The sequence below is a fragment of the Carassius auratus genome, unplaced genomic scaffold, assembly GCF_003368295.1.
Source record: "Carassius auratus strain Wakin unplaced genomic scaffold, ASM336829v1 scaf_tig00038244, whole genome shotgun sequence".
Classification (NCBI taxonomy): Eukaryota; Metazoa; Chordata; class Actinopteri; order Cypriniformes; family Cyprinidae; genus Carassius; species Carassius auratus.
In genome coordinates this window covers 1-72,089 of record NW_020526428.1, presented here as the reverse complement: position 1 = coordinate 72,089, position 72,089 = coordinate 1, and the positions used below count along the sequence as shown (strand labels likewise).

At 37.7% G+C, this 72,089-nt stretch overlaps 3 protein-coding genes across 4 annotated transcripts; 2 read left to right on the top strand and 1 right to left on the bottom strand.

Moving 5' to 3' along the window:
- Positions 1-37,670: 37,670 nt before the first annotated feature.
- On the bottom strand, positions 37,671-42,983 carry LOC113083470 (UMP-CMP kinase 2, mitochondrial-like). The gene is made up of 5 exons (XM_026254526.1): positions 42,282-42,983; positions 41,422-41,536; positions 41,041-41,242; positions 39,527-39,760; positions 37,671-38,583 (listed from the first exon to the last, which is right to left on the bottom strand). The coding sequence occupies exons 1-5, from the start codon at positions 42,861-42,863 to the stop codon at positions 38,397-38,399; spliced, it is 1,320 nt and encodes a 439-aa protein (XP_026110311.1). The 5' UTR covers positions 42,864-42,983; the 3' UTR covers positions 37,671-38,396.
- Positions 42,984-43,621: 638 nt separating this feature from the next.
- Positions 43,622-46,599, top strand: LOC113083471 (radical S-adenosyl methionine domain-containing protein 2). Its single transcript, XM_026254527.1, has 6 exons — positions 43,622-44,036; positions 44,244-44,405; positions 45,317-45,546; positions 45,636-45,785; positions 46,040-46,072; positions 46,429-46,599. The coding sequence occupies exons 1-6, from the start codon at positions 43,697-43,699 to the stop codon at positions 46,591-46,593; spliced, it is 1,080 nt and encodes a 359-aa protein (XP_026110312.1). The 5' UTR covers positions 43,622-43,696; the 3' UTR covers positions 46,594-46,599.
- Positions 46,600-49,214: 2,615 nt separating this feature from the next.
- Positions 49,215-69,612, top strand: LOC113083472 (probable E3 ubiquitin-protein ligase RNF144A-A). Of its 2 annotated transcripts, none has more exons than XM_026254528.1 (4): positions 49,215-49,344; positions 66,471-66,621; positions 67,822-67,926; positions 69,295-69,604. In XM_026254528.1, the coding sequence occupies exons 2-4, from the start codon at positions 66,487-66,489 to the stop codon at positions 69,436-69,438; spliced, it is 384 nt and encodes a 127-aa protein (XP_026110313.1). In that variant the 5' UTR covers positions 49,215-49,344; positions 66,471-66,486; the 3' UTR covers positions 69,439-69,604. The 2 variants fall into 2 exon arrangements, with proteins under 2 accessions (XP_026110313.1, XP_026110314.1); XM_026254529.1 differs by lacking the exon at positions 49,215-49,344 and adding an exon at positions 62,813-63,157 and having other exon boundaries at positions 69,295-69,612.
- Positions 69,613-72,089: the final 2,477 nt, after the last annotated feature.

The following is a 72,089-nucleotide window of genomic DNA, read 5'->3' as shown; positions in this document are numbered from 1 at the left end:
TGTGTTCCAAGGGCAGGAAAATGTGAACGCTTCCTGATGTGAAGAGCATTTGTGGGCACGCAATGGCTTTCCCAACTGCTGTTTTCATCTATTTGCGATGTAGACAGTGATTCGCCAGGACTGCCACATCTGGAATGTCACTCTGGGGTAGCGGAAAAAAAACTCATGGCTGCATTATACAACAGTCCCATGTGGGCAATCAGAGCTCTGACTGTGGATTATGGTCTCTAAAAAAAGTGATCTCTGGTATGGTGTCTGTAGAAGCTTTTCACACTGCTAAAATTCAATAAAATTCAGTGCAGCAGGTGATCTGAGAATAAGGAATAGAGGTTAATGTTCCCATTGATGGGTACAGACTAGACTTGATCTAATAATTTACATTAGGTTTCCTGAAGTCCAGCTGAACACTGTTGTAAAGTTCAGGGAATGTATCCCAAATGATGAACCAAACTAAGGTCATTCAGTGGAACACAGTAATTTCTTTCAGTACAGAAAGACATCCAAGTTAGCTTCCGAAGTCTGTTAGCGGTGCCTTGTAATGCCAAAGTTAAAGGGTACAAAGTCTCTCTCTACTTTATCATCACTAACTTCACTTTTTTGCTAACCTGTACAGATGTCTTTCTTTTGTGGAACACAAAAAAGTTTTACAAACTCTGACTACACAATATCTCTGCATCTAAAACATTGATAGGCAACTCCGGTCCTGGAGGGCCACTATCCTGCAGAGTTTAGCTTCAGCCCTCATAAAAACTCACCTGCCTGTATTTATCTAGTAATCCCGAAAACACTGATTGCCTTGTTCAAGTGCGTTTAATTAGGGTTGGAGCTAAACTCTGCAGGACAGTGGCCCTCCAGGACCGGAGTTGCCTATCCTGATCTTAAACATTACAGCATTTAAATTTGTTCGGCGTTCACAAATTTAGATTCAGATTTAGATTTTGATTTAGATGACCCATCTCAGCTCTTCTCAAACAAACTACTTCTCAACCATTTCAAAAACAACATAATTGGCTGATAAATGCACAGTGACGATAATAGCCACTTTATTTTGCAACATGGAAGCAAGCTTATTTTCTTTGAGTGTACAAGACTTCCAATTCATAAGCTGCCAATGGATACCCTAAATAACTTAAGGAATAGCAAAGAGCAATGAACAGTAAAACTATTTACGCTACAAACCTGTGTGTTTATGATTATAATAATGAATTAAATTAATTTATGAATTAAAATAATTAGATAAAATCCAGTTTGCAATATAAAGCAGCAAAACTGACTGTTTTTGTACAGGTAAAATAGCTGGAAGCAAATGACACTGGAAGCCTTGCACATTCAAGTTAAAAATGGCCTTGTCTGCTCTTACATCAAAGATACTATTACATTGCTATTTGACAGTGAGTAAAATCATGACAGAATCAAATTTCTAACTACAGCTAACTGCATTTTCCCTTCCATTTTCATTCTATTGTATCTCACAGGCGTCGCTGTCCTATTGAAGCTTGTAATTTTCTGAGCAATTCTGGAATTAATATAGCGACATTTCTCATGCTACTGTCTACTGTCATGTTTTGTTGAAGTATTCCTCAATTTGAATGTAAATATGTTATAGCTTTGAACTTCCTTACTGTTTGTTGTGTAAGTCAGTGATCCAACACTTAAGTAATAATTCAAAGCAAAAAAAGTCACCGACCACAGCTATTCTGCTTGATTAATCGATAAATGATTTATGCATTTACCCACTTTGTTTTGACACATAAGGAGAAGGGAAAGAGAGGTGAAAAAACATACTCTATATTGGTGCACATCTTAAGGCCATCAGACACCTCATCAGGTGGTATTGATTTACCCTAGGTGCATTGAATAAGCACCAATCTGATGCCCCTCATCATTAAGCTCTTCTCCAGAATTCTGGAGTCCCCTAGAGTAATCTGCCGGTTCAGCCCCATCCACACTCATTCAGTGCCGTAATGTCATAGTGACGACCCCCTGCTGGTGATAATAGGGGTGAAAATCAGGTCTGGGCATCAACATACATCTCATCCCTCAGGTGTTAGCCCGCTGGTAATGAGGACAGCCGCTGTTTCCCCCTCCGCTTCCTCTCGCATCACACATGCATGCACACAGCCAAATGAAAAGAGGAAGGAGCTGTGTTATTCTCTGCACCTGTTTTGTACTTGATTGGAGGATAGTCTGCTGAGATGAGCTCCACATGGCACCCAATTACGTTCCTGGTGCATTCTTCATGGTAGGTGTTTGCTAGCCGTTTTGTTTGTATTCATGTCAGAGTTCAGTTGTACTGGTCTGATAAATGTTGCTCTGGCTGGTCGTTACAATATATTTATTCAGGTTCAATGGAAAGGTGCATGTTCCACAACCGTGCAGAACAACACCCCAGGAAACAGATGGATCAATATTTGAATTCCTAAACAATTGGACATTTTCACACCAGGAGTCTAGAACGAAAATTATTCACGGGGTGCAAATTGCTTCTGCACTGACCATCTGACCCTCGACCTTGCTCATTTGGAGCACCTGTGTGATCTGAATGCAATTCCGGCTCTTATTAGTCACAAGGGCCAAAAAAAATGGTCCCAAAGCAATTTGATGAGAAATGGTGTTATGTTCGAATTAAACTTTAATTTGCGGGCATAAATAAAAAAGAAAATTGAGCAGATGATGGAATTCAAATTTGCAAGCGTAGTCTTCTCAAAAAGATCCCCTCCAGAAAACCAAAATGAAACATTGGGTGTGAACTTTCACCTTGCGCTGAACAGATGCTTGCGAACAGATGTTGCTTGCCTGAGGAGGTAACCATAGCAACAAAAGTCAGCAAAAAAAAAAAAAAGTATTTTCAATTAAAAAAAAATGAGTTTGGTGTCACTGACGGCATATAAATTGGGTGGGGGGGCAGACCACTTGAATTACACTAGTCCCCTTTTAGTAAATCATTAACAAACATTATATAATGCTTAACGGATCATTAGTAAATACATATTCACATAGTTATAAACATGAGATCACATGCTTGTTAATGTGTAATACACTTATTAAACATTACCAAATGATCCACAGATAACTAATGTAAGTTGTATTTACATTAAAAAATTATTTTCTTGATATTTTTTCCTGCAGATGTATGATTCAAAGAATACCCTGTTTAATAACATACTAATGTAAGTGTTGAGGCAATAAAAACAAGTTTTGCACTTAAATTACAAGGTGAAAAGAAAAATACTGTACATCTAAATATTTACTTTCATACCTCAAAATCTCTATTTTGTCTAAAACTTCTGCTTATGTGAAATGATTAAGCACCTTTCCATAGACAGTGTCGTCATTCTTGCTTCTGGTTGGAGGAATTGAGGACAGTTACAGTTGAAGTTACAGTTACAGTTGCCCCCTGTTACAATTGCCCCCAGTCTCCCTTGCATACTTCAACTTCAAAAGTTTTAAAAGTAGATTTGATGGGAAAATGATTAGCACGTGGTAGTTCTTTAGCACAAGTTTGACTACATCAACAGATCGACCTCACTATTTCTAGTGAATCAACCTTGCTGATGGAAACAAATGCATTATGCATGCTCTGTGTCTGAGAGGCTGCATTTAAAAGCCCAAATGCTGTACACCAGTGCCCTGAGATGTCTCAGCACACAATCAATAATTCCCCATAAGCCTGAGCAGATTCAGAGAGACCAACAGTGCTGGCTTTGAAGTCCTCTGACAAGTTAAACCCAGTCCAGTCTTTAGAGCACTAATGGCCACCCTCATAAGAGCCAGAGATGTCTTATGTTGTATTTCTTTTCATTTTTGAGCTACACAATTGTATGAAATTCAGGGTATTAGAGGATCAGTTGTACACTAAGTCCTTGATAGCCCTGAGTTGTGGCTGTGGGAAAAAACAAGGAACCTAACACTTTGAACACAGCATCTGTTTGCAAAGTGCAAGAAACAACAACACTTTGAAGGGATGACAGCGCCAGATAAACTCACCGAAAGCCCTGCATATTTTCAGTTGCAGTTTTATTTGAGGGGAGTAAGAATGCCCTCTGGCGATGTTTTCTCTGAAAGGTGCTGTAGTCAAAGATCCCGTACATTTGAGCTACAGTAATGAGACCAGTCAAGTCCTTGAACAAGCCAGTGATCAATTAGCAACCACGCTGCTTTCACATCCCTCTGTGTCTCATTTACAGTTTTCTTTGATTGATATTCTGATTCCAGCAAGAACAAAAGCAATCCCCTGGAGAAAAAATGGATAATCCACCACAAGACTGAAAACATGAAGAGTTATTGCTCGCTTTTTGTTCCTTTTCATTTTTTACTTAAAATATATTTTTCTCTCTCATCACTAAGGCACTAAGGTAACCACATCAGCAGGGGTTCGATATGGTGCAACACAAAGGCAATCTGAGACATGGTGGTGACATCGCCACACTGTGAGTAGTCTTCATTTCTTCAGAGTAGTCTTCATTTCTGTCAGCAGTGCTGTAAAGTTTAAGCTCAAACTCATATTGTATTTGTATGTTTTAAACCAGATTAATTATTCATTGTTATTTTGATAAAGCCAAACTAACAGATAACCTGCAGTTTGTGAGAATCTCAAAAGTTCCCTTGGTTTTTAAACAGTTGGATAATATAGAGAATAATGTGTGCCAGATTCGATTGAGCTTAAAGGTATTTGGAGTCATGATCTCTTCCCCCTTTAGTAAGCCTGAAGGGGGCTGACCACAGATACTCAATTACTCCTCTCACTTTGTGGTCTGAGACTGCAGAGGCTAACTGCAGACGACCGGCTGTGGCTGAGACAACACACTCCATCTTCACCTCATGATGCAAGAGTGTGACATCAGGCAAGGCCACACGAGAGAAGTCTGCGACTGACAACATAGCACCTCATCCGCATCAGAACAAAAAACATAAGGGACTATCACAGATGCTGCTGTAATTGGTGCTTCCTGAACTGGAACTTACAGCCAATTGGTTGCTGGGCAGACTTCATTTTGGGAAGGTGTTGGTAGAGATATCATGATCATGATGATTGTTATTCATTGGCAACAAGCCACCATGGCAAATGTAGCCATAAAGCAAGTCTGTAAAAGAGCTAACTGTTTAGAGAGGTACAATGAAATACTTAAACAGTAAGGACGTAATGAATAGACTGATAATAACGAGTTTGTTTTTCAAGGTGTCATGTTCCACGGGCCAGTAACTCATTCACAATTAACTGTGACGGTCTACCCTGTGTGATGTGGCTACCCTCATCTAGAGTAATCAATTCAAGGGGATGCTATGAACCATTAATTAGCCTGACCAATGAAGCTTATAATTTAGCATATGCAGTGCTCTTACAACTTACAGAAGGTGAAAACTAATCTGAACGCCCAGATTAGAACTGTAGAATTTATAGAAACACTGTAAATGTTTATAGACCTTGCCTTTTATAGACCTAGCTTTCCAGAGTGTGGTTAATTTAAACAGAGCAATTAAAGAGTACCTAAAAACTCCATCTGACAGTAGGTTTGTTTGGATACTCAAACAAATCCACTTTGGAGAGTTGATTGCTTAAACATTAAAACAAATTGGTAGTGACAATTTACTTTCATCGGCAGTGGCTGGGTTTGATCACAAGCTTCGGTTTCTCACTAGTGTCCTTCAAAAAATGCTAATGATTCTGCATCAGAGTATTTGTCAATAATTGGGATGGTGAAAAACATGATAAAAAGATCCAGGATGTAGGCGGCTTTTGAAGACTGTATCCTCCTCGGCCTAATGATCCAGTCTTGCTAGGACTTAAGGGGTTACCACAGCATGAACAGCAAGTGCTGAAACAAGGGGGTGCATTAGCAGAGAAAGATACCCTGCAGCATCTCCAGGCCAGGGAAATGCACAAGGGGATATACTGTAGGATCAATTACCAGCATTTTGCTTGAGGCCTCCTCATACAGTGAGGAGTCAAGGGAGAGAAGAGAACAATCAATGCAGCCTATTGAGGGGTCCATGTCAGACCACTTACTGGGCTGACCACCCCTATGTGCTTTACTTCCCCATTGCAGCTTCTTTTTCACAAACACCCTTCCTTCAATGCTTCTGCATCATACCTTCTCCCCTCTCAGAAGGAAACACATGGGACAAACAGAACAATTTAAGGTGAACAGAAAAAAAAGCTCATATGGTCACTTGTCCCGTCCCAAAGCATGGTAACAGTTCAATAAAGCTCTTGTGCTGCTTGATTGACATTACCCTGCAGAGAAGACATTCGTGATTGGTGGAAAAGGTACTAGTATGGTCATCCCTCGTGGGTCTTCAACTTCTACAGTCTCTGCCAGACAAAGAAGGGTAACATGTCAGGTGGACACACATCTAATTAGCCCTGCCACACAACAAGCTCCATAAAGTGTCAGTTGCCTGCTATTCCTTCTACAAGACCCCTTTTAGAAGACTCTCTTGTGGTCCTCCAGATAAACGGGCTTGACCTTTGATGCACTTTGCACACCAGTCTACAATCTTTACAATTCTCTGAAAGAACGAACCATCTGTCTTGTCTTTTCACCTCCCAAAGTGAGATTTTTGGCACTGACAGTGTCCTGTGTGAAACTAGTACCGTCAGATTCTTCAGCCATAGTTCAAAATTACATTACCTCATCGGTCTCTGTTGTCTTGTCAGAATGGGCCAGTTCTTAATCTTCCAGTTTAAAGGGTTCATTCAAACCCATTAATTGGCATGCTTGTGGTTTGTCAGAGCCTCATTAATGAGTAAGCCTGTTACGTGGCCTTGTCGGTTCTGCTTCAGTGAGCACATCTGCCTACGCTAACCCACAGAATCACAGAGGTGTCAAATTGAGGTGCACACCCAGCAGGTATTAGCATATTGTCACTTTTGCCATTAAAAGCAAAGCTGAGGAGATTATGATCCCATTCAGAGGGGAAGACACACAGACATGAATGATGGCACATCATAAGATCCTTAATAAAAGGCGAGCTGAGAGGAAGTATGGAGATGCATACATAATATGGAGTCTAATCAGAGCTCGTTCTTTCGCTCTCTCTCTTCTCTTCTTTCTTTTTCACCTCTGTCTCCCTGTCCCTGTCTCTCCTTCTTTTACTGTCTGTCTGCGGTAGTCTGGTAGTCAATGACCTCAACAACAAAAGGTCTGTTCCACATACTGTAAAGCAGATTATTATTATCCTGGTCAAGCAGATTGACACAGAAAGCAACCAACCACAGTTTGGTTCAGGGACAAATTTATCTGGAGAAAATAGTGGACAATTGGTAGAATTGTTGTTAGGTTTTTGTGCATGTGTTTGTAATATAAAATAACTGTCATCAGCATTCAAAACAATGTTCAATCCCACTGACATTGATTAAAAAAAAAACACCAAAGTAATTTTTCAAAAAGATCTTCTTTTGTGTTCCACAGAAGAAAGTAAGTCATATTGGTTTGGAACAAAATTAGAACATATTTTTGGCATGAACTTTATCTTTAAATCAGAAATTCAGGAATTAAGTCAAGTCAATCAGATTGCCATTTGGCAGATAGATTCAGAAAGGGATCTCTAGTTTTGTGAAAGGTATCAGATGGTTAGGGTTGGGTCATCTGAAGCTAAAACTTAGGCTATCTCTGCCGGGTAAATAAGGTCTATCTATACAGTATATCATGTTCCTGGAGGCAAACCAAGAGAACACATTGCAAACTCTTCCTAATCAAACACACCTGATCCAACTCAATTAGCTTTTCAGAAGAGATTACAAACCCTGACATAGACAGGTTTGACAAGGGAGACATCCAAAATGTTTACTGTTGGTGTGCCTTCAGAAACAGAGTTGGGAAACATTTCTCTATAAACCAGTGGTTTGCAACCCTGGTCCTGGAGTTCTTCCAAAAGGTGCAGTGCTGAGGCATTTCAGAGTTGGGAACAACTACTATAGTCAATTGAAAAAAAATAAGCATGTGTAAATTACTCGGATGTGATAGTGTGTTTATGTTGTGTTTCCTGAGGGTAACATTGATTTCTTCATGCAAGATTTTCCCCATATGGGAAAATTATAATTGTGTTATTAAAACATTGTTTGGGACATAAGATCAAAACAAATTCAAAAGAAAGTGCACCTTAATGTTATTAAAACAATATGTGTGACTGCAGGGCAAAACCGTACAGTCTGTATATTGTCCATGTGTGATTTCCTGTACACTTCACATGCCATGACAAAATGGGCTAGGTGAGACAGTAAAACCCCCTCTGGAGCATAATGGACCACATCTTTTCATTATCCTACAGGGCAGTGTTAGCCCATATTAAAACAGGCTCTCAAACAGCAGGACAGAGCAAATGATAAAAAAGTGGGTATAAAGCGTTCCTACAGGAAATCAACTGTAGCACATCCATGGAATCCAAAGTGGAACTAGTAATATGTTAGCTGTTTTTATCACATCGTTTTTTCGGTACAGACGTCTATGTAAGTGATTTTATTGCCTGAGCCTGCATCATGGGGATAGAGAAAGCCATGTTTATGAGATTACTACAAGCAAAAAGAGATTCTCACATTGAATGTTAGAATAGAAGAGGGTGGGGGATGCTGATTTTGTTGTTAGCTTGTGTATGAGTGTATGTGTGTGTGTTTGTGTGAATATATGCACAAAAAAAACAATGCAGGTGTTGAAAAACCAAGCTAACCCCTTTAGATTAATTAAATGTACTCTTCATCACAAACACAAACTATTAAATGCATACATTAATCATACTGTTTCATAAAAAGTATTTTTATCTCTAGTCCCAATAATCTCCATGATGCTTGATGTCATGAATTAACCACAAGGTCGATCTTAACAACATCATGATCTGTCGACCTGAGTCTTTACTTTAATTTAAGTCCATAGCAAAATTGAATAGTTAATAATGGATATCAATAATTAATAACACTTAAGTTCAGTTCAAAAACCCTATGTATGAGAAATAACAATATGGATTTTTTCCTTAGCCATCACTGATATAATATCCAAGAAAAAACTAGTTTTTTGGGTTCTTGATACCTTCACATTAAATACTTTCTTTTGTTTAATGTGAAAATGATCAACTTATTCCCACAGAATAGAAAATTACAATATGAGAACAAACAGTTAGATTATTAAATTGAGATGGAATGATCCTTTCTTTCACAATATAATAAGAAGAGGACATTCACTCACTACAAAACAGCTGTCTGACATTTTGATTAATCTTGTCACGGCTGAAGATTTATTCAGTTGCATTGGACCACCAAAACCCTCCAAGGGTACCATGGAATGCATTCAAAATCGTACTCAATTATAAAAAGTACTCAATTATACAATGCATTAATTAAAATTTCACCTAAATGTTTTAATATCTTTAATCCTGGTTTGTTAACAAAGAACCACGGTATTTATACTGAAATTAAAGTGGATATCAGTTTATCATAGTGATATGACAAGGTATAACAGGTGTTTTTTTGTTGTTGTTGTTGTTGGGGATAATGTGGTGGTAATTCAATCCTTTATCATTTGCAAGACAATGATATGAATAGCCAAATCTTTGTTGTGAATACTTTGACTGCATGGAGGCTCATAACTGAACAAACGGTGCATTTTACATCAATCCCTGATGAACCATTAATAACATTTAGACAAACTCTTTTTTTAAGAACAATTTACCTAAAGAAGCTGGCCCCAGAAGATCATGATTTTGCAAGGGGAAAAAAATATTTTTCTCCATATGTTTTATCAGTTCATGTATTCCCTAGGAATCAAAGCTGTGGTTTTGGTTACTAGCTCCATTCAGTACTGATTGAGCTGCAGAATATGGCTGATTTCAAATAATTGTATTCCTGCTTCAGCATAACAAGTGCCATTTGGATGAATAGCAATGCTGCAGATTTTTCTCCATGTATTATAGATGGCCCTAACCAACATTTAAATAAATCCAAATTTCAAAGCTTTGTGACGGCGCCTCTGCAGGTTTGGGTGAATTAATAGTTTTCAGTCTGCACTGCGTATAATATTGATTGAAAGTTTGCTCTGAAAAATGACATTCTGAGAGCAATTTTGCAGGGTTCTGCATATGCAGATTAGAATTTGCTAAGATCATGCGGAATCTCAATGATCATACTGAGGCACATATGATGTCAGTAAGTTTTATAGCTCTGCTCCAGAGCTTCACACATAAAGGGGTGCTGACTCTACAATCTAAAGCATGTGTTCCCTCACTGCTATTACAGTCTCCTTTATCTCAGATGCTGCCGACAGCCTAAGTAATTAATGAGGGTGTGCTCCTGATGTAATTTAGCTTGGTCAGGGTTGAGATATATTACATCAGACTATATGGATTAGGAATCTTTGCATCAAGGCCTTTACTGATTGTTCCAACATCAGAATAGAATATACATTCAAGATGGACCTCTCATTAAGACAGATATTTTACAATGTGTTGAGGATTTTTTTTGTTTTTTGTTTAGTTTTGGGTTTTTTTGTACTTAAAAGCCTCACGAGAATAGCTATAGGATATGTATCAATTGAGTAGGTTTTGTTGTCAAATAGTTTTATATGTTCCTGCTAGCATGCTAATGCTCTTCCATGAGACTCATTTGTAACTTTCAATCAGCTGGCCTTGATCAAATTCCTGCGCCACAGGCGAATGTGTTTATGTCCTACGGCATATGTGATTATACATTTGTGCTACGCTAGAGGAACCCATTTGTTTCCACAATTACTGTTTAGTTTCACTGGTATCCAAACATTTAAACATTAAAGCCAACTCGTGGCACGCACACTAGGTTTAGCATTTGGAAGTAAGTTGCAACAAGTTTTGTAATTGGCAAGATTAATAACATTTATAGCGTGGCGATGCAAATCGTCCTCTCAGCACATGAATAATGGAGAGCGAGCCATCACTTTGAATAATTCATCTCAAAATATCCTTTGGTGCAATTTTTAATGACCAGGGGCAAATCTAGATTTGTGACAACAGCACTATGCCAGCATAATTAATGAACTCAGCAGCACTCGCTTAATTGCTGTGAGAAAGTTCCTTGATGCTGGCAGGCTTTGGAACAGGGGGCTGAAATAAACACTAGAGTGGAGGTTAGTTATGGAAGACCCATAAAGAAAACGCTTCACAACCGAGGCTCAATGGCTTAACTGCGCGGTTCTCCTGTGCACGTACCGGCTCTGATCACCGCTCATGAGTAGAATATTGATGTTGGGAATTAATTACTTGTTTTACATAGATCCAGACAAAGCCCTCGGAGGGAGAGCAAGCTCTGGGAGCAGAGCAGACTTTGACGGAGGTGGGAAATTAGAATGGAGCTTTAAGAGCTAAGTTGATGTGTGCACTGGGGAAGAAACTTAACAATGTCTGAGATTGCCGATGATTACAATTAGAGTTGCTTGTGGAGTTGTTCCCTGCTTAGAGATTTATTTCACAAACATTGGTACGTTCAGAATGTATTGTTTTTGTTCTTTTAGACTACATAAAAGGGTGTTCATTTTTAGATGGCTTTCAGTAAATAGTCAAGTAAATATTTGCTCTCACTAACATAATTTTGGCCAACTAATACATTGTTAAAATAGTTCCAAAATGACCAAATTCTTGTGATATTGATTCTGAAACCTAAGGTGTGTCCAAGTAAGTTCTACATTTGATGCTGTATAAACTTTGCAAACATAAAAAAAAAATAGTTCTATATAGTATGGATGTGTATTAGATTAATTTATTTAGTTTAGTTTAGTTAAGTGTATTGTCCTTTCAGAAATTAGTTTTGTAGCTGTGTCAACCCCTTAGTCATCAACGACAGTTGACAAATACAAAGGAACATCAATAGATACAACACTTTAAAAATACAACCAGCAGCAAACAACAACATCCCTCTCGCAATAGCAGAATCACTGCCATAGATGTAAAAAGACAACTGTGAAATCAAAAGAATTTATTTAACAGCGCTATACTTAAGGATATAACAGATCTTTGTGCACGGGCAGTCCATAATAATGGTAATCTATACCTTCGACCAGCTTATTACACACAAATTGAATGAATGAAATCCAAGTCATCCAGGTACTCTGAATATACAAAAACATGTATTATATGGCCTACTACTTGTTTCACATACTGTAAAACATAACATACATATAGTCAGAGAGTAGGACACAGGGCTAGAAAGAAATTGTTTGGCATTAGCATGCTGCTAAGCTAATACTACTCTAACATACCAACAAATGCATTGCACACACAGAATGTGAATGCTAAGAATGTGCCTAATATATCTCAAGAAATACAGTATAGACCTATTCAGAGTCAGGGATGAAAATGAGGCTGTGAGGGACTGAAGTATACAGTGCGTTCAATGGATTGTACTGTTGTTTAACAACACCCCGATCAGCTGATAAAACGTCTTTCTAAAACAAATTTCAGTGGACAATAAAAAAAAAAACTTTATAAAACTTTTAAATGAGCTTGGACCCTTTTACAGTGAGTGATTTTATGTCTTTCCCTCACAGCCTTGTTATAATCCACGTTAAATTCAATATCTAAGCTGACTAAGGTCTATAGGCATTAAATATAAATATATAATATATATATTAGGGGTGTAACGATACGCGTATTCGTATTGAACCGTTCGGTACGACGCTTTCAGTTCGGTACGCGGTACGCATTATGTATACCGAACGGTTCATTGGAGTAATTAATTATATTTGAAAAAAAAAAAAAGAGAGAGAAAGAAATATAATGATATGCGTTCAACAAGGTAGCCCAATAACCCAAACAACGTAACAGGCAACGCCCCTGACACTCCCGAAGAAGAAAAAAACACCATCTTATGTTTATGTTAGGCTACTCAGCAGGCGCTCGCTCTCAGTACACGCTGAAGGCTCGTTGCAAAATAGCCAATGCGTTTAACAGACTAGAAATGAGAAGATCCTCCAATAACCAACAGGTCTGGTGTTTGGGTGCACTTTGGATTCCCTTTAAGCTATAATGGTGATGGCAAGAGAGTGGTGGATAAATAAACAACGGTATGTCGCATCTGCAACATGACAGGGTACACCAGCGGGATTACAAAAAAAAAAAAAAAAAAAACCAGCGGGAATATCTGGGATATATGCGTCAGTACTATCTGGGAAAAGACGAAAAAAAAGGAGAAACATGCACGCAGCAAACTATCCCTGCAGCATTTAGACACTACAGCTTACAGGGAATCCAACCCAAACACCAGACCTGTTGGTTATTTTAGGATCTTATATTTCTGGTCTGTTAAATGCATTAGACATTTTGCAACGAGCCTTCAGCGCGTGCTGAGTGAGCGAGCGCCTTAGGGGCCGTTCACATATCGTGCCTAAAAACGCATGGAAAACGCTAAGCGCGTCTTTCTCCTGAGGCGTCTGTCTTTGCTAAGCAACAATGACGTGCTCTCTCCATGAGACGCGGAAATTTCAGCGAAGGATAAATGGATTTGCAGCTCTAAAAATCGCTTGCAGTAGCTCTGCTACTGAATTTATTTCAAAATTGCAATCCATATACAAAACTATATAGAACTATATAGTAAATTAACACATTTTACAGACATTGGCAAAATTGTCCATGTTTATAATTGCAGTATGCATAAAACAACAACAACAACAAAATAATCATCATCACTTAGTTCTCTAATCACTATTTGCATATATTGTTTTCCCATTAGACCTCTTGTAGTTTTAGCTTGCTTTACAACTCTTTGTCTTTCTCTCTCCTTCTCCCTCTTGTTTGTTAATTACCTCTAACAAACGAATCTGTATCAAGACAGTCACCCAGAGCCCTTTAAGCTTTGAAGGCCTTGTCTTAGGCAGAGGAAAGGCTGGCTTGGGCCTCGCAATATAGTGCAATCGATCCATGCAGTGTAATGATGGCTGAGAGATTGCCTGCACCAGAGCCTGATCTGTGCACTACGGCTGGATTAAGGGAACCATGGATTGCCATCGATTTCTATCTGATACAAACATTTCATTCAGACTTAAATCTCCTGCCCAGTGGAGGGAGACAATCCCTGCAAAGATCTTTTAATTCCTGCCCAGGACGTTCATCATAGGCCCCCAATCACAACATGCTCCACAGTCCTGCCAGGTTAAAACCTATTGTTGTTCTGGCTATTACTACCAAACTTATTAATTAAGCCGAAACAGGAGACTAAGTCTAAGGTCCTGAGGGGGCTCTGCTTCCTTTGATAACGAATAAAACACATACAACATTTGTCGTTCACTTTGTGTTCTCTTTGGAGACTGAAGAATGCTTGAATGAATGCATTCTTGGGAGCTTTTGTAACTGTAGATTAATTTATAACCAGTCAGCTGTAGGAGTGCAGTGGTTTCCATACATCACATTTAAGTTGTTGCTTCTTTACAAAAGTGAAAAAAACTAAAACAAAGGACACACAAAATAGTGTAACTACATTTATTTTATTTATTTATTTTTTGGAAATGCTTATTTAAGGTCTCTCGTTTAATAATGTATTATTTATTGTAATATAATATGATAATTTTGTTTATCATTAATTACTTGTGGGCCAGATCCGTTCTTTTGGAGACATTTGCAGCAGCAGATCAGCATCAAAGATGCTCCCCACTGAGAGCCTATCCATTTCCCTTGATCCAGGTTTCTTTCAGCCCGTTATATCAGTCTCCTACCATGCAGATCAATTATGGCTCCATGTATCAAACTGTCATGTACATGGACTCCTTATAAACTGCACACTTCAATTAACAGGAATGGGATTTATTGGTTTTAGCCAGCTTTTCTTTAGATATCGATTAAATCCCACAAATTATATCTCCTAAGGTGTAGGGAGTGTTGTTGTGGCAAATTTTGTGTGCATTAGTGAATAAACTGAAATGTGGCACATATACATAAAGGAAATATGATGTCTTTACAGAACCTTGCCAACCCACAAATGTCTGCAGTGTGAACATACCTAAAATGTTCACCACAGGAGTTTATTAAAAACACACACATACAGGTTCAATTAACGAAGGTCTTGCCATGAATATAAGATCACTCCTCGAGGTCGGGAGAAAGCTTCCCCTTCACAGTCCCACTCCAGTGGAGAAAACTTTGCCTCCGCCATTACTTTTGACCTTTCAATTGATTTATCGCAATCAACTGGAATGAAAGAGGAATTCAGGCACTGTCTATGTGCTGAGCAAAGGCACCTTGGGATTGCAATGGACAGTTCACAGGCTCCCATCAATTTCCAGATGACAGAAACAAGAGCTACAGTGGAAAGGTGCAGGGCTGCAGAGAGGGGAAAGAAGGGGAGCCAGGGAGTCAAGAAAGTCCCTATGGCGTGGACTAGTTAATTAGCTTTGTAAGAAAACAATCAAGCTAACAAGCAAAACAAAGTTATTAATTTCCCCCCAGTATCCTGCATGGCCTATAGATGCCTGTTTGTGTCAGAGCCTCAGTCTATTGTCACACCTCATCTCTGATTACTTTGACAGCTGTTGTATTATCCACACAAAGGGCTGCTTATGTCTTTACCAAGCTTGTACACCATTTAGAATTCAATTGGAAATGCTGTTTAAATTCCAACTGAGGCAAAAATGTAAAGTTATTTAATTTAAGGAATAACTTTAACTTTAACTGAAATTCAAATAATTTTGTAGTATGTGTTGGAATAGTTTACCCAAAAATTATCCCATCATTTGTTAACCTGTTCATCATATAAAGCTATCATGTCTCTTCAGACACTTCAAGACTTGATTAAACAGCTTGATTCATGTGGATAACTTTTACAATGTCTTTATATAATTTTCTAAACTTAGACTTTTAAATGGATGGACAAAAATTATGAATATTAACATATTCTTTCAACCTGTACCTAAATTATGTATAATATATTTTATTACAGTATATAAACATTATGTCACAATCTTCTGTGAGCTTCGCTAGAGGGCACTCCATTACAGACTCTTGCCCCTTTATCCCGAACTTCATTCCCCATAATACTTTGCCTGGACTCATCACTGCTTGCATTCACCTGTGTCTTGTTACCTATCTGTCTCACCCTATATATAGCCTGGTTATCCATTCATTCAGTTCCTGTGTTTTTGTTGTTTTTTTGTGTTTCCGTGTTCCTTGTTGTCTTGTCTTGTTTTTGAACCTGGACTGTTTCTTGTTTTCTGATCATGTGCTGCCTGCACTTTTGCTTGATTATTGGATTACTCTTTTGTCTGCCTTGGAGTATGGGCCCTATTTTAACGATCTGAAATGCAAGTGTCAAAGCGCGAAGCACAAGTAACTTTGTGGGCGGGTCTCGGCGCTGTTGCTATTTTCCCGGCGGGATAATTGGCTCTTGCGCCCGGCGCAAATCTAAAATGGGTTGGTCTGAAGTAGCTTCATTATTCATAGGTGTGGTTTGGGCGTAACGTGAAATAAACCAATCAGAACTTCATCCAACATTGCCTTTAAAAGCAGGTGCGCAAGTTCCATTATGGATTGCTATTATTATGGCGTATTTACCAGGCGCGCGCCAGGAGCGGTTCACAGCCGAGGAGACTGATGTTCTTGTAAGAGCAGTGAAAGACAGAGAAGTTGTGTTGTATGGGGATGGGAGAAACCCACCCAAAATAGCATCAGTTAAACAGGCGTGGGAGGAAATTTGTCAGATGTCCTTATATACACATATGTCTTGCCACTATTTGGCCAACAGGTCTAATCCTTAATTACTACAATTAGCCTGAATAATTTGTAAGATAGATTTATGCCTATTTTTTCACATCTTCGTGGCACACCACAATGATTTCCATCATCTCACGTGTTAATATTTTTTAGTGTAACAATTTATGATTTGCAAAAATAACTGTTGCATCTGTGTAGATTACATGAGCAAAGTGTATGCGCATTGTGCACGCTGTACATTATGGTCAAGCATGCGCCCTTAAAATAGCATAATGAACAACGCGCCACTGACCTTAGACTAGGTTTTTTCTGGTCAGTGGCACAATTGTTTAATGGAACAGCAAAATAGCACCAGGGATTGTTTGCGCCGGAACACGCCTCCTTTTTTGCGCTGAACCGCCCAGAGAGCGCAAGTTCATTCACTGGTTTAGCGACATGCTTCTGTGGAGGGAAAAGCGTGCTTTGCATGGGTGCAAAATAGGAATGACACATGCGTCGGTGTACAAAGTCAATTGCGCTGGGTGCAAGATAGGGCCCTATACCTCTTTGCAACTGTTTCACCTTGCCTGTTAACATGTTAATTGTTTATTTATTTGGTATAAATATACTTTATATTGTAGATATTATATTATTTAAATGACACCGCATCTTTCCATTCTTTCTCTCCATTAGCCTATCACTTGGAGCAGAAATTCTATCAAAGAGAAACAGGAAATGGGAGACCTGAAGTGAAGCTGGACCTGGATAATTACACTTCCACTCATATACAAGAGTACACTTTTCCTGAAGATAAATATACAAACAAACTTGCCAAACCAGTCTAAAACATACATAACAGAATATTAACTTGTTTATTGAAACATTGAAGCAATATTATACTCATGAGAGTGCTGCTAGAGGAAAATTAGATGAGCAAAATAATGTAAATCAGGCTTACAGAATGAAAATCGTTGATGTTATCTAGAAGCTATCTTGCTTTTGCATGCTCAAATTGTCAAATTTCTTTAGATTGCAATTCAGTAAGTTTCTTTTCCTCTCATTCAAATTCACATTCCAGTTAAACCTCCAGTGGGCCGTTGCTAATTCAAATCAAATTCCAACTAATCAACTGAAAAGCAACCAGTCCTTAAATTCTGAATTCCACCCAACCATGGTGCTTACATGATTGTTTTGCAAGGCAATATCTGAAATTGCAAACACACATTTATGTTTTGCTGTAAAGATTAACAGCAGCACATTTATGTGCACACTTCTCCTATGCTCTTGCCTCTCTTTGTTTCTGGATCAACATGGGTGATCCCATGCATTAATGTACTCACACAAACTAAAGCCGGTGATAAAATGAGCCCAGCACATAAAACAGCAGCTGTCCACACACACTAAGATTGGCTTTCAGTCCACCCAGAGTGGACTCTATACCTATAGTGCTCTACAAGGGCTTTTATGTGTTTCAACATAAATCGGAGGCATCGGAGAGGAAATCTCCAATTTGGACCAGGCCCCTTCCAAACAAAATGAACCTCTGCCTAGCATGAGCTTGTAACTTGAGCAGGTTCCTGAAATAAGCAATTGGTTTATTTACTCTAATGACACCGGTGAGGTTTATACACATGCAGTTCTGTGAACAAATACGCGTGGAAGTGAATGTGACCCACCGTCAGAACTGGAGCTGAGTGGAAAAGCAAAGCTGGTGCCACGGTTTGGGTGTGGTTGGCAAAAGAGTACTTGGTTTGGCTAAAGGCCATCTTCTCCCACTGGGCAGTGGCCTGTAGAGATGCTTTTATAATGAGCTAGCCTCCCAAAGCATGCTGGGGAATCAGGGGATCAAGTTTAATACCAACCAGCTGCCTGAACTGAGTTATTCGGATCTATCAGAGAGAGATATCAGGAAGAGAGCATCTGTGTGTGGAAGTATAATTATCAGCAAACACTGCAATAGTTTATTGGTTCGATGAAAGCTTATTTACTTATCACTTTAACCAAATTAAAAATGTGTGAAGAGGGCAGTAAAGTCAACACACCATTCCAAACATTTTCAGTGGTTAGGCTCTAAATTGCAGGTTCAAGAAGCTTTGCTGATGTTCTCATTCAGTGGGCAGTGATATGAGAGGGTTTCACAGTCTGACTCAAGTACCCTAAACCTCAAAACTGTGATCTTTTTATTCAGTAATGTACAACTAACTTTTCTTAGTTTGCACAACGAAGCTAAAAAAATTTTTTTAAAACAGGAACTTTTATGGTCAGCTGCGGATCTCGGCATTGGTGATATAGGCAGCCCGGCACAGAGCTCTCAAGATGCGCATTCAACTATTGCTTCATCCACAGCAGTTTGAAAAGATTCCTCCATATGATGGTGATAATTATAATAATGATTATCATTATCATCATTATGATAATGATTATGGGTTCAAGTCTCGGTACTGGCGGTGAGGGGAAGTGAATAATATTAATGTCAATAGTTGCTAACATAATAATGTAAGAAATTTAGCACACCTAAATCCCTCATTTATCTGTCAAGGCCTGTTAAAAGTTTCATTTACCACTATAAACACTACACTTGACTTGACACTTGACAAGACATTTTGCATATCATCTACTCAGGCAATATTTCTGTGTGTGCATTTATGACAAAAGTGCTGCTATTTCCGTTTGCTACTTAGCAATATTTTGTATGTATGAAGCAAGATGGTGATAATCCATAAATCTTTGCAAAATTCACATTATTGCTGTTTTTACAGTATTTTAAACTTCTGCAAGTGTCTGAGAGCTACAAACAACATTTGCTTTAACAACACAATCTGTTCCTCATAGTAGCCATTTGGTTTATTGACTACAGTATATGCGGTTCACCGTCGCACAGCGATGAGGGTAAAGTCTTCCCTCCAATAATCCACTAAATGACAACCAAACCATTTTAGGAGCAATACAGTGAATTATGTAAACTGTTTGGGAACATTTCACCTGATATTGCAGCCATTAATCACTGAGAGGTCTTATGAGGAACTGGAAAACTCTCATAAATCAGTCAAGGTAGTGTGACACTCAAGCAGGGTTTCTGGAGTGTGCTGCTGTGTCCCGAGAACCCAATAATATATATTTTTAAAGAAGAACAAACGATGACAAAGTCAGCTTTATTTATGATCAGTACAGTGTGCGTATGCTAATGTTATGAAACTGTGGTGCAATTGACCCCACACAATGACACAGACCTCTCCATGATGGTGTCTGCTAAAGCTATTTGCAAACAAATTCATTTAAATATCAATCCCTTGAGAAACTATTAGCTTTTATTGTAGTTAAAACCTAACACCCCATCCTAATGCTGTCCATTAAGAAAGATATACACTGACCTCTGCGTAATTACATAGTGCTTAAGAGGCACCTGGATGGCACCAGATATTATAGAGAATGTCTAGGTTACGTATGTAGCACAGAATGCACTGGGTAGCATATTTCAACTGGATGTATGCTAGCAGGCTGCCAGCTCGTAGGAGGACTTACAAAGGCAGGTATAGGTAACCAGCCCGCAGGGTGGAAGTTTCAACGACAGCGCTGGCAAAGTGATTTCCAATGGAAAGACACGTGCTACCAAGATACTTAGTGTGGAAATACACACATGGGATTGCCCAGAAAAGGTTAATCACAACACATAAAGGGCACCTAGTCCCACACAGGGCTGACCAATTGGGCATACACACAAGTGCTGGACATCAACAGTGCTGGAGGAACCCAGGGTTCTAAACTAAGGAACTCACCTGAGGGGAATAGCGCACGCATCCAGTCCATGGAGTCGAATAGCGCAGCAAGCGGATTGACACCAAGCAGGTCCTAACTGGCCCGAAGGGGCGAGTACCTAAGAGGACATGGGCTCTACAGGGAAGATTATAAAATATCGCAAATATGTTAGGTGTCACCCAGCCCTTAGCTCTATAGATGTCTGTTAGCAACGCACCATGCGCCAGCGCCTGATGAGGGCCTGATAAGCCAGGATAATAACATCCACTATCCAGTGGGATAATCTCAGCTTGGAGACAGCCTTTCCCTTCTGAGGCATCGACATTAGGTCTTCCTCCCGAGCCCCAAATGAGATGTCAGGAGCCTGAGAGGGTCCAGCAAACTCATCTGGAAACTGAACCGGCTGAGGCGTTTGTGAGGGGGGTGTGGCCCGAGGAAGCTGGCTCATCAGGGAAGCCCACACATTAACCCTCAAATCACCATGGCCACCAGCCAAAGTAACCCTCTTACGAGAAGAGGAGCTAGAACGGGGTGTGGCAGAGGGGACTCTATACCTTTTAAGGTAATCGAGTCTCGATCTTAACACAGAGATGGTCATGTCCCCACAATCAGAACATGAGTCATCCACAAAGGCAGTCTCAGAGTGCTGAAAGCCCAGACAGATGACACAGCAATCGTGGCTGTCACAAGAAGCCATATATCAACCACACCCAGAAACGAAGCAAAAGCTTGAATGCGAGTTGCTTGTGCTGCTCCTTATATACCCACACAGCGGGGCAGAGCTTTTGATGCAAATCCCCCAAACCAAGGTACACTGTGTACCATTGGCTCATTTTGTTTACTCTCGGGCGAGACCCCATTCGCCAGCCTCTTTCTGGAGTAATGTAGAACGTGACCGACTGAAAGGGAAACATAATTTTTCTTCCATTTTTGTGTTCTTTTCTCTTTTTTTCTTGAAAAAAAAGTCAATTCAGAAAATCCAACTAGAAACTTTTGCGATATGTAGGTGGGAAATGTTTCACCATCATGCAAAATTCTCAATCAAATAAGTTCTTATTGAAATGACTGGATATCACCCTCAACGTCAGTAAATATTCCTTCCTTAACTGCATAGTCATTGCCATCTTTTCTTTAAAATTTCCTTCTTTGCTTATTTCATTTCATTTTATTCCTGTCTTCGTTCTTTCCTTCCTTATTTACCTACCTTTAGACTTATATCCTTCCTGGCCTCTCTTTTTCCTTTCCTTACATCCTTATTTCTTTCCTTTCTTACTTGACAACTTCCTTCCCTCCTTATTTAATGCATATCTACAGCATTTCCTTGCTTCTTTCCATAATTCTTTCTGCACTCTAGACTGGTTTAGTTTTTTTTTTTATATATATAATCTGAGGTACACTCTTAAAATTAAAGGTGCTTTAAAAGGTTGATAGAAGAACAATTTTTTGGTTCCACAAAGAATCAATTCAGAATCATTTGATCAAAGGTTCTTTTTATAATCTGAAGAACCTTATTTCGCCACAAAGAGCCTTTTGTGAAGCAGAAAGGTTAATCAGATGTTAAAAGTTCTTTATGGAACCATATAGACAAAAAGGTTATTCTATGGCATCATGAAGCACCTTTATTTTTAAAAGTGTAGTTATTAACAATAGTAACATTTGGATATTTGTGACCTGCTTATCCGGATGAGTTTGGGATTTCTGTAGTTTTTACTTTCATGAAAGTATCTAGGGTTTTATGGAAAGTATCACATAAACTTATATACATATATTATACTTTATCACAAAGTAAATCTATGGAACACAGATTTACATATCTTAATGGAAAAATAGCCCCATTCAAACAAGAATTTACTTTCAGAAATGACCTATAAGGATTGTGTTTCCCCAAAGCATTTTGATACATTGGTGAGGGAAGGTGTTATATTGATGTAACATTAAATCACCACACATACGGTCATGTCTCTCCATGTCCCAAAACAAGACTAAGAAACTGATTTGTAACCGAGGTTTGAATGTCTCTCTGGTGCATGCATGTGTGTTTATCTGCATGCACAGAGGGGGCGTGCTAATGGAGTCCATCTCAAAGGTGAAAATGGTAATCCATCAGACCCCCTCTTCCACCTCCAATGACCCCCATGTTCAGCAGCTGCTTGAAGAAACCAGAAGTTGCCCATTCAGTCTGGAAATTCCCTTAAACTCTCCAAGCCCTAGACAGTATGAGAAAAATTGCATCCTGTGTTGACAATATGTAACATGGCGGCATACCTTGTGCAGAGCTGCAGGTTTAGCATTCATATTCTTGCTGTGAAGTTCCTGCAGGGGTTAGAGGTGGATGGTGATTGATTTGGGAGGTTCTGCACACCGCCTGTTTAGGTTGCCCTCTTGTACAGTTCATCGGTTCTCCACTTTAAAGGCTACGCTCCCTTCCTCTGTATCTCACTTCTTTTTTTGAAGTGTCAGCAGAAAATTGAGAGAATGTCCTGGATGTATTCTGCCTTTCACCAAAGGACTAAATGCTCACTCACCAAAAAGTAAAGATAAAAAAAAGAAAAGAAAATGAAAGCTGTATTGCCTTGATTGTGTGTGATCTGGTAGCCATATGCCTAGGTGGAAACTGCTGACTTTTTGCACATTTTCTGTGCAAGGTAAAATGTGCAGCATTCTGGAATGGATTTATGGAGTTAAAAATATTTTTTAGCGTGGATTTAAATGTAGAGCTACAGACATTGATTCTATGTGAAGATTTTTGGTAACACTTTACAATAAGGTAATACATAGTCAATGTATTAACTAACATGAACAGACAATGTTCAGAAAATGTATTACATTTTTTATTAATATTCATTCATGTTAGTTAATAAAAATACAATCATTCGTTGTTAGTTCATGGTAATTCACTGGGCATTAACTAATGTAATTTTTTAATGCATCAATAAATGCTGAAATTAGCAATAACAAAGATGCAGTAGAATTATTGTTCATTCTTAGTTCATGTTAACTAATGTAGCTAACTCATGTTAACTAATGAATCTTATTATACAGAGTCTATATTATATATGTTTTAAAATCAGATTGCAAATGGCAATTTAATAAAAATCATTAAAATTTAAACATTAAAACTCAAAACTTCTGCTGTAAAGCAGCTCTAGCAAATTTTTGTAGAGTTAAAATAAAATGTTTAATTATTGTGTTTGCTTTTGCAAGATTTGTGTGATGTTTTGTGTGTGTTTTGCAGTTTTATGTGTTGAGTTATTCTGTAAGCAGTTAAAAAAATATATCATAAAACCAAAAATCTGTGTGTGCAATTCCCTACAGAACATTGTACAGTACAATGGTGTTTTGTAATGATACATTTTCCATGTTCACCTATAGTGAAGAGCTAGCTATTGTAAAATGACTTGGGGCAACATTCTTTGGCAAAAAAAAGAAAAATGAATGCATTAAACTCTGATTTCTGGCTAGAAGAAATTGGCTCATTGCTTGCATTTTTTTATGAGAACAGCTGCTCCAATCTCTCCTCTGTTCACAAACGGGCCTGCTAAATCACAGTTGCAGCCCCATTGACAGGGCAAAGGCAAGGCTGGCAGAACAGTACGGGGTCTGAGAGAAAGAAGTTGAAGCAGAGAGTCAGATGAGGGGGAAAAGAGAAAGACCGGGTAGAAATAAAAAAGTTATTGATTCAAAGAGATGAAAAAAAAACATCTGTAATGGGAAAACTCAAAAATGAACATTGTCATCATTTACTCACCCTCCTAGTGTTCCCAGGCCATATGAATTTGTTTCAAACCATTAATTTTTTAAGAATATCCTGCTCAACCAAATGTGATTGAGGATTGGGGCTGTCAAAAGAATCCAAAAGTAAAAAAAACTGTATCAAAAAAGTGTTCTTGTTTATAACTATGAATAATAATAATATTTTCTCATCTTGTTTTTTATTTTACTCATCAGTCTTTTATTTCTGTAAAGGATACAATGAGTAGCTCAACAGCATCTTTCCTAATGAATCGAATAATCCGTTAAAATTGAATTTATAACCTTCTGTTATGATAAAACTATTTGATCATTGAGCCTGACAGCTTGAGCCAGCTTTGAGCTCTTTATCTTTAATAACTGAAGTGTATTGCCGACCTGTCTCATGGTCACAGAGGACAATCGGCCCAGGACATCAGGCTGGAAAGGGAAGCAGTGAGGATGTCTGTGTCTGACTACGGGACTGACAGACAGGCCACAGCACGGTCGTCTCAGCACATCAGGGTGTAACATGAGCAGCTGAAAGCCGAGAAGCAGTAAGCCCCCATGTGAACCTGTCGGGACGCCCATCCCTTTCAACCCAATACAACACTGTGCTGCCAGCAGCAGACTGAATAATGACTATGTCTGATAACACTGTAAACTTTGACCATATTCTGTAAGTATTCACACACAACCTTACATCCAGATGCTTTGTTGTGATTGCCCTATAAACGAAAGAGATCAGCCACGGTCTCCAAAATGCCTATCATGTGCATTACGCACACACACAAACACAGATGCATTATCTTATCTGGTTTCTGTATGCAGGGCCATGCAGACTCGGTGGAGACCACAGCATTTTTTATGCGCATCTATTACTCAGCATAGTCATCATTACACTTCTGTTGGTATCAGGACCGATTCACTAAATCATTTGCTTTTCATTTGTGAGTGGTCCGAACTGTATCAAACAGGAAAGACCCACCACAGCATTGTCTTCAGAAACATTTCTGATTGGTTTTGCTCAAGGGTAAATTTATCAGTCTGGGAATGAAGCACAATTGTAAACTCACACTTTTTCAGCAGCCTGGTTGTTTCCCATTGCTTTTAATGTAGATATTAAAAGATGGGCATCTCCACCCAGTCTCCTCCCTGAAATACCCATATATGGGGCTTACAATGCTTATAGTTTTACTATGCATGACCTCATCTGCATATCATTTTTTAAACCTCACAAAACGTAATGACTTATGATAAATCATTATTTAAGTAGTTAATAAATAAAACAATAAATCAATAAATACATTCAGTTTTAAACTAGTAGAGGTGTACATTTTAGGTTTATATTTTAACATACTTTTAAATAATAGATACAGAGAAAAAATCATCATTAATACACGTACAAACATATACAGTAAGTGACTGATAAATAACTAATATGTCACTGTCTATTCTGTTTATATAACAGATATATCTGCAAATTACGGCATTCGCAATGGCAGTTAAGCTCTTTTGATGTGGTTTCCACAGTAACAGCAAATCCTTATTTGTCTTCAGAATTATGGGTAATGTATTAACTGAATTTGGCTTATAAATGTTTTTTTCTTTTTTTTTTAAGGACACTCTTAAACATAAAGGTGCTTCAAAAGGTTCTTCACAGCGATGCCATAGAAGAACCATTTTTGGTTCCAAAAAGAACCATTCAGTCAAACGTTCTTTAAAGAAGCATCTCTTTCTTACCTCCTTACAATCTGAGGAACCTTATTTCACCACAAAGTTCTTTATGGAACCATTGAAACAAAAAGGTTCTTGGCATTGTGAAGCACCTTTATTTTTAAGAGTGTAAAGCAGAAGACACTTGTAGCTTCTTCAAATGCATGTACCTTAATAATCTCTGAGCTCATGTTTGGTCTGTATTGAGAGGTTTATATGTTATTGTTTTCTCTATAGAGGACCCTGCTGTTGTGCTCTATTCATTGAAATACATTTAGTGCATCTGCTGAGAACACGCTCTTCAGGGGATTTGGTGAAAATTGGACATATCAGCAGCGTGAATGGGTGGCTGAAATGTCCGGTCCCCTGCCTCGCAGCTGGATGGCTGCCTGGACGCCTGGCCGCCGGTAGTGTAGAGACTCATTTAGAGAACTCGGCTGGGATGGGACACTAAAGGTCAGACTGAGAAATGCCTGCAGCAATCTCCCCTCACACATGCTTTCTATTCCCTCTTCCCTTCCCCCTCTGTCTCTCTCTCTCTATCTCTCTTTATTTCTCAGTCTGCTGGTTATAAATCCTCTGGCTATCAGGTGCTGTGCCCCTGCTGGCACTTTCACGAGCTCACGCGTTAGTGTCTGCGCTGCTGAGTGCCATGTCACAATCCCTGGACAGCCGATGCTGTGACAGACAGTGAGTGTGACTGAGCATACTGACGCTTTCTCTGTATTTATTGTGTTGCACCATATATATAACTATATTTTGCACAGGTCTGACTGTCCTTGAGACGTCCGCTAGGCCATCAGACCGAACTATTTTTAACCTGACACAAACTGGCAGTCCTGTCGCTTCATTTCAGACAGGTCAAATGCATTTGATTCTTATGTACATAGAAAAACTATTTTTAAAACAGTGCAAGTGCATGCTGTGTGAATGGCCCCTAACTGTGGTCCCAGGATGAAGATCTTGCCTCTTGGAGCACTTAAAGGGCACTTCTTGTCTTTTGACTTGTTTTTCAGGATATGAAAATACAATTTAAGAAACCATGAAATAGTGGCAGCAGATTTCTTTCCTCTTTTGATTTTTGCTCATTTATTATATTTCACAGTAATGATTTCATGTAAAAAAATAATAAATAAAATAGTAAATAAAATAAAATTATATATAAAAGCAATCTCTCTATTATATTATATTATATTATATTATATTATATTATATTATATTATATTATATTATATTATATTATATTATAGTTTTTTCTACATTAAATTCCATTTTTCAGGAAGAAAAAAAACTTTAAATATAAACTCCATTTAACTGTTAAACTGTAAATTTAGATCTGTAAATTAAAAATTAGGAGCACACTAACCTAACGGTGGACCTAAAGCTAACAGTCATGCACTATAAGCCACAAAGTTTCAATTTTGGCTCAATGGCACAACAGTTGTACATTGCAATAATCATCATTTAAAATGTTGATGTAATGTACTACTGTGGTTTTCAGGTAAGAAAGCTTCATATGGCTATTGAATTTTACATCAGCTCAGCTTGGGGTAGACGCTTGTTTTACTGCAGGATGTCTTTGTGGTACAGTTAGTTGTTTAAAAAATAAAAGCCTACCTCAAACTACTGCGGTTTTCGAGGCTTTCAGAGCATTTGACTTGTTGATTTAAGCTTTATGTTTTCGCTGTGTGAACTGTGTGCATTATTCTTTGTGACAACATAATGCTTCTCTTTATAAAACTATATTTAGGAATGATAGCATTTGAAATCGTGCTCTCTCAACGGGACATTCAATAGTGTTGCCTTTTGAAAAAGTGGGGACTTTTTGAACAGAGCTATAGGAAGCTGGCGTGGAGCCTGAGTTCTTGTTAGCTTGTCTTGGAGCCGCCTGCCAAGTACGCACACAGATGATTATAGAGATGAACAACCATAAGCTCCATATTTTATGAGGAGGAGTGAGTGAACTCTAAAGTAGAGAGATGACTGGGTCATAGTCAAAAGAATCGCACAGTTAGAAAACTAAATGGGTGTAAAGGGATTCATGAAGCTTATTCTGGATAAAGTGTGAGGATTTCACTCATCTCTTCCTCCCACCTCAGGGCTTCCTCTTAAAGACCCTTCAACAGCCCACAACAATGAGGTGACACACTGTGTAAAAAAAAAAAGTTAAAACTGTACATTGTCTGATATATATATATATATATATACATACATACAACTGTTATGAATGAAGACTGAAACAAAAAAACATAAATGTTGTTTCTATTGTAAAATAGTCCAAACATGGTATATTCCAACTTTCATAAAACCATACGATAGCCTCATAAAAAAAAAAAAAAAGTCATTATTCACTGAAAATCTTGATTATCTGCCTTAGTTTTAATTTCCCACCTCATGAGAAATGCAGTTAAGGCCCATTTGTGAACGAACATTCGTTATTTTTAACTATGATATGGTTCACAAAACCAGTCCGGAAGATTTGTTCATATAAACATTCAGTCCAGCTCAGATTATCAATAATTAATGACCTTTTCGGTTTGTTCCTCACTCAAAGTTATCATATGGCTTTAGAAGATTTGAAATATAGAGCACAAGTCATATAGAATACATTTATAATACATTTATGTTTCTTATGCATGCTTTCTTGATTCTCAAAAGCTTTATTATTCATTGCGGGGGGGGGGGGGCAACAAGCATAGTCTCTTTTTGTGTTTTGTGAAAAAAATAAAAAATAAGATAAAGGATTGAAATGACACAATGATAGAATTTTCAATTTTGGATGCACTATTCTTTTAAGAGAGCAAAGGATACTTATGAAATATTTCTACACAGTTAACTTGGTCTTGGTTGTTGTATGTGATAATTAAGGATATGCTCTCCAGTTTTTCCCATAAAAGGCAACAAGCAAACTTCAACTGCATTGGACTTCCTTCTTTTCCAACCAGACAACTGAGCGCCAACTATCTTGCATTCATCATAGACTCGCTTCCCCCCCGATCCTCAGGCAAGAGCGAAAGAAGTCACTCTACTTTCATTTATGTGTGCAGCAGAAGCTGTTTAAACATTTTTCATTCCACAACCCGATCTTAGGGGGGTTTTTTTTCAAACTTGCATTCATTTTCTGTTACTGGGATTTTGAATACCAAAACGATACGATGCACGCATTCTCAGAAAATACATAAACAAGAAGATAGGAGAGGAATAAACAGCCAGAGTGATGCATCTCGACGGTTGACACTGATGAAGTTTAAAGCATGCCCCACCATTAATGGCACTAAAACAAAAATAAACCATTTTCAAGGATAAAAAGATACACAGCAGCGCAGCAACTAGGCAGCCGTGGTCTTTGATTTATTCCTAAGGGGAAGCGATAGGACGGGAACATCTCGAATGGAGTACAAGGAAGATTCAAGTTCACCACAGGAAATCAATTTATGTGAGAGGGCATCCCGGTTAAAAATAGATTAACGCTAATAATACAAAGAAATAATTTGCATGATTTTGGTAGTAGAGAGCACTCTGGAGAACCCAAGTTTGTTCAAGATCCTGTTTTTGTGTTTACTCTATGGAGTTAGTCTTGTAGTCAAGCTGTCATGCGTTTTTCTTTTCCTTTACTTTTTTCTCCCCTCGATCCATTTTTTGTTGTTTTCCGCCTTCGGCTGTCAGAATTCAAGCAGAGCGAATCACTCCAAGATTTTATGAATCTCCGTCAAAGGCTGCTTCATTTCACTGGAAATGATGATATATGATGTTCTTAGTATGACAAGGAAGCTTTAGATAATAAGTGTTGTGTCACACTTCACTGAGTTATGACTAGTATCCGAAATGACTGCGTTAGACACTCATGGGGGTTTTGGTGTGGGCTGCGCTTGTACAGATTTTAATGAGATCTCGCAGCGTGTTTAAATATTTAACAATCCCTAGAGTATCTCCTCTATCTGCTGTCAGGAACACCCATTGCAATTTCATCCCAATTCTGAGAAATGCTCCAAAAATGGGACATTCACACTGATGTTTGGCTCATTTTCTGTTTGTGCATCTGTTTAAGGATATATCTACCAATGAATGCAAAGAAATCCTGCCTATATTTGCCCAAATTTTCATATGAACAATGGCTGATCATGTGGGTCTCTGGAATACTTGATTCTGATTGGTCAATCTCAGAATCCTTTACAACAGAATACTTTACAAAAAACTAGTTAAAAAGGGAAAGTTCACCCAAAAATGTACATTTAAACCTGCGTGAACTTCTTTCAGCCTTTGAACACAAAATAATATATTTTGAAGAACGTTGCTAGCCAAATAGTTGAAGGTATCTATTGAATTCCATAGTATGGAAAATAAATACTATAGAAGTCAATGGCTGTTTTAAAATATCTTCTTTTGCATTCAGCAGAAAGAATAAACTCATACAGGAACAATGGATGGTAACATTGCTATATAAGTGTTTCTAAGAAAAAAGCTGAGGGAGAGATGGCAAATTTGACATATTTCTCGCATATGGCCAACATAATCAATCTCTAATTATTTTTTTCTCCTTTGGAAAGTAATAGAATCTCCTCCCTCGCCTCCTCTCTAGAAGTTTACCCAACTATGACGACTTCTGCTTCTGTGAACCCCGGTAATGTGAAGAGAGGTCTATTCAATATATACTGTAGCACTTTCATAAACTTAATAAAAACATTTTTAAAAAGCAAAAACACAATTGATGCACACTGTTAAAAATGTTTCTGTAGGAAAGATGCATCGCCATCTTGCTCGGACCAAAGTGAATTCCAAACTCAAAAATACAAGCTACTTATTCATACCATTAAAATGATTATTTAATCATTTTTATTAAATACAGTTAGGTAGAATCATTAAGAACAAACATGACCCAACAATTGACAAGAGCATATTTATAAATTTACATTAACCAACATGTGCAAAAATATATATTGGTTTACCCATGATAATTAATTCACAATTATATAAACACACTATGTGCAAATGGTTATGTATACAACTCTAAGTTCAACTCACAAAATTATATCCTCATCATAACCCGTTTAAGGTCACTGTGTAACCTGAATGGTATAAACCTCACCTGTTTATCATCTGGTGTATTTGGCAGATTTATTTTCCAGGGTGAAGATTTTCGAAAACTCCAGTTGCAGTGTTATCTTGTAGACAGCGAAACCGGAGTTTTTGGAGTGTGATGTCGGAGCATGCATTGTTATCTCCGCCAAATGGAAACTTTGCAGGCTTCTGAATGGCCAACATGGCTTTAAGGTTAAGATTATATCACCACCTGTTGGCTTGGCATTCTCTTGACAGTGCTTCATAGCATGCTTTTGCGTTTTCATGTGGACTGAGTTTTTTTTTTAAAACAGAAGAAGGAAAAATACCTGTGTACATATGGACATGGGCTTAGTGTTATAGAAGCACAAAACACACATACAGTCTCTCTCTGCTCCTCCTCCCACCATCTCTTCCATAGACTCCTATAGGATTCTATTGCCCCCTCACCCCCCTGCAGCTGGCAGCATCTATGGGCCCAGAGAAGGAGGGTGTCAGTGCCAGGTCTCTAGATCCTACTCCAGCCCACCCTCCTATACCACCCCCACCTCTCTCAGCACACTTCACTCATTATTCATGTTCATAGGGACGGCTTTCATTTGATCTATTACTTAGGTGGGGGGGACCGCAGACTGCTGTGCAGCTCCATCCCTGCTGGATCTTTAATTACTGAAGAGAAGGTTTTCTCGGTCTTGTTCTTTGTTGTGCTAATGAAATATTGAAGTGGCCGATGTAGAGTTCGTGGGGCCTGCTGGGGAGGATGGTGGCTTACCTTTCCCCCCTGCACAGACCTGTGCACTCTGACCTGATTTTTCATATTTTCATATTTCTGATTTTTCTATAAAAAGTTTAGAGTGAATTGAAAAATTAAGGTTGTGATGTAGTTTTGCTTGTAGGGTTTTGAATATATGAGGTTGTGCAGTATATCAATTGTATTAAAATAAACTGTGTGTTAGAAATAATGTTAATTAAATAGGCTATAATATAGTGAATGTTGTATCCATAGATCTAAAGGCATCTAAAGAAATAATTAACTATTTATTAATATTTATAATTATTAATATATAAAAATAATTAAAAATATATATATTTTTTTTTTTTTATCTCACAATTTTCACTTTGTTTACAGTAATTGCAACTTTATCCCTCTGATGCAAATATATTTCTTTTAAAGGGTAAGTTCATCAAAAAAATCATAATTATGTTATGAATAACTCACCCTCATGTCATTCCAAACCAGTAAGACCTCCGTTTATCTTCAGAACACAGTTTATTTAGATTTAGTCCGAGAGCTCTCAGTCCCTCCACTGAAGCTGTGTGTACGGTATACTGTCTATGTCCAGAAAGGTAAGAAAAACATCAAAGTAGTCCATGTGACATCAAAGGGTCAGTTAGAATTTTTTGAATCATCGAAAATCTATTTTTGTCCAAAAATAGCAAAAACTACGACTTTATTAATCATTGTCTTCTCTTCCGTGTGTTGTGAGAGAGAGTTCAAAACAAACCGATATTCCGGAATAATTCATGTACTCAAACAGTACACTGACTGAACTGCTGTGATGAGAGAACTGAAGATGAACACCGAGCCAGATAACGAGTAAAACATTGACTCATTCCCAAGTCAAGAACCGTTTCTGTCAGACGCGTCCCATTTGAGAACCGAGGAGCTCCCGTTAAAAATCTTGGGTTAAGTAAAAACTGTTTTAAAGTTAATTCTAATTTTAAAAAGTTATTTGAATGTATAAAAAAAGAACGTTATTTTAATTTAATTTGTTAGAATTTATATTTTTGTCACAGGCCGGAGCGGACCACCAATTCAACGGGTCTCGCTCCTCCCTCTAACTTCCACCTCGAGGAGGTCCCACAACACCCCAATGAATGGACGGACAACCAAGATTAAAATGTAACAATTTTATTTGTTTAAAAGTTTGGGGAAAGGGGTAAGGAAACTTTAAAACTAATGATGACTCGAACTATTCTTTATCCACAAATACGGATTCCAGTCTCAAGAACACTCCTCTTCAGCCCTTCCTCGACAACACTCCACTTCAGCCCTTAATTTCCCGCCGACTCCACTCCAGGTAAGTTTAAAGCAAGAGCTAGGCAGTTGACGTGCAGGGGTTCTAGCTCTCAAGTAAATACAGAGTTCAATACACAGGTGAGTATTCACAGGGCTAAGCTGTTAGCGTGCAGGGGTTCTAGCTCTCAAGTAAGTACAGTGTTCCATACACAGGTAAGTATTCAAAGGGCTGGGCTGTTAGCGTGCAGGGGTTCTAGCTCTCAGGTAAATACAGTGTTCGATACACAGGTGGGTATTCACAGGGCTGGGCTGTTAGCGTGCAGGGGTTCTAGCTCTCAGGTAAGTACAGTGTTCGATACACAGGTAAGTATTCACAGGGCTGGGCTGTTAGCGTGCAGGGGTTCTAGCTCTCAGGTAAGTACAGTGTTCGATACACAGGTAAGTATTCACAGGGCTGAGCTGTTAGCGTGCAGGGGTTCTAGCTCTCAATGTAAGTACAGTGTTCCATACACAGGTAAGTATTCACAGGGCTGAGCTGTTAGCGTGCAGGGGTTCTAGCTCTCAATGTAAGTACAGTGTTCCATACACAGGTAAGTATTCACAGGGCTGAGCTGTTAGCGTGCAGGGGTTCTAGCTCTCAATGTAAGTACAGTGTTCCATACACAGGTAAGTATTCACAGGGGCTGAGCTGTTAGCGTGCAGGGGTTCTAGCTCTCAATGTAAGTACAGTGTTCCATACACAGGTGGGTTTTCACAGGGCTGAGCTGTTAATGCGCTACTCACCACTGAAGATATTCAAAGGTCTGTATTCCAAGCAGATACGGGTTTAGTCGATGACTGACGGCTGGTGGCCTTACAGGTGAAACTGCAAACAATACTGGGCTTCCCGCCCAGCTTGACAAGGGGGAGGATCGGCTGTTGTCCTTCGCTTCCCTCGTCAAATAAACAGCACAGACGACACGCACAAGGCCGGTGGTTGCCGACAGGGCCAAGGACACAACGTCACATGGAAAAAAAAAGGATAAGGCTTTGATTTAAAAGCTTACAGGGATTGCTGCGTGGGCAACGACATCCAACCTCCTCCAGAGGCGCCTCCAACACGTCCGAGCTCCAGCTTACTTAAGGTAAAGACTGTGGTTGCCACCAATACACTACTCCTCTCCGTCAGGCCTCTTCCTACGACCAGGGACACAACCACGGACAAACACCACACACCACAAAGGCACTACAATTCTTCTCGTGTGTACACTTCAATATAGCAGCACTCACCACACTCCACACACTCAGTGAAAGAAGATCGGTGGTGTATTCCCGTTTCGGGCTCAGAGTCCTGACAGGGCGGGTCAGATGGACAAAGGCAGGAGGGCAGACCACAGCAGGCAGATATATCGTACACCGGAGTCTCTCCGTCTTTCCCAGCGATCTCCAACGCAAGGCACTACTATCAACACTGAGTAAACACACAAGCACTGAGGATTATCAGATCAACACAAGAGGGGGGGGGGATTTTCCACTGCTACGGAGAGATATGCAGTCGGAATCCTTTCTTAAAGGCGGTTAGTCTCCCTCCACATCCATCATTCACTCTCCACAATATACAAGAAATGTTCGTAAAGTCTTCACCCACCAGTGCACAGTGTTGTCCTCTCCCAACACGAATTCAATGATCTCCTTCACTCAGGGGCCTTCCAAACGTAGGATCGCTCCTTCAACTCAATCCACAATAAGAGGTAAACACAACATACAAAAGGTCGATCACTTAACTTCCTCCGCACTTCCAATATCCATTTTCCTTGGATTCTCCGTTGCAGCCCGTAAATCGCAACATCCACGCCACACCAGCCACTTCCGTATCCCGTGGAACAACAGCAGAACAAAAACCCGCTCCTGTTCATAAACCAGCCCCTTTTATATCACTGCATCCTTCCCGATCCTCCAATCGGTATCCAACACGTCCTCTTCCCACACCTGACATGTATTTTGGATAATTTCCCCGCCTTGGGCCAACCGGAACAGAACTTATGTTTCACTTAAATTGGTCCGGGCGGAAATATTTCCCACACTACAGTTCCGCCCGGATTAGTCACCCAGTGACATTTTTACTTAGCAAGAATACACGATTTGATCAAAAGTGACAGTAAAAACGTTTATAATGTTACAAAAGATGCATACTTCCTCCATGAATCCTAGGAGAAACAAATATAACTTTCAACATTGTTTCACCAAATCAGTAATGGCTTCTGAAAATTCAGCTTTTCCATTAAAAGAATAAATTACTTCTTAAATTATTACTTGGGGAGAAGTCGTGGCCTAATGGTTAGAGTGTCAGACTCGCGATCGAAGGGTTGTGAGTTCGAGTCTTGGGCCGGCAGGTATTGTAGGTGGGGTGAGTGCATGTACAGCTCTCTCTCCACCCTCAATAACATGACTGAGGTGCCCTTGAGCAAGGCACCAAACCCCCAACTGCTCCCCGGGCGCCGCAGCATAAATGGCTGCCCACTGCTCTGGGTGTGTGTTTGTGTTCACTGCTGTGTGTGCACTTTGGATGGGTTAAAAGCAGAGCATGAATTCTGAGTATGGGTCACCATACTTGGCTGTATGTCACGTCACACTTAAATATATATTCAAATAGAAAACTGTTCTTATAAATGTTAATGTTATATTGCTTACCGCCCCCAAACTTTTTTAACAGTATATATTTTTATTTTCAAATTATCATAATAAACCACAAGAAAGACTTATTGTCAGTGAAGAATGACAATACATTAAGCACAGTGCAAACTACTTACAAACCACCCAGAGTATTTTAAGACCCCCTCCCTAGTTCATAAGGACTGCACTGAAGGAGTGTCTGTCCATAACAACCAAACATATCATCCTTAAACACTGTATATCCCCACAGAGAGCAACAGCAAATAGATGGAAAATTGATCAACCTGCTGTCCAACCACTGGGGACCACTGTGGTCTCAAAGCAGAAAATCTCAGGAATTATAATTTATTCATGCCGTACATTTAAATATGGCCTTTTAGGCCTGTGAGGCATTAATATTAACCACCTCTGGGCATATATGGAGTATATGCAATGTTAAAAAATAATCATATAATTGCATCTATAGCAAGATTTTCAATAATTAGCTAAGGGGAGTGTGTAATTGCGCAGTGGTGTGGAAAGCCGTCTGACAGTGATCTACAGGACTCCATTAATTGCCCTAAGAATATACCCCACTCTCTTTTCCACTCTGCTGAGGCATCAATGTGAGAGAGAGGGGTCACTCCTTCTTTCCCGGCCCGTATACTCACTCAGCTCATAATTACTAAAACTTTTAATTAATCTTGCTATCACTAGGTAAATGCGTGCTCACCATATAAATTAATTATAAGGTAAGTGTGGTATTGTTAGTTAGTACATGAGGGCAAATGGGTGTCTGCATGCATGCATAAGGTGTGCATGTGTGCTAAATGTGGATTATTGAAGATCAGATGTATAAATATAAGATTGGTTAATCCAAAAATGTAAACTCTTTAAAGTCATCTTCAAATTCTGGTGTCCAGACTGAAATGTAAGTTGATATTCGCTGAATACATTCAGTAGCCCCTTATTGCAGAACACAAGATCCAGGGAGGGTGGGGCTGAAGATGGGTATGTTCGGGGGTGGTGATTGGTAGGTTTAGGGGGGAGATGGGTGGGTTTAGGGATCAGGGGGAGGAGACAGGTAGGTTTAGGTATACGTAAGATGGGAGGAGTTAGATCTGATCCAACCACGCCCCCTGGATCTTGTGTTCTGTAGTGGGACCATCTCAAAATATTCCCCTCCACCGAAGCTCTGAAATCTAATTAGTGTTTGTATTGGGATAAAAATACTAATAATTAGAAAATAAAAAATAATAATCAATAATAAAATACATAATATGAATAGAAAAAATGAAAAAACCTTTTCAGACAAAACTATTGCTTATTTTAGAATATCACATATAAACTACTTTCATGGATGAGGTTTTGTTGGTGTTTGCGTCTTTCTCTCTTTTTGGTGTTTTGCTCAAAAATCTTATGAATGGCTTGTAAACAAGATTAATATATATATATATATATATATATATATATATATATATATATAGTTTTTATTTTATTCATTTTTTATCATGCATGAGGACGATATAGTCACATAGGCAGTTTTGTAACATGTTGATTGTAAATTATTAGCCGGATGGTGGAAATGGGAATTTTCACTGCTCTAGCCTTTTTCTTTAAGCCACTTCACTTATTAGTGAAGCTCAATTCTATTTTGCTGCACATCAGAAATATATTATTCGGTTTTTCTCATTGTGATGGATGATTAAGGGAATTCAGGCTTTGTTTTCCCTCCTCTTAATATTTCTGTGAAACAGGAAGCCATGGCTGGATAATTTCATGTTCATAATCACCCTGGAGTGCTCAAAATTGTGATTATTAATGGAAATATACTTCAAAGATATTTTACTCATAAGAAATTTTTAGGGGTGCCAATAATTGTGTAATCTAACCTGTATTTGAGAAAAAACATTTAATTTAATAAATATATTTCCCCCATTTTAAATTCTTTGTATACAAAAAAGGTTAGCTTTTTAAATAAAAGATCAGAAGGATTAACAATGCAGATCAATTTTCACAGCCTTCTTTGATCATATTTACCAAGGGTGCCAATATATGTGGACATGACAGTATGTAATGTGTGTGTGTGTGTGTGTGTGTATAGATAGATATATAGCATATAGGTATATAGATATATAGCATATGGACTACTTTTTCATACTTGACGGAGTGTGTTCCCTTCATGACAGCATTTTCATAGGTGAACTGTTTAAAATAAAGTGAAACTTGAAACGTATTTAAAAGATTTATATTAGATTACAATTTATTCTTGGCTGATCATTTTAGGATAATAAACAGACTTTAAGGAATCTGTAACTGAAAGCTGAGTTAAAGTGTACACTTTTGTCCTAGCAAATCACTCTTAATTAATAATCAGATTCTGTGGCCAAAAGCAACAGCAACAAATCAAAGCAAGTTTAAACTGCCTGTAGATCTATTGCTTTTAATATCTCCATAAGGTCCCTTGATTCCATCTCCTAAAGGAGTGAACATCGAGCTGACCAACAATGAGTTCTTGTGTTTAAATCTAATTGAAGTGATTGATGAATTCTCAAACCTCTTTAGCTGAGTTCCTGTGTTTCGCTGGGAATAAGTCAGTATGAGAAAAGTTCATGCTGTGACCCTGCGTATGAGAGCTGACGTCCAGCCACGGCACCCGCAATAACTTACCCTCTCGTGTCATCACTAAACCTTGGTGGGCAGGGGAATATGCTGTGACATGTCTAGATACGAACCCTGAAATATATGCTGGCAGTTAGCCACCAGCCTCCCTTTCAATCCCCAGGCTCATCTGACTGTGACTGGGGCTCTTACAGTAGAGGTAGTTTATTGGGGGTGGAATCGTAACACTACACTACCATCTAGTGGTGTGTGGAGAGATTGCATGGCTTCTTGTCTCGTCGGGTAGAGAGCTGGTTGTTTTCAAGTGACATTTGTTCCTAATTAAATGCTCCACTTGTTGAAGCACTTCTCGTGGAGAGGGGCTTGCATCCACGATGATGCAGGCAGGATTCTGGATTCTCTTGTAAGCTTCCTCCACTCTGAAAACAAGGAGCAATTTGTCATAAATGCTAACTGTCTTTATAATATGATGGCATTGAAACACAATAGAAAACTTAAAACTTGACTAGTACAGGGATCTTCCTCAGGAAACAGAGCCTTTGTATTTCACATGTGTTCTTGTAACGCAAAAGTAAAGATAAATCACAATTTTTTACTTAATATTTAATATTTACAAATATTTGTTTACATCTGATGAACAAATTTGCATTCTTAATAGAATACACACTACCTTTCAAATGTTTGGGATTGGTAATTTATAAATTATTTTAGTTTTTGAAAGAAGTCATCACGGCTGCATTTCTTTGGTCATGAATACAATAAAACTAGTAACATTACACACACACACACACACACACACACACACACACACACACACACACACACACACACACACACACACATATATATATATATATATATATATATATATATATATATATAGGCTATATATATTTACATTCAGTTGAAATAGAAATGTAAAAGTCTTTAATGCATCCTTGCAGAATGAAATTATTTATTTATTTATTTTTAATCTTCCTGACTCCAAACCTTTGAACGGTAATGTATACAATAAAAAAATAAAATGAAAATTAAGCTAAAAATTTTGCAGTTGGCACCAAATTAGTTTCAAAGAGAAATTCCATTATTAATTATCAATAATGTTTCATATAAAGTTATTTCTTTTTTCCATAGTAAAGTTTAATTTAAGACACTTTAAAACCGGCATTTAAGACACATTTTCTGTCACAAATGGCATCATTACCTGAAAATCCCCTAGAAGTAGCTATTGAAGTTTACTATGGAGTATTTAGGCCAGCTGGTGCACAACCAGTCTAGAGATGTACAACAACATCCGATAACATTATAGGGTATGTTGGGATGTTCCTGAAAAACACCCTCACATTTAACAAGTTGACCTACTTAAGTCTGAAGAGCTGATTGATCTCTAGCTCAGCCTCCTCGACGGTCTTGTCCTGTCCCCTGTCCCTGAGTCTTCTCAGTCTTTCTTCTGGACTGACAGTGAGGAGCAGCACCAGGTTTGGTTGGAGCAGGTCTTCTGGCCACTGGTAGAGCTCTGAGCCTGGCTTTGGGAGGTTTTCAACTCTTCCACCAACTGCTGTGGCAATGGCATACGCTGCTGTGCTGTGCCAGTACCTAACAGAGACAACAAGACAATCAATAAATAAATACAAACTTTTTAAGGGTTATCTATTGTGCTAAAGTAGAGACACTGCTACTTACTTTTCCTACCAGTGAAATATGTGTGTTAAGTAATATTTTGTGAAACATTTCTAGTGAACCAGGTTTGTTAAAGGGATAGTCCATTTTAGATACCTTAATCCTACCCCATAACTAAATTTAACAAATATTAATAAACAACAAATTAGGAGTGTATTGAGGGAAAACTCTTAATTAATAGTGAATATGTGTTCCCTGTTCTAAAGTGTTACAGACTTTCTTTCTTCAGATGAACACAAAGAAAGATTTTTAGACAAATAATCTACAGTATCTCTGTAAATCCACATAATCCAGGTGAACATGACCTAAAAATGTGATTCTTCAAAAACCACACAAAGCAAACCCGCCGGTAATCCATCCGACCCTAGTGGATGAATCATTGCCTCCTGAAGCAAAAGAAAAATAGTAATGTTTAAAAGTTTTTTTTTATTTTTATTTTAAACCATCGCTTCTGGTCAACTGTCAGACATAAAATCTTCATTTGTGTTGCACAGAAGAAAGAAAGTCATATACCTGTACATCTGGGATGGCACGAAGGTGAGTAAACGATGAGACAGTTAATTTAAATTATCAAAAAATATTAGAAATAAAAATAATGATTTATTTCCCTGTACTGTCCATAAATGTTGCAACACTCAAGATACAAATATGTCAATGGGGTGGTACAAGAACTAAAAGGTAACTTTTTTGTACCTTATTTATGCCTAAATTGTACATATTAGTAAAGGCGCATAATACTACGTTAAAAGTCCAGAAGTGTATTAGTACCTTAGCTTTAGCTACTGTACTTTAGTTTACTGCCTCAGGGACAGCTTTGTTGTCCTTTTTTCTGATAGTATTTTACATTTTTATTTTGTTTATGCACCTGTAAAACATATTTTTAACTTTATTCATTTTATTTTGCATAAATTCATCTGTTTAATTTAATGCTGATTCCCTAATCAAATATTCTCATTGTTTTTGTGCCATATACTGTAGATCCTGCTCTGTTTACAAACATATCTGTAATAAATCAATATCAATCAGTATTCCTATATAATGAAAATACCCTCAAATAAAAAAAATTTTTTGACTGAGCCTCAATTTCCACAAATCCAGCTTTAAAATAGATATTTGCGACACTCCCATACGGCCCACAGCTCTGCCCATACAGCAGCTGAATCATGTGAGTATATTTGTGGCGCACACATCTCTACCTGTCCACTATGACGGGAGCCCTCAGGGACTCTTTCCCGATGTGGGCAGCAGTGATGTAGTTCCCCAGAGCGTAAAAGGCCCTGCGGATGAGGGGTGGTTCTGAGTCAAAGCGCTGTCTGAAAGGAGCCAGGCACTGGGGAGGAGATTTCAGCAGAGTAGCATTCAGAGACTCCCGCAGGGCTTCTGTGAGAGTAGTCTTACCTGGAGAAATCAGGGAAACACATAGACAGAAGTCAACTGAATTTTAAAGTGCTCACTATTTGTTTGTGCATGCTTTTTATCATATTGCCACCTATGAATTTGCTTGGTGAAAATATTGTGTTTGACAGCATACTTATTAATTAGCCAAACAAAGTATTTGTCAAAGGCTCAGTGTTGACCTGTGGCATCCAGTCCCTCGATCACAATGACAGGAAATGCATCACCCCTGCTGGTCTCCAACTGTTCGTTTACAAGCTTCAGCACTTCCTTTGACTCAGGGATAATGTCAGTGCACTGGAAAGGGCAGAAAGATGTATTGCAAAATTCAAGCGTGATATGCATGGTTTTTGTCCACAACAGAAATACTGTAGCCAAAGCACAATAAAGGTCCATAGGCCCAAATATAAAATTAAATAAATAAAAACTTTTGGGAAGTCTGGTTAAGTCATTCACTTTGGATAAAACAGCATCCAAAATGGTATGCTAAGGGAAGAAGTGCAGAGATTTAAAATACATTAAAAAGAGTAATGTTGTGAAATATCATTGCAATTTGAAATAACTATTTTCTAGTTCAGTTTATTATAAAATACCATTTATTCATGCAATGGCAAAGCTGAATTTTTGGCAGCCATTACTCCAGTCTTCAGCGTCACATGATCCTTCAGAAATAATTCATGCCTCAAAAATATTCTTGTTATTATCAATATGGAAACAGTTGTGCTGCTCAATGTTTTGTGGAAATCGCGACTTTTTTTCTGAATTCTATGATGCATTTTTAACATAAATCGAGCATCGGGCTAGTTCAGACAGGCCATGTCAGTCAATCTTGCATCAGCTGACGATCAGCTGTCCTTGAGGTATACCAGAACCAGTTTCAACACTTCTCACAGAAGTCTATTTAAATTCTCCATGCATCCCAACACCTCCTAGCTGGGATCTAAATTATAATCTGATATCTGTTTGAGGTTGAATATATATAATGAAAATAAAAAGTCAGTAAAAAATAAATAGAATGCTTTAAAATCCTAACATACTGTACCTCCCGAAGAACCTCATAGGCGTCATTCATGCAGTAGTAGACATCAGAGCTCGTGATGTTCAGTGTGGACGGGTGACGCTCTGCTGCTGCTGCAGGTGTGACGTACTGCCTCACTGACTCCTCCACTTGATTGACAGGTGACCACAGCTCCTGCCAGCAGTACTGACCCTCGCGCTTGTATGAAAACACACATACTGATTTACTCTGCTGCAACGTCTTCAGTACGTCCTCCGAAAGGCTTGTAGTGGATTTGTCTCGTATAAAAAATCCCTTAACGACGCTGTTTTTGACGTCCGGTATGAAAGCGGACGCTTCAAAAACATCGCAGTCGCGCGAGAGAGCAACAGACAGCTTGTGTTTTATTTCGGCGTGCGTTCGCGCTTTCTCAGTTCTGCTGTCACTGTGGACATGTAGCGAGAAGAGTTTCTCATCGCCTCCAAAGAGCTGCTGATGAGCCTGATGAAGCTCTTGCGGGGTTGAGCTCAGCGTGAAATAAAGAGGTTCAGTGCGTAGGTCAAACTCCACCGCGAACACACGCGAACACAGCTGTCCACAGCGAAACATCGCTCTTTTCAGCATCATGAACCTTGTTGTTACATATTAAGTACGTAGCATATACAGAGAAATATCAATCTTACTGATCTGGAGGACAGCGCCTGCTGAAAAACGAAACTAACGTATGGTTCCCCGAAAACGAAAGGCAACTGTTTACGTAAACAAGCCCGAGCTGACTGGGTCTATCAAGCGAGATAGCAACAGTGCAGGGTGCAATCATTTGCGTGTTAATAATTAAACTAGGAAACATTTTATTGCAGTTGCTTTTAAATAATCACAAGTAGCCTTAATAATAATAAGCGATGACTGAGCAGTAAGTGTTCAGTGTAAATTTGAATTTCCTGTAATATGCTAGCTGGAACCAGACGATCAAGATTGGTTGGTTTCGGATTTATTAATCATATTTGCTTATTACTGCTCATTTAAATGAATGCCTGAGCGGTGAGGACTTTGTTGTTATAATCTGCAGCCATAGCAACTGTTGCGACAGGAGCAGAATTTGGACTCTTAGGTTTCGTTTCTGTAGCTAGTTGTTGGACAATCCGGTTCCAGACTAGCAATCATTTTCCCAGAACAAGTAAATATATCAAATCAAAGGCTTAATGGATATCCCTGTTTAGCCTGTTATTCGTAGGCTGCTGTTGTCGTTGTTAATAGTTTATGTTGAAATGTTAGGACAGGGACAGTTCTTCCAGATGACAGGATGAAACGCCACGCCCGTGTTGGACTCGGCTGGCAGTGTTTATCTTTCGTTTTACAGTTCCACAAGCAAGAAACGAAACTCAGAAAAACATCTTGGGACTGCCCCGTATATAAAGGGACATGAGTGCTCTGAACGTCAGTTTCTGCACACCGTCAACATGTTGACATCAAACCAAGTTGGTTTTGCTGCAATGTTAATGCAATTTTGTTTCAAGAATGTCAACAGCTTCTTAGCAGCCCTTTTGGGATGGATTTTGCGGGTGTCTGGCACGCAGATGCAACATACGCCTGTTGGAAACATCAGTCGCCCGAAGACTGGCACCAAAGAGCAGAAAGAGGGCTCCAGCACTCAGCTGACTAGAACTCCAAGCAGTGTAAACTACCACTTTACCCGGCAGTGCAATTACAAATGCGGCTTTTGCTTCCACACTGCGAAGACATCTTTCGTCCTGCCCATTGAAGAAGCAAAGCGAGGCTTACGACTTCTCAAAGAAGCAGGTAGGCTATCTGCATTTAACTGACAAACGTGTACGATAGGTAGCTTACACTAGATTTTATTTATTTATTTATTCGCCTACTTAATTTCTAATAATGATGATGCTTAAAACTGATTAAAAAATTACATTACAAAACGTAAAATTTTTGTCTTAATGCTGACTGTCATTTTTATTCGCAAACTTTTTTAATATTATTGATATGTTTTAGGAATGGAAAAGATCAACTTCTCGGGCGGAGAGCCCTTCATTCACGAGAAAGGCAATTTTCTGGGAGAGTTGGTGCGATATTGCAAGCAGGAGCTGCAGCTGCCCAGCGTCAGCATCGTGAGCAACGGCAGTCTGATCAGAGAAACCTGGTTCCAGAAATACGGTGAGAATCATTCATGACCAGCAGAGGGCGGCGGAGATTGAAGTTACACATATAGCCAATATATAGAAAAAATCTAATGAACTTTTTTGTTTTCCAAAACAGTAGCAGCAGTCCACCACTGCACTTTCATGTCAATGCCTTTTTGTCACTATGCACTACATTTTTTGTTTCAGGTCATTGCGTGCAATGACATACAGTGAGATCTTATTTGAAGTGATTTTATCTTACTATTAATAATTATTTTATTGCTGCACATGAGAATGACCAAACTTGTCATGCCCTTTAGGCCTATGACACAAAATAAAATAAATAAATAAATAAAATAAAGGTGATTTAACTGACAGAGTGTATGAAAGGTAAAATAGTTGTGAAGAATGGCCATCCAAAAAAAAAAAAATAATAAATAAAGTGATAAGACAAAAATAAAAAGTTTGGTGTCTGTAAGTAAGGATGCATTCAATTGAAAGTAAAAGACATTTCTAATGTTATATATATATATATATATATATATATATATATATATATATAAACATTTCAAATAATTCATTAAATATCATTAAAGAATCTTGAATGTGTCTCCAACAAAATATTAAGCAACACCTATCAACTATCTTTAACATTAATAACAAGAAAGGTGACACTGAAGACTGGATTAATGATCATTAATTAAATGTCATCGCAGGTAATAAATAACATTTTGAAATATATTAAAATAAAAAACAGTTATTATAAATTGTAAATTGTAATTGTATTATAAATTATAAAACAGACCACAAACTTTTAAACTGTATATTAACTAAACAGAATATATACATTGTTTAATACATTACAGGAAAATACTTTGTTATATCAAAGGTATTTACATATGGTGACAAAATTGCTCAATTTTTAATTGTTTCTGTATTTTATAGGTGACTACTTGGACATCCTGGCCATATCTTGTGACAGTTTTAACGAGGACACCAATAAAGTCATAGGTCGAGGTCAGGGCAAGAAGAGTCACCTGGACAAACTACATCAAGTTCAGAACTGGTGCCGGGAATATAAGGTGGCTTTCAAAATCAACTCAGTTATCAATACCTACAATGTGGATGAAGATATGACCGAGCAGATCAATACTCTGAACCCAGTGCGCTGGAAGGTATATAGTTACTTGCTTTCCTACAGACACTATCATTTTAACCAGGCTGCTGAGCATGTGTTTAAGGCTGTAATGCAATGTACACGCAGGTCTTCCAGTGTCTGCTAATTGAAGGTGAAAACGCAGGGGAGAACAGCCTCCGCGAGGCCGAGAAATTCATCATTAGCGATCAGCAATTCCAAGACTTCCTGGACCGCCACCAGAGCGTGAAGTGTCTGGTTCCAGAGTCTAATCAAAAGGTAATTTTGAGGAACAGAACCCATACTTTAGCTCAGTTCAGATCGCCATTTCAAAGTAGCTTACAATTTGGAAAATAAAGTGGTGTAAATTTTTGAGTAATACAGCAATAAACTTTCAGTTTCAATTCATTACCAAAGCTTTTACGACTTATAAGTGAGCACAACAAGATTTGAATTTAAATAAAAATAGGCCTGGGACTTGAATATACTGCTAACTTGATATGAATTGTTTACTTACTTACTTTCTTTTACAGATGAGAGACTCTTACCTGATTCTTGATGAATATGTAAGTGGTTTCATATTTTCTTCTCAGCATCCATTTATCTCATTAACGTGTGAAGGATTTTTAATATATATATTCGATTATGTTGTCATCATTTTTTTTATATTAGATTACACTATTATTGCAGATTAAATTATTCTGTGAAATTACATTATGCTATCATATCAGTAGCCGAGGGATTATGGATAGGAATATAATAAGGCCTGCAGTAATTTGCCTCATTCCAGGCTTCAAATTACTTTTCCCTCCCATGATAATCTCTGATCTCTATTAATAATCATGCTGTCTACGCTACATCATCAGAAAGAGCAATTATCATAAATAGATTTTTTTTTAATCTTGCATATCTGATGCCGCAGATGCGCTTCTTGGATTGCCGAGAGGGGAGGAAAGATCCGTCAAAGTCAATTCTGGATATCGGTGTGGAAGAGGCCATCAAGTTTAGTGGTTTTGATGAGAAGATGTTCCTCGTAAGAGGGGGGAAATATGTGTGGAGCAAAGCTGATATGAAACTGGACTGGTGAACTGTCTCAGTATTGCTGTTTTTACTCTGTTTTTACATTGAGACTTGGTCTAATTTATAAATGTAAAATATATGGTAATAAACAATTGTACAGTGTAGTTACATAAGCTTAAAAAAAAAAAGCTGGTTGGATACATTGGTGTGTAAATGTCTGTTTTTCAGTATTTTTATGAGATTCTACTGCACTGAAATGCTTGCATATATAGATTATTATGTATGATTGTTTATGTATGATTTTTATAAGATGTGTATTATGGTATGCTTGCTTTGAATCTGGAATATTTGCATAACCTGAAGTATGTTTTTTAATTTTTACCGACCACGCTATGGTTGTCTTTGTCTTGACATTCTTATCAGAAGTAATTGATTTAATATAATCTTGGAAGAAAATTATTGATAAATTATCTGCTTACACAGTTTGATTAACTGCACTTTGAAAGCATGAAAGCACTTTGAATTATAATTCAGACTAAAGCACACCTTAGATGCTTTAATTGCCATAGTGTAGAATTGACATTTTAGTTTGCAGCTCCTCAGATCGCAACTTTGAAAACTTACAAAAGCTCTAGACTTTCTCCTGTAACAGCATTAAAAATAAAAAGCTTTGAGGCATGTGTAATATATAGTGAAGACCATGAGGCACCCTGAAAATGAATCTATAGAAAACAAAAAAGATTCCTGAAGTATCTTTTATTTTATTTTTTTAAACAATGTTGTAACTTCATATTATATTTTATTGAAAATAAATATTTGTAACAAAATCTTGTGGTTTCTAATCTCATAATTCTTGAAACTGCTCAAAGCGTCAAATTTGAAAGTGATATGGGCATAAGCAATGCTATTTTTACGTTACCTTTAATTTCTTTAAAGTCTTTAAGCTTTCGTTTCTCAGAAATATTTAGGTAACCCCTGGTATTGAGTACATTTTTATGTCCCTAACATATAGGCTACATCCTAGTATACAGGTGCATCTCAATAAATTAGAATGTCATGGACATTTTTATTTATTTCAGTAATTCAACTCAAATTGTGAAACTTGTGTTTTAAATAAATTCAGTGCACACAGACTGGAGTAGTTTAAGTCTTTTTTTTCTTTCTTTTTTTTTATTGTGATGATTTTGACTCACATTTAACAAAAACCCACCAACTCAATCTCAACTAATTAGAATATGGTGACTAAGCATAATCAACTAAAAACAAGGTTTCCTGAGCCTTCAAAGTAGTCTCTCAGTTTGGTTCACTAGGCTACACAATCACGGGGAAGACTGCTGATCTGACAGTTGTTCAGAAGACAATCATTGAAACGCTTCACAAGGAGGGTAAGTCACAAAAAGTCATTGCCAAAGAAGCTGGCTGTTCACAGAGTGCTGTATCCAAGCATGTTAACAGAAAGTTGAGTGGAAGAAAAAAGTGTGGAAGAAAAAGATGCACAACCAACCGAGAGAACCGCAGTCTTAAGAGGATTGTCAAGCAAAATCGATTCAAGAATTTGAGTGAACTTCACGAGGAATGGAATGAGGCTGGGGTCAAGGCATGCAAATGTGTCAAGGAGTTTGTTGCAGTTGTCATATTCCTCTTGCTAAGCCACTCCTGAACCACAGACAACATCAGAGGTGTCTTACCTGAGCTAAGAAGAAGAAGAAGTGGACTGTTGCCCAGTGGTCCAAAGTCCACTTTTCAGATGAGAGCAAGTGTTTGATTTGGAAACCGAAGTCCTGGAGTCTGGATTTCATCTGCTGGTGTTGGTCCATTGTGTTTTTTTAAAACCAAAGTCATTGCACCTGTTTAGCAAGAACTTTTGGAGCACTTCATGCTTCCTTCTGCTGACCAGCTTCATGAAGATGCATGCCATGCTGAATTGAGGCAGTAATTAAAGTAAAAGGAGCCCCTACCAAGTATTGAATACTCGTACAGTAAAATAACATACTTTCCAGAAGGCCAGCAATTATTATTATTATTTTATTGGTCTTATTTAGTATTCTAATTTGTTGAGATGAATGGTGGGTGAATTGGTGGGTTTTTGTAAAATGTGATCCAAAACCATCATGATTAAAAGAACCAAAGACTTAAACTTCTTCAGTCTGTGTGCACTGAATTTATTTAATACACAGATTTCACAATTTGAGCTGAATTACTGAAATAAATGAACTTTTCCACGACATTCTAATTTATTGAGATGCACCTTAAAAAACTTTTTTATTGAGATGCCTATATATATTATCACAAAGGCAAAATTTAGCAAAAAAAAAAAAAAAAAGGCAATTTATGGTGACATATTCTAAAATATGTTTTCTTGAAAATATTGTTTTTGTATATATTTCCACGTTTCATTTCGCTGGTCTTTTGTAATATCCAGCCAACAAAATGTAACTAGCAACAAACATGTCCTTGTTGAATGCAAAAGCTCAGATAAAGCAAAATCGGTATAAAATTATCAATATTTTAAAGGATGGTAAACAATACAAAAACAGAATAAACGTCAGGTTGACACCCTCAAGTAAGGTAATGTTACCTCAAGAGCTCCCGTCCCAAAGTCTGATTTCAAGAGCACAATTACAATTTGTGTTGCACCCAGTAGAGGGCGCTAGTGCTGCGCCTTCGTTTCAGAGACACACACGTATACAGACATACACAGACTCGCTGTACAGTACAGCACAGCACTAGGAAACACTCGAGATATGGCGTCTTCACAGCGCGTCCGACGGACCAGCTGATTCTTATATCTGCCTGCAAAACTACATGAAGACAGAAGGTAATACGCTCGTGTCATTACAGACGGCTGGGATGAATGTATCGCTCTTAAACGAAATGTTTTCTTAACCACAATATCCGCTGTATTCGACACTACATTGACTTTCTGTAATGCAGTAGGGTTTGTGAAGCGTTCATCGTTTTAAAGCCAAGCGACTATGTCAGCAGCTCAATTTAATATAATAATCTCGGTTTAATTATATTTGGCAATGCTTTATGATCTACATTTGGCTATAACTACAAAACTCACTTTCTTCCTGGATGTGCAGCTCCTGTATAGTTTACCCGATTGATGTCTAAGATGGCTGTTTATTATTATTACGTGTGCATAGGTTACTATCGCGTTCAAATGGACTGGCTTTCAAAACCTGTGCTGCTTACCTAGACAGCGTTTTAGGATATCACAATGTCTAATAATCACGATCTGTAATGCTCAAAAAACTGCCTAAGTAGGCAGCAAACTCGTTTTTGGGATCATGGGACTCTTGGCCCGTGCAGTCAGAAGATGCAAATATTGATATGAAATGGAGTGGATGTGCTCCAGTTCAGGAGCTGGTGCTGTACGTGTCTAGAATAGTTCGACAGTAGCTTAAGTTTTGACCTAAACCCTGGATGAACACTCCATTGAAGTAAGTAGCTCTGAGTTTCAGGGATTTTCCATGATTTTTGGGGGATTGTGTCGAATTTGCTTACCCTTCATTAGGTTGTCAAACTAGGTAGGTGATCTACAACCATGAGGATATGGTTTTTAAAACAAACCGATTAATCAGTCAAAATGTTGATACAAAAAAAAAAGTATATATATTTTCTATTGCAATGACGATATACAGTATGGTAAAAGGGGGGAAATAGAATTGTTTCTTCGTATCACAATTCTCATTTTCTTTTTCTTTTCTTCCCCGTCATATTAAATATGGGTACCAATCCTGTTCCTGATATGAGGTTATTCAACTTTAAATCCTCTCCATTTTAGTTGTAAAAAGAGTTTAGTTTATTAGTTACGACTAATGGATTAGTTATGACTGCGGTTTCAGCCTGGTGGAGAATTTTCAAGCTGTGGGTTCTCTTGGGAATTTCCTGTGGATTTTTTCGATTTACAGCTTTAGTAAGATAAGTCCTGTGGTTAACAATTGTGTTTTATCCTACAACATAACCCTGAATATCGTAAGTTCAGAGCACATGAATGACCAAGCGAATGCGTATTTAAAAATGAGAAACTTGGAATCTAAGATGAGTTGCCGAACGTTTACGCAGTGTTTTTTCTCTGTTCAGGGTAGCTTGGGCTGTTTGGAAAAAAGTTTCATCGTAACAGTTATAGACAGTGTCCAAAGAAAAACTCTTTACTCTCATTGTTACACTCCTAAAAATAAAGTTGCTTAAAAGGTTCTTCACAGCGATGTCATATAACCATTTTTGGTTTCATAAAGAAACATTTAGTCAAAGGTTCTTTAAAGAACCATCTCTTTCTTACCTTTTTATAATCTGAAGAACCTTCTATTCCCACAAAGAACCTTTCGTGAAAAAGAAATGTTCTTTTAATGGAACTATTTAGACAAAAAGGTTATTCTATGGCAACGTGAAGCACTTTTATTTTTATTTTATTACTAGTGGCTGCTAAGGTTTGACACACCAAATGTTGCTAACTGCCATGTTTACATAGCATGTTATACTGCACTGCAATATTATATAAACAACAATATTAGGGTTAATTATATTGAACCTTCCCAAAATTCTTTCTTTTTTAATTGTTTTATGATTTTATATACATTTATTTGAAAAAATGGTGGTAATCAAATTAATAATAAAAAAAAAAATTATCAACCATTTAAAGAGGTCATATGATGCTTTTTTTTAAAGATCATTATTTTGTGTTTTTGGTGTAACAGAATAAGTTGACCAGTTTTAAAGTTCAAAAAACACATTATTTATTATTGTAGGTCTTCTATGACCCGCCTCTCTCAAATGCATTGTTTTCTACAAAGTCTCTCCTTTCGACAAGTGTAATCTACTCTGATTGGGCAACTGACACAGTGCATTGTGATTGGATGAACACCGCAAGCACTTGTCAGAAATGTAACGCCCCTTTCCATAATCGTGAGCTTCATCTTTCAAAATAAATGAAAAGACAGATAATAATGTACTTTGTTTTACCATCAGTTCAAGCCCGAAAGCCACGGACGGTTAAGACAGCTGCAGTGTGACCCTGGCGTGCATACACACACACACAGACAAACAGACACACACACACACACACACACCACACACACAAAACTCTGCATTTGAATGGTGAATAGCAAATACTTAAACTAATAACAAAACATACAGTAGCTGATTCAGAAGTGCCAGATTATCATTGCAAAATCAGAATTCCCTCTTCTCCTAGGTTCACAAAACGGTCATCCATAAAATGCATTGTCGTTCTGTTTTAAGTAACCTTAAAGATTCCTAAAAATGCATCTACTATTTTCATGCACATCTCATCAGTAAATACGCTCCTGTAATTAGAAGCATATCTCCAGCACGTGCGTTCAGATTGTGGTTTCCAGGTTTTCACAACAAATCCTGCCCAGCTGCTTCTCGAAACTAGTCCACAATCGCGTTTCCAGGAGGTTCCCCGATAAAAATTGATTTCCGGGGTTAAAATGTACGTTTTATGGCATGGTTGCCTTGGTAAAATTCGCATTTTAGGGTCTAAATATCACGTTATTGGTATTGTCGCTTCGACCCGCGGACATGAAAAATAACCACAGACTTGGCAACATTGGTTGGCATTTACTACACAGAGCCGTAATTCACTGACAATCTACACAAAATCGATTTTAAAATTGGTGGCGATTCTGTGTCAATTTTGAAAGCAATTTTGATCGTGATTAGTTTTGGACTAGTTTTGAGAAGCAACTGGGCAGGATTTGTTGTGAAAACCTGGCAACCCTGATCTGAACACACGTGCTGGGGATAATACTTCTAGTTACAGGAGCATCTTTACTGATGAGATGTGCATGAAAATCGATTTCGATTTTTTGCACAGCCCTAGCATCTACTTTCGGCAAGCCAAATAAAGTGCTTTTGCTTGCACCTAGAAACACACAGAATCTCCCTGACGTGGCTGGATCAACACTAACTGCGGTTACTGAAACCAAGCCTTCTTTTTTTGCGTGAACATTATAAATCATATTATTTGACATGTCTGTTTCATGTTTTCGCCGAATATGTCTGTTGGTATTATACTAATCTTAAAACATTTGTAGGCTCATACACAGAAGGGTTTGTAAATGGGATAACAGCGGTCTGTTTACAGTAGAGGAGAGTCCTTATCTGATGAGTGTTATCTCTGGAATTGACTATGTGCTTGACTGTGCATTTGAATCATTAACATCCAGCTCTTTGTCCTCCATGTTTTGCATTTTAACATCGACTGTAGAACAATTATCTGCACTTGTATCATTTATATACTTAAACCGCAACATTAGTGACCAGTGCACTGTATATGACAGGGTTATGCAGGCTGAGTTTAATAGAGATTAAGTAATTGCATTACACATAACTGTCAAAATGAAACTCCCAAATTAGTCCTCTTGTCTTTCCTTACCAGAACAGACAATCTGAAGTATTTTCTTTTACTTTTACTATTCGTCCATCAGAAACCTTTGAATCAAATTGGTGGCTTGAATGGTAAGCAGAAAACAAACTTTTTTTTTTTTTCTAATAGCCTTTATTTTCGCTGTTTATAGCAGATGCTTCAGTTCAACCAAAGGTTGTGGTGACACAGCAGCAAGTACAAATTATATCTCAAGAGTATAATAATAAACATTTTTGTAATAATAAATATCAACTCATGAGCAAAGTTTATATGACCTTATGTAGTTTCCTAAATGTATTGATCATACATTAACACACACTCTACATTTGGAAAATTGGAAAAGCTTTAACAAACTTCTCTCAAAAGCTTAAACCATAAAATTCCTAATATCAATTTCAATAATTCCAAATTATGTAGCATTTTTCAGGTCATTGGCTCTTGATTATATCCAGAGAGAACACTTGCATAGGGTTGCCAGGTTAATAAAATGAAGTAAAGCACTAGTCAGAAAGTGAAAAGAAAAGCTCTAACTCTTAACAACTGGGAACGTCAGGCATGAAAGCTCATGGAGGCTTGTTACCAATGTTTAACAGAAACTTCATATGAGAAAAAAAAGATGTATGCTTAATTATGCTCAAAACAATTAATTATAACTCAAACAAAGCAAAAGTCATGATAACGATTCAAATACAATTAATTGTGCTGTAAATAACGCTTCAATAACAAAAGAACGCTGAATAACTTGACCTGGCTGTATTATTTAATAACTCTTATTTAATCCAACTGACTTGGGACCGCAGTTATGTCTTGAAATTTTACGGGAAATCCATGAAGAGATTTATTAGCTTTGCTAATGTGTTCTAACCTATAGGTGAGCTTCACAGACAAGAATAGTATATATTTAACCATAATATGGCCTTGTTTGACCTTCTCAGCCCCCACAAGCATACATCCAATGCACTAAATGCATTACAGAGCGCTTAAAGCTGTTAAGTTATGGCAAGCATTTGGAAGTAGGTGAGTTTTGAGATGCAAGGACCATTTTGCAATTTAATTTTGAGATATGACAACAGATAGGATTTTGTTTTTGCCTTACCAATTAATAAATAATGAATGACAATTAGCTTTTCCAATCATATATTAATTTCTTAAAGATTCTGTAGCAGTTGTACTAAATACCTCCGGATTCCAATCTGTGTTGCTATTATCACACAAGATGGTAAAGATTTTTTTTTCTGAAATTGAGTATTTCCTAAATGTAGCCTCTTAATCACATACCATGGTTTTCTCTGTTAGTTATTCCTATCTGTGATATCAAAAGCTACATTGTTCCTGCCCACCAGCTGTGGATGAGAAAGCAGTTAACGCAAAGCACTGTAATGCATCAGGAGACTGGCTGGCTCATGGCAGAAGGTGACCTCAGCTGGGTTCACATCTGATTGAGTCAGATATTTTGCAGGATGAGTCCCAGTAGCATCGTGTATAAAAGTTGCTTATGCACAAAGTGATTTTCCAAAGTGAGCATGCCAAGACCACTTTGGGATTCATTAAAGAATAAAAATAAACGAGTCACACCAAAAGACTCATACAAGTCAAGTTTGGATCAGTCACTGTCCACTGTTATCAAGTTGATAACTTAATATTTGTAACTGACTAGTACCTGTTAATTTTGTGTATGATGGTTGTTAAGCAAGCTTGCTTCAAGCTTGTCTGATGTGAATTTAAACTGCAGTACCTGTCTAATTGACAGGTATAATTTTTTATTCATCCAGTTCACAGACGGTACCCACTCAAAACCTGGCAGCTCACCCTGTCCTGTAGCATCAAGCATTGCCGCATGTGGCTGGTGATAAAATGAGACATTTGCATGTTAGTAGCTTGATGGCAATGTGTGAACTCATCAGGCATTGAGGGCTGCAACCTTGCAGGGCTTTGCCACATTATAGCGCTATATACAGCACTGCACAACATTTTGGTACCACAATGATGGTAGATGTACCAATAATTCAGCAACAGTTCAGTGCAAAGAAAATGGTATGTTCATACATGATGCCGTGTTTTTGAATCACCAAATTCCATCATTCATAACCATTTTTAACTGCAACTTAATATTTCACATTTTAAGACTCTATTTCTTATAATTGCAACAATTTATCTCACAGTGTGACTTATTTCTCAGAATTGCAACTTTACAGCTCACAACTTGGACATACAGTGCCCTCCATAAGTATTGGAACAGTAAAGACAAAATTGTTCTGTTTTCTGTCGAGTCTAGAAATCAGTAAATATGATTAAAAGATGAATATGAGACACAACTACAGAATGTCACGTTTTATTATTGGGTGATTCAACACAAAGATGTTTTACCAGCTAAGATGATCTGTACTTTTACAGTTTCATCTCCCTATCTGATGTGAGCACAAGTATTGGAACAGATGCCTCACAGGTCTTTCTAAGTGTTCAGCTGTGTCCTGTTGCATTAACTCTTCAGATATTAAAAGCAGGGAATGTGTCTTATCAGTTATATCCATTGATTCTACATTCTAAGTCTTGCATTCGGCGATGACACAGACTAACCAGGATGGAGACAGGAAGCTGACTCTGAAAGAAAAGCATGCAATTTGGATGCTAAAAGAAAAGTTATTGTCAATTATAACTATAGAAAAAACAAAGGTCTTTGAGAAATCCAGAGTTTGAAAACTACCAGCGACATCAGCATCCAACGACCTTATTGGCTGAGAAAAACAACAGTAGTTGATGACTGATGATTGATGAATCGTTATCTTGATAAAAGCTGTGAAAATGAACCCTTAAAATACATGTCTGTAAAATCACCAACAACCTCCAGAACGCTGGGGTGATGCTCTGTCAATCTACAGTCAGCAGGAGAATCTGACACAGAATTACAGAAGCTACACAGCAAGATGCAAACCTCAGATCAGCACCAAAAATAGAAAGGCAAGATTCTTCACAAATGTGAGAGTTGATGGACCAAGATGAGACAAAGATAAACCTTTATCTAAGTGATTGGAAAGCAAAAGTGTGGAGAAAAAAGTGAACTGCAAAGCATACAATCTCATCCTGAGCATACAATCTCATCTGTAAAGCTTGGTGGAGGTGGCCCCAAATCAGTCTCCAGATTTAAATCCGACTGAACATTAATTTCACCAGCTGAAGAGGAGACTAAAGACAGAAACTCCCCAAAACAACAGTTGGAATTGGCTGCATTAAAGGCATTAAAGTATAAGACCAAGAGTCTGCTGATATCTATGGGTTGCAGGTTGCTCTGATTGCATGCAAGGGATCGGCAACTAAATATTAGCTATTAATCTTTTACATCTGCCTTAAATTCAACTGTTCCAATAATTATGCACACATCAAATAGTGGGATGAACTCTAAAAGTGCTGTCCTTTTTTATTTGGTAAAGCGTGCATGTATCGAAAGACCTAATAATAAAATGTGACATTCTGTAGTTTTGTCACAAATTCATCTTTTAATCATATTTGCAAATGTCTTGACTCCTAAGCAGAGAAAGCAATTTTGTCTTTACTATTCCAATACTTATGGAGGGCAGAGTATATATGTGTGTGTGTGTGTGTGTGTGTGTGACCCTGGACCACAAAACCAGTCTTCAGTGTCAATTCTTCTAAATTGAGATTTATACATCATCTGAATAAATAAGCTTTCCACTGACGTATGGAACTGATTAGATTTTGCAGATCTCACATTTGGTGGTAAATGGTAAGTTTTTATCTTATTATGTAACAATTTGTTAGAATTGCAATTTTATATATTATAATTCAGACTCTGATCTCACATTTGTAGCTTTTTATCTTACGTAGTCACTGTACTTCCTAATATCTTTATTTTACAATAACCTTCCTCAATAACTTTTAAAACATGAAGATTTTTCATGATTGCCTCAGCAAACTAGTGAAGCCTGACTTATCCGTTAAGCTGCAAAAGAAAAATACATTATTTAATGGTGTAGAACATTTTGTGCCAGCTTATTATTTTGTACAATAATGTTAAAATAATTTTATTTTCAGCTACTCGTTTCAGTTTCAGCAAAACTATGAGATGGACGTGTGTGTCCGGAGTGTCAATCCAAGACAATGCAGTACATTGTGTATGAAGTGTTTTCCAGTGTGGGTGTGTTTGCTGAAGAATAGAAGTTTGGGCATGTCATGACCTCAGCATCTGTGATTCAAAGCTTATTCATAACTACTGTCTATGGGCGACACTTCATAACTGTGTTTTCCAACTAAAGGTAGAGAAAAGAAGCATAAGAATGGTGAAAAGACCTTTTCTAAATGAAAGGCTAACATATTTTTCCATGTCTTATGTTTTATTGTTTGCTAAATGCTTTATTTTTTCTCACAATAAAATGTTCTTGGTATGAAATTTAATGGATAAAACTAAATTTTTTAAGTTTTCTTTCTTTTTTTTTCTTTTTTTGAGGAGCAGAACCTTGAGTGACAACAGATGGAATTCATAGATAACCTCAGGCTCTCAGTCTCTGATCGTGTCAATAGAAATAAGTACTCCGCAGCATGCTTGTCATATCCTTTTATTTATTCAGGCACAAATGGTGTGCCACAAGGCTTCTGAGAAGACCGATGTCTCTTCATATTTTGATTTGCTTTTACTCTGACATAGCTGATGTTTTTTTTTTCATTCAAATCCTTGTTTTCACACTACATAGAGGCTAAATTTCTCACTGTTTTAATTCTGCTTTAACCATATTCATCCTTGGAGATAATGGTATGCTTTTTAGTCAGACTGGAAAATGTTTCCGACCATCTGGAAATGTTAGGCAGAGTGACCTCAGAACATTAGAGAAATCCTGTCCTTATTTTGGACGATTGACCTTTACAGAACATACTCCTGTAACTTTAATCAGATTGTCTTTGCTTTCCAAGATATTCTTCCTTCAGGCTGTCTGAGAGCTCTTCCTCGTTATTCAGCTGTTTTTTCTACCAAGTCAGTACTTGTCTGAAATGTTCAAACTGCGCTTCTTTGATCAACACATCTTGATTCTCCTTCTTACGCTGCTAGAGAAACCTGGTCATACCAGGTTAAGTTATTTTAGCCGGTCTGTCAATTTTGAAACCTATTTTGGAGCCACGGTCTGATCAGGTCAACCAAGATTGTCTACCAAATTGGTGTCTAAATCTGCTCCTGGAGGGACACTGTCCTACAGAGTTTAGCTCCAACCCCAGTCAAACACATCTGAACCATCTAATCGAGGTCTTCAGATTCATGAGAAACTTCCAGACGGTAGTGTTGGAGATCGTTGGGGCTACACTCTGCAGGAACAGGATTGGACACCCTTTGTTTACCAAGTAGGTATGCACAAAAGTGCATAGTTTTGAATTTGACTAGTCGGTGGGTTGTGTAAATGAGTTATCTGTCTTTGGGAAGCTTGTAGAAGCTTGTATGAACTTGTTTTGTGTTCACATGATCTTGATCTGATGTAGCCTATTTGTTATGGGTTGTTTAGAGAAGACAATTCTTGGGGTTTGTTGGACAAAAAAAAGTACAAAATGCAGGGTAAGACACCCAATTTCAATGTATGTGGATATGGACGTCACTAAATTAATAGACAGTTGTTGCATGACTAATTGGCCATCTTGACTCATTCCAATAACTAGGTCTATATCAGCCTTTTTGAGTTTTAACCCAATTGAACTCCTGAACCATCTCGAACCAGCTTCAACCAGCTACCTGGTTTTATGCTTTATTCCCAAAAAAGGATACTATATTTAATGAAGTTTGAAATGAACTGATTTAGTCAAAATGTTTTTACAATCTAGAGCGCTCAAAAACACAACCTTATTATTTAGACTAGTTTTTTGGAAGTGCTGACTATTAATCTAGCCCATGACGTTCAAGGAAACTAATCTGAGAGAAATGTTGGTGTCATAAATGACGCATGCCAGGGTTGAAGGCTGGCATTGGCCCTTGTTTTCATGCAAGCTTGTTATTGTAGCCTTGTCTGAGTCACTGAACTACAAAATAACCCTTGATGAATGAAGAGGAGGATGATGGCTTGATGTATCGTCTCAGTAAAGCAGCCTGTTGTAGATTTTCAGTCTTGATCTCACTGCTGGGAGCGGAAGATAATAGTCTCTGTGCGCACTGGGAATGCTTCACCTCTGGGATCCCAAAGTTTATAAACACAGAGCCAAAAATAAAAGAGCACTCAATCACTTGGGGTGATAAATGTGTGTCATTTGGCAAGGGCAAACAAACAGTGAGGGAACAGTTGCACATGTGCTTGCTTTTCACTTTGAACTTACAGCTCAGGGTCTGCACAGGGTTACTGTGACTTGAAGTTTTTAGCTTTTATGCACTAATTTCTTGTCTTCCATGTAAATTCGGACAAATTCTAAAATCTGTTTTTACTTATACTAGTGTTAGTCGGTTACGGTTGCATTCTTGGAAGAACTGTGAAATAAATATCTTGATATGAATTGGAGAAAATGGCTGCAAGATGGCCACTAAGTGAACTGATTTGCCTTAAAGAGTTCATTACATCACAAATACATTTTTTTGATCTTTTGACTTACAAGAGGTCTTCATACCGTTAAACGTCCATTAAAACGTCTTGCTTAGTCTAAAATGAATATTTATTTGAACATGCTCCAAAAAATGACTTGTGACATCTGTCAAATACATTTGAACATGGCTTCCTCTAGTCATCAACGAATACTTTTGTCATATTTTACTTATTCATCGCACCAGTTGCGTAAAGAGTATTGAATAAAAAAATAAAAAAGCAAAAAAATGTTGTTCGATTTGCGATTCATGTCAGCTATTCGATTCAATTCAATATCATAATTTATAACAATGTGTTGCATCCTCAGTTTGAAATATTACTGTACATGGCTACATTTTCATATAAATTTTATATAAAATGTATTTTGTGCCTTTATTAAATTATATATATATATATATATATATATATATATATATATATATATATATATATATATATATATATATATATATATATATGTGTATATATATATATATATATATATATATATATGTATATATATATGTATATCAATATATATATTGAGATATATATATATATAATATTAAAACAATTGTTAAGAATTTAACCAACTAAATATAGCTTCAAAACATACAAGCAAAAAGTAATGGGGGGGATACAATTACAAGTGATAAACAAAAAGTACTTTCAGTATCTGAGAGTGCTTTAAGTATCCGAAAGTTTACAGACAATCATAGATATGGGTTTTTCTTTTTTTTTCTCAGCATTATTGCTGTGAAATTATTACTAATGACATCTTAGACAGTGGCAGCTGCATTCACACTAATGCACAGATCTGTTTCGACATATATGATTTGCCTTGTTCTAAAAACATATCTGACTGTTTACATCAGTTTCGTATCATAAAAGTATTCAGAGATGCACGTGCATTTAACCACAGCCTCAATCTTTGTGTTTGTTGTCAGGACAACAAACACAAAGCGCACGTGAAAGTCTGTCAGTACGTGAGTTTCGTGCATCTATTTCATACTGCGTTCAAAACGATATAAATGGAAGCATCTCTAAATTAAAATGCTGAAATAATGGAGGGGGGATGCACACACTGTCAAGCAATGAGCACGTGTCTCACAGCACATATCTTGTGAAATGAATCCTTCCACGATCGTCTCTAGTCTAGCACACACGTGTCATATGCAGAAAAAAAACAAGCTCAGAATCGATAATGTGGCGGTTTAATGGGGTTATAGTTTTTTTCAGGAGTCCAGGAATAACCTTTACAGATAGACAGACTCATTGCTGACATCCCACCTCAGTGGGCGGACACACAGCCTGCAGTCAGAGAGCAATGCAGCTAGAAGAAAAACCACCAGGGTTTCTCCATTCAGGGTCATTCCCATCTTTTCACATCAAATCCTTTTCAGAATCCAAATATACTGTTCATTGTAATTGTGATGCAAATAGAAACAAATTTAAGTTTTTAGTTGTTCATTTTTGCATTTATTTAGATAAAATAATATAGAATTCTAAAATCAGTCTTTTATCAGCCAAAACATGAAAAAATATCACTTGTCAATTTCAGTTTATGTATTACTTTTCACAATGCGCATCGTTTCAAATCAGCTTTACAGAAAGTGTTATTTACTGATCAATATTGGTCAGAATTTGAATGTCGATACCGAGCGGCAACCTCCCGCTGTCTCTCGTGAAGCCAACAAGGAAGTGACTAAAACTGTAATTCATCGACTGGCCGCTGGAGGCTGCAGAAGTGAGTCAGTCCCATAGACTCCCCATGTTAAAATGCCCAACTTTACAGCATAAAAAAAAAACGTTTACAGCCAGGTGCAAAAAATGATTTCAGTATATCTAGCTAATTTTGACCTTCATGACAACTGTGGGGGGGTGATTTTTTTTTTTTTAAGTTCTGCATAATTAAGGGCGTGGTCACTAGAGTGACAGGTGGATTGCCGATGCTTTCACCACAGGGGCACTAGGTGGGCGTGGCTTCAGCAACCAGCTCCCGCCTTATTGGCCATTTACGATTGCCTCGGAGTGACGCACGGTGACGTGCTGCCTAGATGGCGACAGCCCGCTCTGCACACTTTTGGCTTTAAAAAAATGCTCTTCAGAAACCTGTGGGTGACGTCACGGACACTACGTCCATGTTTTTATACGGTCTATGGTGGATACATCTAAAAAGCTCAATTTAAACAGATCAGACAGTTCAGACTCTAAAATGTGATTAGATGAGCCTTGTTCAAGGCTATTTGATATGCACACATCAATCTAATTCTATTTTAAAGTACTATGCTTCTTGGCAAACATACAAAGCCTACAGATATGCAAACTGAAGTATAATTTAAAGTCCACTTTGCACACTTAAAGCTCTGATTTGACTGTTCTGATGTCATGTAAAATTACCAAAAATGACAGCGGCCTCCAAAGTTAAAGTTAGGTGTCATGTAATTTTATTATACCCTCTTAACAGGAGAGATTTCTTTATTCTTTATTATTTTACAAGAGCATATAGCATGGAGTTAATAAATTCATGTGATGATTTAAATATTTTACTGTTGTCATAGAAGCAAATAATTTGGAGTCCAAAGGAGTGAACCACTGTGAGTGGAATCTCGTCATCTTATAATTACAGTAGTTCTGATATGATGTGAATGCAGCATTAGGCTGTAATGAACAACATTACTTAATGGGGAAACTGTTTCTGTGACTCTTATCATTAGTAATTTTTGAATTATTCATTGAACCTTGGTGCCTTTTATTGTATTTCTGTTTTATTAGCAATATGAAAAACACCAGTGTTTGATTAACAATTGAAGACTGATAATCATTGAAAAACTTTTGGGGAAAAAAGGAATTAGTGAATCTAGGTGTTCTGAGCAAAATACTTGGCATACATGGCATAAACTGTTAATGGTAGTAAATGGTTAAACTCATGATATGCTGGATTTTTCAAAAGTAACAAAGTGAAAAATAATGTTGAGTTCAGTTTGACCTTACCAGATCTTGAAATCTTGAAATCTTGCAGGTCATTACAACCTCCAGTGGAAGGAAATAAAACTCAACGACATTTAAAAAGCCACATTGGACTTACAAAGCTTCAATTAAGATCAAGATGTGATGTTGACACTTAGGCCTATTTTCTGTGCCTAATGTTTCAGGGTAATAATCAAATAATCCCTGCCGGTTCATTCTTCAGTGTTAAATGTGCATGGGAAAAGCATTACATTTTATCTGTTCCCATCCCAGTCTGCTGTGTTTTTTGGCATCTGTCTGATCTCGTTTGGGCAGTTATCTGTCTGACAGCATTATGAAACCCTACAGTATTACAACACAATGTTTGATTGTGAAATATGACGCTTTTATGTTGTGATAAATGAGGAAGAACTGAGCCCGTGGGGCAGGTAAATGCTTCTGCTATTTTCAAGAATGATTGAGTAGAGCCCATAAGTCAGATAAAGTTAAGTGAGGGAACACTGTGCTCGTGTTTGTGGAGGCTAGGACTGAGACATCCATATCTTGAAATATTCAGGCAGCTGTACTGCTCAGCTTTCATTGTGAGACTGACCCATTTCTATCTGAGAATAAATAATGGAGGGGAGATTTGGAGACCAGCACCTTTGAGAGGTTCCACCTTCTGCACCTATTTCATATCTGAACGTCTAAAGAAGAAAAAGAACTGTGTAGTAGAAGATAAGGTAATAGAATAACTATTTACTTGTATGTTTGTGACTATCTGAGCAACAGCAAATATCAGGGAAATTATATTGTCAGCCAGAATACCCTAGTTATTGATGCTTGGATGAACATGACATTTTCTTTAGAAATATGTAAAAATAATTGTTTAATTTGTTGTTTTAGAAAGTTACCACTGGTTTATGATAGTAACCGCAATGTTTGGTGTGGTATTGTGATGAAACCTGTGGTAACTGTTACGTACAAAACTGTTATGTGCTATTTTCAAAACCAATCAAGATAATTTGGATGGCTAATTTGGTCTTGAAACCCTGAATAATGAGTGTGGTTTCACTTAATGGTCCATCCAGCTGTCACAAGTCGTTGAGATGTAAAATCTGTCTTGAATTACTTGCCCTCATGTCTTCTAGATCCTCTGACTTTTTTTCTTCTCTGGAACACAAAAGAATATATAGTGAAGATTGTCTTGTCATCTAGTTAAAGTTGATGGAGTCCAAAACAAGTCTAGACCCTACTGTCTTTCACTGTATGGACAACAGCTTTTTTATTTTTCTTCACTTTTAAAAATCTCATTTTCTGTTCCAGAGAAGAAAGAAATGCATTTCATTGATATGCAGGTGAGAAAATAACAGAATTGTCATTTTTGTGTGAACAATCCCTTAATGTAAGTTATTTCATAATGTTGTAGATCAAATTGCAGCCTGAGCTCATGATAAATGATTGTTTTCTTTGTTCAGTGATCTGATAAGAAACTGAGACGAGGTCATAGTGATGTTCTCTCTAAAGGCTGCTTTGTGTGGATTACTTGTGTATTTCCTTGTTATTGTTTCAGTGTTGGAAAGTGGTAATTGGTTTCTGAGAAACGCAGCTCAGGGAGATTTCCCATGCATCACCTTTTCTCACAGAACATTTGTCACCTTGATGATTGATGTAAAGGGTGAGTGAAGTAGGATGGGAATTGTTCGGAATTAATTATTCTAGTTAATGATTCCATTAAAGATTCTTTTAGTGCTTTTACAGAAGCACACACCTAAACTGTATGTACTAAACACACACATGCACACACAATCGTAAGGATTAATAGACTACGACCATTGAATTATTAGAAGTGGTGATACAGCCACGATGCAAAGAGGAGTGTGAATTATTTTCTAATAATTCAACGAACTGGAGTCAATTATTCCACTTATACTATGGTTACCACAACTCAAATAATGCAGAGCATTTCAAGACATTCATCAGGTTTTTGTCCTTAAAACACACTTGTGTGCAGGATTCATTTCCAAGCCTCCATTGCCATTTCCAAAATGACATTTTAGACCTAGTAACAGAGGCTGGAGCCATTGATAGCAGACTAATGCAGCAATTAATGCAGTTATTAGAGGGTGAGAGAGCGAGATTAAGCGTGTGTGAATTACCTCTGTGAGTCTCTGTGCATCTCTCAACCGTGATCGGCAGCAGCGACTCTACTAAAATCGAAACTGCAAGTTTATCTGCTTCAAGAACTTGATTATGAGAAATGACATGTAGCTATTGAAGTTACTGAGCTATTATTCTGTGTGAGTGTCTGTGTGTTTGTGTCTGTACTGTATATGTGTGCCTTTGTAAGGTAGAGAGAGTGGGAGAATTAGGGTATGCTTTCTATACATAATAAAACATACTTTTGTGGCAAAAACATGCAAATAATTTGGTGTTTTTATATTGTTGTATACTATAATTACTTGGTTTGTGTTGTGGGTTTTGGTTGTTTTGCTTTTGTAGTTTGTAAAGACCTTTGAAATAACTGAAATCATTTGGCGAAGTAATATGGACATATAATGCTGTCAAGCCCTGCCCAGAACTACTATAAATAATTGCACAACTTAGAACATTCATCAACCAACCAGATTCAAGCATTCAACAGGCCCATTTTGTGTGTGTGTGTGTGTGTGTGTGTGTGTGTGTGTAGATATATATATATATATATATATATATATATATATATATATATATATATCTAACACACACACATATATGATTCCCTGGCCAAAAATTCTGATGGATGGATGTGGGCCAAGCGAGACCAAGCAAAAATCTGCTTTCATTGGCATCTCTGTTCTTGAGATACAGGAGGCTACACTGGTGCATTATCAAGCCATCAATACTTCATCCCATTTATCTTATCAACTGGAAACAGCCTAGAATTTTTGTGGAAATGATGAGTGAGAGCTTAAGAACACTTCCACCTCTGTAGCACTAAAGGGAATTTTTTTATTTATTCTGTGCTTATGCTCAGAGTAAATAACATTTGATTGTCTTATGCAGAAGCTTTCTGCTTTCCATATGAGAGCTATTAAGGGAGAAAATGAATGGCATTTTTACATCCAGAGCATTACTATTGCACTCTACAAGACTTTGACAACCAATTTGCTCACAATTGTGCCACATTTCCATATAAAATGAGAACAGCTCCTGCATAACCTGGTGTGACAGTAAGTGTTTTTCGGTAGCTAGTACTAAACCTTAACCACTTCACCAAACCACTTCAGCATTGACTCAAATGATTCTCAGCACAAGATACCTGAAATGCAGACCAAAGTTTCTTCCCTCATCCTGCCACAAGTGCAGAAGAGCACCTGCCTTAAATACTCGTACCACCATCAGCAGAAGCGTATCTTCCTCATTCCCCATCCCCCTGTTGCCTAGCAGCCAAGGCAGAGCGGTGATGTCCTCGCAGGCACTTCCTGTAAACACTCTCTGTGAAAACAGCCCACTTCAGCATCAGAAAATGGAAGTGTCTCATAGTCGAGACTTCCAAAAATAGCCCCCTCTGAAAAACTGTAAAAAGGAAAGACGTAGGCAGAGAGTAAAGGACGATTTTTTTTCTCTCTCTATCTCTCTCTCTCCCGACCTTCTCATTTATGGAGTACCACACCGTGAAGTCATCTTTCATTCAGCAGCAAAAGAGGAAAATTTGCTCCATCTATCCGTCCTGACTTCTCATTCCATTACAGTCAGACTAGACTCACGAATGCATCTCAGAAAAGCACTTCGTGGCCAGGCCTATATAATATAAATGGGGGTAAATGTATCTGACCCTTTCAGCACCGCTTCTGTTAGACCTTCTCTAAACGAAATATGGCTAATTTAATGTGCATTTAGAGGGTTGGTGTTTGTGATGCCTTGGATATTAGCGCTGAGGATCACAAAAGCACTTATCGTGGCTGCAGCAGCAGTCGGCACTTCAGATTGACAGCGGTTAAAAGCTTTGCACTGGTTGCATAGGTGTATTAAAGTGTGGGCTTTCTCTAATAGCAGCTATTCTGGGTTTTTCAGCTCTGCGGCAGGCGTCATGACCACAGCTAGGTACCGTCCCACCTGGGATTTGGCCCTGGACCCGCTGGTGTCCTGTAAACTTTGTCTGGGAGAGTTTCCCTTGGAGCAAATGACCACCATCACCCAGTGCCAATGTGTCTTCTGCACTCTGGTGAGTAACATCGAAACATGGATTTCAGGGGTCAAAAACAGGTTCAAGAAATGACTGATTAACAATATTAATAATTATTATAAATTAAGAATTATTTGTAATTTTATGTTATCAAAGTTAAGTAACATAAATAATGAATAAAGAAATAAAGTTATATATACAAGCTGAAAAAAAAAGTAATTGAGTGATTCCAATAAAAATTTAAAATAATTTGTGCTTTATTTTATTAAATTTCTTTACCTTATTTTAAGAATGAAGGATAATCCTCTGGATTATTTCATGCTTTTATTGCTGTCTTAAGTTTTCACTGTTTTAGGTACAGAACAGCTACAAATAAATCAGTGGGATCCTTACATAAGCTTCAGACATAAAAAAAAAAAAAAAAAAAACATATCTATATTTAAGTCGAGATCACAGCTATAGACAGATTCTCTACAGGCCAGCTAAGTTGTTTTTTGAGGGTTTTTTTGCAATGTGATTCACAGTCCATTGATAAATATTTGAGGCTTCTTCTGCAGTTTCCCTTTGCTGTGTTCTTACACTGATCTGAGGCCAGTTTTATTTATGTCTTGAGGTTACAAGCAACACTTGGGGAAAGGGAATCTTCTGAAGTAGGGTAAAGGGAAATCATCTCCTCGTCTGACTCTTAGAGGCCTTGTCTTGGTTGTGTGTGAGCTCACTAAAGACAAAACTGCCTTTGTGTCTTAAGCGAAGAATGTTTATGGAAACAACTCCCTCAGAATTGTCCTTGGCGAGCATTCCTAAAAGCTCAAATCCATTTAGTTTCTTGGTCTGTTTGGACCGAAATGTTATTTGTCTGATATTTTAATTTAATTTAATTTTGTATTTTATGTTTAGAGCGAGAGTGGGAGAGAGAAAAACATTTACCTCTTTTTCTCTCCTGAAGCATGAAAAAAACCTCATAGCCTATTAAAACAGTGTGTTCACAAATTGCTAACACTGGAGGATAATTAGTCTTGGACAAGTGACTGCGTCTTCGTTAAATTGAGATGTTACACATCGTAATTGTTTTGAGGAAGTTAACAGTTCATTACTAGTGGTTAAGTGCTTCTGTACTCACACTCGCACAGACATATTGAGCAATTTAAACAGGTCATTAAAAGCTGAATTTGCTTACCCATAATATATTTTTTTCGACATTTTCTTTTTATTAACGGATTTTTAATGTCTTTTTATTAGTGCCTGAAGCATTATGTGGAACTTCTCATCAAGGAGGGCTTCGAAACAGCCATCAGCTGTCCAGACTCAGCCTGTCCAAAACGTGGACATTTACAAGAAAATGAGGTATTGTCAACATACACTACTGTTCATAAGAGTAGGTTGTGATTTGTGGGTACAATTTATTTTTTTTACTAGTATTTTTTTTTTTTTTTTTAAGAAATCATTACATTTATTCAGGAAGGAAGCATTAACTGCACTGGTCAAAAGTGAAAAAAAAAGGGTCTACATTATATTTCTAATCAAATAAATGCTGTTCTTTTGAACTTTCTGTTCGTCAAACAATAATGAAAAAAAAAAACAATTGTGGTTTCCTCAGATATTAAGTAACACAACTGTTGTCAACATTGACGATAATAATAAAATTAATAATAAATGTTTCTTTAGCACAAACAGCATAGAATGATTTTTGAAGGATCACGTGACACTGAAGACTCAGCTTTTCCATCACAGGAATAAATTACATTTTAAAATATAATACAATTTTTAATAATATTTAACAAAACTACTATTTTACTCTTATTTTAGATCAAATAAATACAGCCTTGATGAGCATAAGAGACTTTTAATACATTTAAAACGTTTAAAAATCTTACTGCTCCCAAATGTTAAATGGTAGTCTACATAATCATGAATTTTGTATACATTTTACTTAATTTTTTTAAAGCAGCATTCATGTCAGGGACTTTATAGTTTTAGCACCAGGGTTTTCAACAAATCAGTTTTAGGGGGCCTTGAAGATGTAAAATACAAATTATAAGAATTAAAATACATAAAAAAAATACAGAGCTTATGATCTGTTAAACATTTTATGCTGTAGTTATGCTAATTAGATTTTCTTTTTCAACAAACCCTGCTTTAGTCACAGCCTCTGAAAAAAAAAAAAACCCAGACATTATAAAAAACAAATACATTACTTTCCAAATAAAAATCTAAAAACGTATCCGTATCTCATCAAGAGGAGATTAAAACCATTTTAGTATAAATTGGATGCTGAAACCTCTCCAGTCGGACTCTCCCCTCGTTGGCTTGCACCACAAAATCCTTCCATGTATGAGGTCAGTCGGAGGGCAGGGTTCCTCCTCTGCGCTGCAGGCTCATTGTGAGGATGACTGGCTCGTTCCGTTTCAAAGCAGCTAAACCAGATGAGTCAGTCCCAGATGAGCCACTAAAGTGTCTTTTGCCAATCCTTAAAACTGAAGCATGTCATTTCTGCACCGCTAGCATCACTAAACTCAACTGCAAAAATTCACTAAGCATATTCCTGCTGTGTTGTTTGATCTTGAGACAGTGATTAGATCGAACACCATATTTAATGTTGGCTGTGTGTTTATCCAGATCAAATTGAAATGCTAAGTGCGAAACGAAGAGTGCTTTCGGATCCGGCAGACCACATTGTTTCATAATTGATTGTTCTCTCTGTTTCTCTCTCAGATTGAATGCATGGTGGCCGCAGAGATAATGCAGAGGTACAGGAAGCTGCAGTTTGAGAAGGGTAAGTGGAAAGCAGATGTCTGTTCATCAGGGGGGGCAATTAGTATCAGAAAGCAGCAGATGAGGCACGTGTGTGTTTGTTGATGGTGAGCTCCATGCTTACTGTCAAATAGGCCGGCACAGGTGTACATGTGAGGATGAAAGGGATGTGAGTGGACTTGTTTATGTCCAGCTGACCTCATGCTGGCACACAATGGAGGCTTTTACCTGTGCTCTCTGCATTTTTAACAATGAGACCTGATTTAACACCTGCCGACACCTGATTTAACTCTGCTTCATTGTGTTAACTGTTTTTTTTTTTTTTTTTTTTTTTTTTTTATCATTTGCGTGAAAGAAAAACCAAATGCCAGATTAAAACCTGCTTTGTCCACATGAGCACCGAAGTTTTAAAACTAATGCTGAAACAACCATACCACACTCCTGACATTCAGTTTTGAATCTTAAAACATATTCTAAACCATCTTTTTTTTTTTTTCTTGAGCATGTGCGAAACTTCTGATTCATTAGCCAGTATAGGTAAATAACTAGAAGAATAACATAAGGACACAAAACACTAGATATAGCTAAAAACCAGTGTGATGATTATTCCAATAATACATTGAAATAATACAAGTAACAAATACCAAGCTTGCAATATCAAGTAGCATAACTGACATTCAAGCTAGAAATGGCCATACCTGCTCTTCTGTTAAAAATAAGATGGTGGAAATTGTGTTTCAGAAGAGTGATTAATGATTGTTTTCAAACAGGTTTCTAAAACACTCCCCCAGACAGCAAATAGCTCCGCCCCAAACTTATACCATTGGTTGAGCCAGCCATGTCAAGCTGGTCAGGATGAGGTCAGGATAAATGGCAATATTTTGATAGATCCACAGTGGTTTATACCTCAGTGAATCTATTATATTAATTTGCCTATTTAAATTCATATTCTAGTGATAAAACTACTCCAACTGTTTCACCCGTTTGTATAACTCAGCTTTTTAGTATTTCTCACAGCATGTCATGGGGGAAATACACTATCATTTTATAAATAATACTGTTTTTGTGTCACGGAAATGTAGCTTTAAGAGTTTTGGGAGATGCTCCAGGGCGTCAGCGGCCATTCAGCACCCATGAACCCGCTGAGAGCAGCCTAATCTTGGCCAGTTCTTCTGAAATTTTGTAACCCAAGGTAAACTTTGAACAGTGTTAAACCCAGGATCACAATAATCTATGGTTAAAAATTATCCTTGGCTAACAATTTAGAAGTGCAAGAGGCCCATCTTTTTGGCTAGCTTTGGCAGTGCAATTTCTTGGCTACATTATCCAGAAATTTAAAGCTTTTAAGCCCTCTGTCAAAATTACAAATGTCAAAACTCAGGGTGGACTTAACCTGGGATTTAAAAAGAATTAAGTGAAGTTAAAAATGAAGAGTCTTTGTGTTCCATCTCTGTATCTGAATCGGTCCGTGTACTGACCTCAAATGCCTTACATTTTTAACAAATGTAGCTTCAAGTCAGAAATCTGCAAGATTAAAAACTTAGAGTAAATTAGACCCGTGTTAATTGGATACGCTTTGATCAAAAGCATACATGTTCCCCTTAAACAGAAAAGACCAGAGGCTCTGTACCATATGAATCTTCTTTCATTATTTCCATCAGTAGGGGATCCCAGACTCTAGACTCTGATAGTCTCCAGTAGTTTTTCACCACAGGATACTTTTGCTTGAGACATACTCTCTGTTTCACCCCCTTCCAGGTCATTCCATTGCTTTTGAAAAGGGAGAAAAAATACATGTAGTTACGAGGTCCCATGCTGTGATCCTCCCTTTCTGTGTCCTCTTTGGTTTGGAATTCCAGGTTTCATGCTTTCGTATGAGAAACCATTGCAGCAACATCAATCATAAATGAGAGACTTGCAGAGAGCGAGTGAGAGAGAGAGAGAATTAAAATGCGTTCATTAGCCCAATCAGTGTTCCTTGAAAACTGGAGCGGAATTGTGGCTATAACATACCACACTCCAGAAACCGAGCCAAGAGCCATGCGTGGCTGCCGTGTCAGATGGAGAGGACGAGCGGGAAGTGTGTTCGGTTTGTGAGATCCTCACCGTGCACTCGGGGACCGATGAAAATGCATGCCTTCCTGACTCAACAAGACAGCTAAAAATGGCAGTCAGCGGATATTATAAAAGCCACTTTCTAACGTAATTACCCCCAACCGCACATTACATACATAACCGAACTTAGCCATATATCACTAACAAAGCTTTTATGCATTCGTCTGGCAGAAGAACCTGCAAAACCATTATGAAACGTATAATTATGTCTCTAATTTCTTATTGAATTGGCATCATTCAAAGCTATATATAGAGACCAGAATATCATAGGGACATAGGGGTTGACTCTTCTGATGCAAACCCAGGTCACCTGGCAACCACCAAGAACAACCTAGTAACAATGGCTGCTTCTCATCGGCTGCCTAGCTCCCAATCTCGTGAATCAGTATATCGTTATTATACAGCATTTGGGCTAAAGACCCTGGCTTGCTCAACATTGGCACAGTGATTACTCAGTTTTCAGCGACGTGACTTATACGTACACTATCAACGTACATTCTTGTAGAATGTCAACGCCAAGAGCCTCATGCAGCTTTTTGTTTTAATGAATCTAATGTATCTACTGAATTATGCACAGCTATGATTGGTAATAGCTCTGGTATCTTTTCCTGAGGGGCTTATGAGGCCATAGCTGCTCTTTC

Excerpts from the sequence above, each read along its gene's own strand:
- LOC113083470 (XM_026254526.1), bottom strand. The coding sequence starts at position 42,863 with ATGATGCTGAAAAGAGCGATGTTTCGCTGTGGACAGCTGTGTTCGCGT. Across the intron at positions 41,537-42,281 it reads CCTATGAGGTTCTTCGGGAG|TGCACTGACATTATCCCTGA; the intron begins GTACAGTATGTT and ends TGCCCTTTCCAG. Across the intron at positions 39,761-41,040 it reads GCTCCCGTCATAGTGGACAG|GTACTGGCACAGCACAGCAG; the intron begins GTAGAGATGTGT and ends TGTCTCTGTTAG.
- LOC113083471 (XM_026254527.1), top strand. The coding sequence starts at position 43,697 with ATGTTGACATCAAACCAAGTTGGTTTTGCTGCAATGTTAATGCAATTT. Across the intron at positions 44,406-45,316 it reads AACCTGGTTCCAGAAATACG|GTGACTACTTGGACATCCTG; the intron begins GTGAGAATCATT and ends TGTATTTTATAG. Across the intron at positions 45,547-45,635 it reads TGAACCCAGTGCGCTGGAAG|GTCTTCCAGTGTCTGCTAAT; the intron begins GTATATAGTTAC and ends ATGTACACGCAG.
- LOC113083472 (XM_026254529.1), top strand. The coding sequence starts at position 66,487 with ATGACCACAGCTAGGTACCGTCCCACCTGGGATTTGGCCCTGGACCCG. Across the intron at positions 66,622-67,821 it reads AATGTGTCTTCTGCACTCTG|TGCCTGAAGCATTATGTGGA; the intron begins GTGAGTAACATC and ends TCTTTTTATTAG. Across the intron at positions 67,927-69,294 it reads GACATTTACAAGAAAATGAG|ATTGAATGCATGGTGGCCGC; the intron begins GTATTGTCAACA and ends TTTCTCTCTCAG.